The 72,089-nt window shown below is 45.6% G+C and overlaps 1 long non-coding RNA gene across 1 annotated transcript; it reads right to left on the bottom strand.

The window, feature by feature from the left end:
* Positions 1–36,610: 36,610 nt before the first annotated feature.
* On the bottom strand, positions 36,611–50,211 carry LOC121144107. Its single transcript, XR_005881424.1, has 5 exons — positions 50,125–50,211; positions 48,436–48,670; positions 46,051–46,236; positions 37,428–37,495; positions 36,611–37,082 (listed from the first exon to the last, which is right to left on the bottom strand). It is a non-coding gene; the product is annotated as an uncharacterized LOC121144107 (long non-coding RNA).
* Between the last annotated feature and the right edge of the window lie 21,878 nt (positions 50,212–72,089).

The following is a 72,089-nucleotide window of genomic DNA, read 5'->3' as shown; positions in this document are numbered from 1 at the left end:
CCTCCAGCCCAATAGATCTTCATGACTGAAACCATAATTTGCCTCACATCTAAGAACTTACTGCCCAATCTAATGACATAAAGCTTTTTCTCTGTGTTTTAGTTTCAGTTCTGACATTTGGACACTGGATCCATTTTGAGTTAACTTTTGTATACTGGGTCAGACAATTGTCTCATCTCACTCCATCACAAGTGGAAAACACACGCCACTTATGGAAAAGGCTCTTTGGGCATTGAATGGGCACGGTGCCCTCGCTGACAACCATTTGAACACTTAGAAGAGGGTTTGTTGCAGGGTCCTCTAGTCTACTCTAGTATGCAGGCATAAATGTCTGTCTTTACGCCAGGAAAGTAAACCAACCATACCGTTTTTGATCACTGTAACTTTGTGAGAAGTCTTGAAATCAAGAACTTTGAGGCCTTCGTAATTGTTCATTTTCAAGATTATTTTGGTTGTGTCACGAGCATTTGAGAATGAAGTAGCTAACAATTATTGTGGCTGTGTCCTCTCACAGGTGCTGTTATGACATGGGCAGGATGTAGAAAAGAAAGAAGCAAAATTAAAGGAGACAGAGCTGGGTTATTTTAAAATAAGGGTTATGGGGTGAGAGGCTGGCTCAAGAGCTTACTGCAGAATCATGAAGATCAGAGTTCAGATCCCAGCACTTATACAACAAGCCAAGGTCCTACAAATACATGTAACTCCAGTTCAGAGCATCCAGCATCCTCTTCTGCCCCTGTGCATGCATAGGCATGTGTTTCCAAACATACATGTGTGTGATATACTCAAACACACACACACACACACAAATAATCTTCTTTTAAAGTTGTGAGTTGAGTCTTTGTTTTGTTGATTTATAAAGTTGGGAAAGTATTATTTTTTTCCCAAAGCGGAGGAGTGCATAGTGTCTCACTAGGCCACCCTTATTTGTTGTTTCCCCTTCTCTCTCAATTTGGATCCTGTCAACTCATGACCAGTCCTGATAACATACCAGTCAGACACTGAGATAGAATGAGCAAACAGGCCTTCATGTCTCATGGAGTTTGCACCCAGAAGGGCAAGCAAATATCACATATTTCCATGTGTGTATGTAGTGTATGTGATACATACCTGAAGACAGAGTACTGGATGCTGAGGGCGCGTAGCATGGAGCTGACTTAATTGGAGAGAGGTGTCAACAGTGACAGGCTAGACAGAACCATGAAAGGAAGGTAGGAAACCTTGTGTCAAAGTTACTTTTCTATTGCTATGACAAAACACTGAGATCAAGGCGTGATGGGGGATGTCCTTCTGTATGCTGTGAATGTATGTTTCTCTAATTGGTTGGTGAATAAATGCTGATTGTCCAATAGCCAGGCAGGAAGTATAGGTGAGGCTACCAGACTAGGAATGCTGGGAAGAGAGACAGAGACAGAGAATCATGAGAGAGACACCATATAGCTGCTGAAGGAGTAACATACTGGAGCATTATGGGTAAGTCATAGCCTCTTGGCAAAACATAGTTTAATAGAAATGGGTTAATAATTAAGAGAGAGTTAGTCAATAAGAAGCTTGAGTGCCATAGGCCAAACAGGTTATAATTGATATAAGCCTCTGTGTGTTTATTTGAGACTAAACGGCTGTGGGATCAGGCAGAACAGAAACCTCTGGTCACAAACGCAACTTACAAAAGAATGAGTTTAATTGGGCTTACAGTCTCAGAGGGTTAGAGTCCATAAGGGCAGTGCAAAGGCACAGCAGCAGAGATGGCTGAAAGCTCATTTCCAGGAGGTGGAACAAAAGCAGTGGGAATGAGGCAAGTGTCTGGAAATTCATGGCACACCTCTTAATTCTCCCAAACATTCACTAATTAATGGCCAAGTATTCAAACCAGTGGAGGGGGTGGGGGAAGCTGGAGGAGAGGGAACTGGGATTGGAATGTAAAAGAAAATTAATTTAAAAAGTTAAAAAAAGATTCAGGCTACTAAACACCCAAATGTACAAGCTTCAGAGAGGCAGTAGGCTATTGAGCAGTCAAGTGCCTTGTGAAAATCACATAGATAGTAAATGTTGAGTAGGATGTGGGTAGTCTAACTCCAGAGACTAAGTGCTCCCCTGATCCTGCCCCCTGCCACAAACCAGCCCATTATTCAAACAGAACACATCCATGAGCCAGGCCTTGTGGGCTGCTTGCTAGTTTTTAATTGCCATCCTGTGTTACTGTAGGTAAGCCACCCACTCCTGTGATTTAGTCACTCCACTCAGCTGACAATGATACAGTTTGGTCTCAGAATGAAGCTAGAATTGTTTCCCAGGCTCCAGTTGCTGTGAGGACTTTCTGGAAGCGGCCTGTATTGTGTTTTCTTTTGTTTTTCATAGTCCTTTGCTTCTCACCAGCTTGAAATTGGCCTCCTTCACTTCTGTCCCAAACTGCTCCTTCCCTGTTACCCACTTTCCCGCCTTCTGCAGCTCCCTCGTGTGTTCCTCGGGTCTTATCCAAGAGTCATTGGATCCAGAGGCTCCTAAGATGACAGCATTTAAAGTTACAATCGCCACCTCCCTAAGCCACCTATTCACAGACAGCTGTGGAGACTCCTGCTCCCGTTCTTCTCCACCCTACACTGTGTCTCATCGAATGTATCAGTGCATAGACTGATTATCTGCTTTCACTGACATGTAAGCTTGCATTGGGAAAAAAGGGAAAAGTAGAGGTTTCACTCTCCCAGTGCATCCTCAGTGGTGGGTAAAACTCCACTGAGATATGGAATGAATGGATGGATGGATGAATAAATGAACCAGTATTCCCTTTAACACAATAATGAAGTTTCTTCCAGGTCTTGTACTATACCTTTCATTTTTAAAAACATCAGACTTTTAGTGCTACACTTGTGATAGTTACTATAAACCGTCAACTTCAAAAGGATCTAGAAGCACCCAGCAGGCCCACCTGTGAGCAGCCTGGAGAAACATGCTCCGAAATGATGATGACTGAGACCATCCAGGCGGAGGCCCCTGTGCACACAGTGGCTCACTGTGGTGTGGTTGCAGTGCTAAAATGAGATCAAATCAGTAAGATGCAATGAGGAGGCTGAGGCAGAAGAATTGTGAATCAGGGTCACCGGCTAAACAACAAACAAATAACCAGTCAGTAATGAAATGGCTGAATAAATGTAAACTTATTCATTAGCTAAAAGAAGTGAACATACATGGAACAAACAGATCTCAAAATGAAGTAAAGCATCGAGGGAGAAAAGGACAATAGGGAACTAAGTCCGAGGGCCTCGCTGTCTCCCACATCCCTTCCATTTCCCATTCTCTTGACACAGGTTTGTGCAACTGTGCCCAGCAAGCAGAGAGGCAGGCGTGACTTGGGAGAGGTCTGACCTCCCAGCAGATGGGAGTGTGTCCCAAGAGCAATGCTGACCCACCTTGTGGCCATAGGTTCATGAACAGTGACAATAATTATTTTAGACCATGAAAAGTCAGAGTTTTTCATCTTGTCTCTTTTTATAGTAATTCCCCAATGGCTCCCTCTCGCCCTGAGTTTTCCTACGGTTGTTGGCAGTGATATGCTGCCATAAGATGAAGCTGGTATCATAGAAGAAGGAGCCAGGGGTTAAAGATAAAATTTCTGAGGATGGTGGTGAGTAAAGAGGACCCCCCCACACACACACAATGGGGGCTCCCTCCTGGACCCCAGATTAGGCACAAACCACACCCAAACACCTGTTTTCACAGAAATCCTTTATTAAAGGGGGAAGAAAAGTTAAAGTGGCTGCTTTCTGACTCAGGCAGAAAAGCAGCAGCAAATGACCTTGCAGGTGCAATTGTTAAGAGAAGGGGAGGTCTGTGTTAGAGTGAGCTAGGATGAGGTGGTAAAGGAGATGGGGGATGAGGGGGAAGGGGACAAGGGACAAGGGGACAGGGGCATTTGTCCCAGAATTGCCTGTGGACAGAGGGGAGACAGACATGGCACACGGGCAAATGACAGTTTATAAAAGTAAAATGGGAAACCCTGTGTTAGGATGAGGTGCTTAATTTTAATTGGACATGTTAATTAGGTGGGCCAAAGGGGACTCCTCATTGCTGGACTTCAATACTTTGATAGCTGGACCTCAGTAGTCAGCCTCAGGAGGAAGAATAAGGGAACGGACCTTGGTGGCAGCTTTAGGAATGTAATCTAACAGCAAGGCAGAGGGATGGGGGAGAAAGGCCTGCCAGAGCCACATGCTCTAGTGGGCTCGTGTCCCCTCAGTGAGCTGATATGTCAATGAATCCTGGACTGGTCCTTGCCATTGAGCTTTTCAGCCACAGAAGCCAATAGCCTTCTCAAAGGACAGGCTTGGAGTCAGGCTTTCCATATTTTCAACTCAAAGGACATTAACTACATTATGCAAATAGAGAGTGTGCATTTTTGCCTAGGGCTATAGAAGGATGGAGTCAGAGTACAAAGCATGAAACACACACATGCACACTTGGTTCATGACAGGGCTGCCTCTGTGGGCGGAGGAGGAGCACTGAGAAGCAGAACCAGAGGTGAAAGCCATAGCAGCTAATGTTTACCAAGTGCTTCCTGCGGGCTAGGGGAGTGCTCTTCTAATGCTTTGGATCCATTAACTCCTTGACTCTGTGTGACAATATTTTACAGCTTTTGCAGAAGCAGAGACTGAAGCATGAAAGAGTTCAAGTTTCTTATCTTTGGTCAACTGGCTAATAACCAGAACTGGGATTTCAGCTCAGAGGGTGACTTGCTAGCCTCGAGTTCTCTTAATAGCTATGGCAACATGATCGCAATTGAGCACCTTGATCTACTGTGTTTTCAGGGATGGTGTTTATATAGTGCATGTACACAGGCGCACACATACACATACGTGCGTGCGTGCATGCGTGTGTGTGTGTGTGTGTGTGTGTGTGTGTGTGTGTGTGTTGGTCAGAGGACAACTTTTGTGAGTTGGGTCTCTCTTTGTACTCTGGGTTCAGGAATTGAACTCAGGTCCTCTGGCTTGTGTTTTCTCTCGGGCCTTCTCTCGGGCCTGGTTTGCTTGTTTCAGTGTGGAGCAAAAATGTAACAAGAAGGTAAGGACCATTTGTTCTGGCAGGGAATCCACATGTGATAGTCTTCTTATTTGCCGTCTTCTGTGTGATTTCTCCCTTTTCCCAATGCAAACACAAAGTTGAAGGTGGCTCCTGCCACAGGGAGCTCTCTGCTCCCTGAGCACAAGGACACTGTTCAAGGTGCTGGGAGAAGCTAAGAAGAGGGGAAGACATCTCCCTTGGGTAAATATAAATGGCATGGTGGCAGCCCTGGCCTTGGAGGCTGGACCTGGAAATGGGGTCCAAATGCCGTTGGACCTACAGCACTTGGGTAAGGAACCAGGGAGAGAGTGGGAAAGGGTGGGGCTAGAGGAACGGAACACATCATATGTGAGTGACAGGAACCTGTCTTGGAAGTCGTCTGGTGACAGGGCTTGTGTCCTTTATCCTAATGATGAACTTTTAGTGTAGTGGCTGGTGCCCATAGTGCCTGCCTCCTTTCACCCATGAAACCCACATCTGGCTGTTTCTATTGTATCTCCAGATGTTCTGGGAGCTCCTGATGTGAATTACCTACTTGCTCAACAATAGCCCCTTCCCCAGCACCCTAAGGGGCTGTTGACGTAAACGGCCACATTTAAAATGGCAACACCTAGTCTTCCCGGGAAGCCACTTTCAGATGGATCTGCATGGACTCTCTTCTGAGTGCCCAGTTTGCTCAGGGTCACCTGTGTAGAAATGGGTGAGATGTCCTGGGGCAGTCCACAATGGCTCCTGACAGCCGCAGGAGGGACACAGATGCAGGCTAGCATATAATTAGTGCCAGGAGTAGAGCCCTCTGATCACTTTCCCTCCAGAGCGAGCCTCTCTAGCTGAGAGGCAGAAAATGGACAATCACTGGAGATCCTTGATTATGGCTTGATTGAGCTGATGGGAGCTCCAGACAGCTAATGCAATTGTGGCTTGCAAACGGTTCTGTGGAGGCCATTTCCATATGGCCTGGGAATTAAATAAAGCTGTCCTGAACACTTTGCTAAGCTTGTGCCTCCGCGATGGGGCCGGATACAATTTTCTGCTTGGAGTGACCTCAACAGAGACTACAGGGAGTGGTCATGACCCAGGAAGAGAAGGCCAGTTTCCTCCTAAATTACTGTCACATTTCCCCTTTAGGGCTCTTGACCTGCCTGGCATTAGCTTTTTGCTCTCTTTCGAGGAGCCAGACACCTACGCCCTGTCCCCTACTCCCCAGTCGCCAACCCAGCCCAGCCCCAGGCTTTGAGTTGTTCCAGAAGCAGGGACTTCAGTAAGTCCAGGTCTTGGGTGGACACGCATGCAGCGGGGGCATGGTTCACTGGTTTGGGGAGGTAGCACAGAGACAAACAGGGTTGCAGGTCCAGTCTCAGGAGAGGACCGCCTGGCCACCTCCCTCCTTTTCCTAAACCCTTGCTGTCCTCTGAGGGAGATTGGCTGGGTCAGGTTTGAACAATCAGGAATTAAACTGATATCTTTACCCACGAAAGCAATAATGTCAGTTAAGTAAAGCGCGTGAGTGAAAGTTGATTAAAACACAAAGATGGAGGCAGTCACTGACACTCACCCTTGCAGAGGCTTCGGGAACGGGAGCCCAGCTGGTCTCTTTCCCCTCTAGTCTATCTTCAATGCATACAGGTAAGAGGACCTTAGAGAATTCACCAAGAGGATTTGGAGGAAGAATGAGCTATCAGCCTAGTGTCTCTATTCTCGGTACCCTGGGCAGGGTGACATGGCTTTCTTCCAAACCAAATGATAGCATTTCTAAAAGGTCTCTCAGAGCTTAGGACACCTGCAACAGTTCAGACACATCAGGGAGCTCCCTGCTTCACTGCTGAGCTGGGCAAACTTTCTTGGGGGTGGGCCCAGAGGCTGGGGGAAAGTCCAGCATGAGTGTCCTGGAATGGAAATGGGTGTAGACACCAGTGCCCGAAGAACTCTGGATGTCGGTGGAGGTCGGAACTATGTGATCAAAGGCAGGGCCAGGAATGGGCAGTCGGAATGTCACTGTGTCACTGTGGCATGTGGTGAGGATGTGTGAGCATCTCACCAGGGAAGGTGATGCCTTGGAGGAGACCTGAGGTTAGGTGGGATGCCCCTTCTAGGCAAAGGGACTCCAATGGTGGAGGTTAGACAGAGGGTACATAGTTCATATTAGGGGACCGTCTTGGGGAAAGGCACAAGAAAACAAAAAACAAACAAACAAACAAAAAACTAATGACAGCCACCATATCCTATTCCATCAAGGACATTGGTGCTTGACAATATTGCTTAAGTGGAAATGGAAAAATCAGTTAAAACAAGATTTCTGCTCTTTCCCTCTAATTTCCACCTCCCTTTGCCTCCATTCTAGACTTATCACAAGCACCAGGGGCATAGAATGAGCAGGAAAAAAAGAACAACTAGTTAGAACATACATTTTCCCCAGGGTCTGTAGTCTATACCCAATTCCCCATGCTCTGTAGATCACATCCTTCCCCATGCCCTTGAGACCACACCCTTCCCCATGTCCTATAGACCACACCCTCTCCCCATGCCCTGTAGACCATGGCCTGTAAATCGCATCCATTCCCCATGTCCTTGGGACCATACCCCTTCACCATGCCCTATAGATCACACCTTCTTCCTTATGCCCTACAGACCATACCACATACCCCTTTACCATGCCCTGTAGACCATATCCCTTCACAATGCCCTGTAGACCACACCTCTTCACCATGCCCTGTAGACCACACCCCTTCACCATGCCATGTAGACCACACCCCTTCACCATGGCCTGTATCACATCCCTTTCTAATGCCCTATAGCCTGCACTTCTCTTAGATGTAAGGTTGACTCCCTAGCTGGGCAAAGAAAATTGGCCCCAAACCACAAACCACACTAAAATCGCAATTTTGGCAGATTTGAGTTGATCATTTTTGTACTTTTTAATGTCTGAAGTCTGACCTTTGCAACGTAGAGTTTCTTTCTTATTACCGCTGAGAAGAAAGCCCTGAGACTTGCCTGTGAGGGCATCAGAGGCTAGGGAGAGTAAATCAAAGACTAGGCACACACAGAGTGCTATGGCTATAGTCTGGGTGGTGGTGTCAGATTGTGTGTGTGAAGGCAGTGGTTTGAGAGAGATAAAGCCATTTCCTGTTTCTATGCCATCCAGTTCACACTGTTCAATATGCATTGTCTACCACAAGTTGTTTGGGCCAACCTGCCACCATGTGCAGATCGATGTGTGTTGGGAAGGAGACGGTGAGACACAGTGGAGTTTCTGGAGAGCTGGGAAGACGCTGTCTTGCAAGTACACAGCATACTTGCTGAGCCTCCTCCTCCTTCTCCGGCTACGCAGTTAGAAGCCTCTGCTTTCACGTCCTGGCTCGATCACCGAGCTCTTCCATCCAGCAGTGTTTGGCCCCATCTGGACACCACACTGTCTATGAGTAGAGGGGCACCTCCAATGCTTCATCTGGATAAACACTTGGTGCATGCTCTTCGTGTCTGTCTCAGCCTGGATCCTACCTCTGCCCTGTCAAGAGCGAGGAGCCTCAGTTTCTCATCCTCAAAGTGATGACTTGAGTTGCATGAGTATAAAGGCTCTGTCAAGTCCAGAAGTCTCCGCTAGCAACAGGGTTCTCTCTGTGTGTTTCCACACTGGGAATTGTCTTGACCGCCAGTGCTCAATGCTGGATTTCCTTAAGGAAACGCCTCAAGTGGCAGTGAGGTTAGCTGGCCTTGGTGCTGGTCACAGGTCGGTTTGGCCTTGGGGTACAGGGCCAGGTCACAGTAGCAAAGACTGGCATGATAGGGAGGGCTGGAAGTATAACTCTGGGTGGCAGCCCTTCCCCTCCTCCTTCTCTGATCTGAGCTTCACTGGGAGACAGTGACAGCAAAACCACCTGGAGCTCAGTCTAAGAGGTTTTGTGGCAGCAGACAGGACTTCTCAGAAACACTGGAAACTTGGGCTGGGGAGATATCTCAGTTGGTCAAGTACCTGATAGGGTTCAGTTCTCAGAACCGTGGAAAAAGTCAGGCACATGCTTGTAATCCCACCACACACTAACCTTAATGAACACACACGGAATACACATAGTGATGGCAGTCCTGGGAAGTGATCATGCAGAACACAGGCTCTTCTTGCACACGGTCTGAATAGCAGCACTGTGCTATTCAGCCCCTGTGAAGATGGGGAAGTGAGAACTCTCAGCCCGGGGGTGGAAGACGGCTGGGGAGGGGGAAGTGAGCAGAATGGAGCTGGGACTCTGACCCCAGCTAACAACTCTGGACTGTTGCACTCGCTTGAAGTGTGACTTCGCAGAGAAATGCAAACTCCAGCCAGCCTGGGGACAGCTGGCTCCAGTCCTTCCCACTCAGTGATGACTCAGGCAGACCAGCCTCACTGCAGGCGGCTTTGCAAGGCTGGCTCAAAGAGTGCTGTGTTCCTAGTCGGATTTCTTTGTGGCCTCACTTAAGGCCTCTTCAGCACGCACCAGCGATTCTACTTCAGACTTCTCTGGGATGCCTTGGGCACAGCCGACTTATCCTGGTGACAGGAAGTGACTGTTGCAGGGTGGGGGTGGGGGGAATGCAGGGCCAGCAGATGAGAGAAATGTTCAACTTTCCACAAAAGGAATTTCTGAGGTATCTTGATTCTCTTGGAGTTTTAATTATAAAATGAGGCAAATGAATGGGAGAAAAATAGTTTTATTAATGTCTCATTTCGGTTACAAGGAATAACACTATCACACCATCAGAGGCACAGGTGGGGGGCATAGGGGAAGGTGTGCAATGGAATCTGTGTGTGCAAAAGTGGGGCTCTTCCAGACCCTCACTCTTGAGTAGTTAGCCTCCCAGAAGTGATAACTAGATGTAATTTTAGGTTCAAAAAGCTTCCAGGCCCTGGAGGCAGCTGTCCCTAGCCCGCCACAGCACTGTCAATGGCCAGAGGAGGTGGGTTGAATTGTGTCCCCCCAAAAAACATATCTTGGTACCAGTAATGTGTCTGACTTAAGTGAAAAGGGGGTTTTGAGCTTTTACTTTTAATGTGTATTAGTGAAGGTTTGGTAGCAAGGTATAGGGACTTGAGTTTTAGATTTACTAAGTCGAAAGCTAGATTCTGTTACTCACCAGCCGTTACTGTGACAGGTCCCCTGACCTTAGCACAACTGACACCATGACAAAAGTACCATTAAGGTCATGGAACCCAGTACCACCTGTCAAAATGAGAATAAAGATCTAATCCACTGAAGCCCATAGTTCTGGACTTTGCTTTTTGGCATCTGTAGTTCTGCTTCTGGCTAACTTTTCTTGCTGAGGTGTGTCAACACAGGATATGATTTTTGTGCTTAAAAGCTCAACCTGAGAAAGGCTCAGGACTGCACTGGGGTCCCAAGCACCCAGTGTGGTAGTCAGCTAGCTAATAAAGACGGTCTATTGTCTTGAACCCATGTCCAGGTAGTCTTCTCTGATGGATGCCCCCATGACAGTTACATTTGGGATCTTAAATGTGCCCTAAAGGTTCAGATGCTAAAGACTTGGCCACAGCCTGTGGTACAACTGGGAGGCTGAGCCTAATGAGAAGTTAGGTCCTTGGGGACAAGCCTTTGAGGGAAATACTGGGACCTTGACCCCTCCCCTTTTCTCTTTGCTTCCTGGCTCCCCAGGGGGTGAGTCATCTTCCAGCTCCCACTCTTACCGCCATGATGCTCTGTCCAGCCATAGCCCTAAGGCAGCTGGGTGAGCTGACCAAATTCTCTGAAACCATGAGATAACATAAAGGACTTGTTGTCAAAAGCTGATTTCCTCAGGCATATTGTCTCCACCACAAATGGCTATGAGGTGGAGACACCCACAGCCTTGCCTCTGTTTAGAGCTTCTGGCAAGGCACTGGACAGTCAACCCACTGATCTGCTGTGAAAGAGATAAGAGGAGGAGCCCGATTGTGGGAGCTCCTTTATCTGGTAAAAGTCCCACGTCCACATGGAAATGCTGTAGGTTGGGAGCAGTGAGTGCCCCAGCCTGGGTAGACTCCCTGAAGAAGACAGGACGCAGAGACTGAGGGCAGGTCCAGGCTCCAGTGCCTGCTGCTGCCTGGCAGCTTTTCCTTTGTCTTCTTCCACAATGCTAATTTGGTTACTCTTAGTAACTGCTCTTCCCCATTACTATTGCTCATCCCAGGCTCTGAATCATTCTGATGGATACAACTTGACGTGGACCAATTTGCCTAATTCATCACCTTTGCATTTCTTTCATGCTAAAGACAAAGCAGGAAGGTTTTCCAACAAGCCTTGTGATTTTTCTGTTAAAAGGCTCCCTCCAAAGGGCTGCTGCTGCTGGGGAAGCCAGCAGACCAAGAATTCTGTAGTTAAAAGTCACTCACTGCGTGGTCTCTATCATGTTAGAATGGCATGGCCTTGCCCCATCCTTGTCTCTGCAGTCCCCAGACACAATCCATGGGCAACTTTTTATTGGGATTAAGCCCAGCCCAATCAGGCCACTGATGCCTTCCTAGCTCACATGCACCTGTGTTTAGACTTGCCATCACAGGTTCAGGCTCACTCCTTCTACTCCAAGTATTAGAAGGCCCTACGTCTGCTCTCACTTTGGCCTTCAAGACACCTGGCCACTTGCTCTGTGGAAGAAATCTCTGGATTCTTATAGCTTTCTGCCTCTTCTTCAATCTGACTCTTAATCCTTCCTCAGCATGGACGCAAAGTGCTCACTACAGCAAGTCAAAAAATGGAGGCATATGAGTAAAGAGTTCCCATTGTCTCCTTTCCCTCTTTCATGTCTCTCTCACTTTAGTGTTCCTTTGGGTAACTGACAACCCGTACTGCTCTTTCTTGGGAAAAGAACCATGGATGTGTGATTTCTGGGTCAGATGGTAAGCACTTAGTTCTTCTAGTTACAGACAGATTGTTTTTCCTAATAGTAATGCCACACAGCTCTCCTAGGAGATGCTGGGTGTGCCTCCATCATCATGCCCTCTCCAGGTTTTTATAACCATCCTCTGGGTGACACATGGCATTTTAGTGTTTTAATTTCCATTTCTTCGAAGATTTTGGATATCTTTTTATAGCTGTTGGTCATTCATAGCATCCCATTTTCTGAAGCTCCCTTGACCAAATCCCTTCTTGGTATACTTTGTAACACTCACAGCTAGAGATCACTTGTGTTTCTGTCCTTGCCCAACAGTCATGTAACAACAGCTAACACATGGATGGGGTATAAAGTGTTTTTCACATTCCTTGGTCCACTGGGTCCTCACGAGGATTCTGCAGGGAATATAGTCTTGGAACCCAGAAACATGCCATAGCTGTGTGGGCTGTTGAGACAGAACTGAGCCCCCACCTCCCATCCTGTGCCCAATGGGGAGGATGCATGGGCACTTTTTGTCTTCCATGGGAAGCCTTGCCCAGCCTTATGCCAGAAAACAGTTGCAGACTATATAGAGAGGCCCAGAATGGACAGGAAACCAGAAGATTGGGAGACTGGAGGACAGAAAAAGTGAGGGAGACATGAAAGATGTAAAATGATCCCTGGTGCTCCTTATAGACCACAGAGCCTTGCATATGTCAGGCAAGTGCTCCATCTTCTAGTGGTTAGATCCTAGCTACTGCCCCAGCTACATCCTTCTTGCTCTCATTGCCTAGCAAGGGCTTTCAAAGGCTGTGTTATCTTTCCTGACATCCCTGCATGGAAAACAGTCTTTTACCCCAGGTGGATTTACATTTAAAGAGTGGGAATGCAGAAAAGCAATTCTCAAGTAGAGGCGATTCTGTATTCCCTTCCCATCTGGAAACATCTAGAAACATCTTTGGCATCACAGCCTAGGGAGGTGGTGTCTGGCATCACGTGGGTGAGGGCCAGGAACATGAGCATTCTATACATTCTACAAAGTGCCCACTACAAAGAACTACCTAGCCCCAAGCGTCAACAGAACCACTGCTGGGAAGCCCTGACTGAGTTTCATCAAGATCATTAGAAGTAGCAGGATGGAGATGGGAGCATGGGCTTTGCAAATTCAGGGAACTTACACTGGTTGGTACAGTCTTAGGTGAGTCTTCTATCCTCTCTAAGCTTGTGTTCTCAAATATAAAATGTGGACCTGCTTATCTTCCTTGAAAAGTTAGAGGGAAGATGTGGCAGAATGATGTACATGGGCAGCTCCAGGTCACTGCAGGAGATGCCGATCCTGGCTGGGTAAGAGTGGGAAGTCTTTTATGTACCTGGTCTAGGTGTGAGGGAGCTGAGCCTGTATCTCCAGGTTTCAGGCCAGCTATGTATATACAGGATCTGTGGATGTGAAAAGCTGGGTGGGGGTGGTTTGGAGTCTAGTAGACTCACTGAATGCTAATCGCCCTATGTCCTTGTTTCTGGGCTGACTGTGTGTAGGATCGCTGGATGTGAAAACGCAGGTGTCTGTAGTTTGGAGTCCAGTGGACTCGCTGAATGCTAATCTCCCTGTGTCCTTGTTTGTTCCTCTGCAAACTTTGCGGGCGGACAGCTAATCAATGGGGGGAAATGATGACTCCGGCACTGTGCACATACTAACTGGCAGGCCTGGAGCAGAGACCTGGGGCTAGGAGCATGCTTTTACTCTCCAAGGAAGGCTGAGCAGGAAGCCATGATGAAATCTCCAGCCTTCTATCTGGTTGGCTTGGGAGCAAGATCTGAGCCATTCAGGGCACCCAACAGGGACCAAGAGAGAAGAGGATGAGGGGCTGGGAAATCAGGCAAAATGAGAAGGGGCGTGGAAAAGAAGGGAAAGGAAGTCCGGAGGAACACGGAAGTCTGGGAGTCAATGTCCCCAGTGGTGCTGTGCTGTGACACAGCCAGGTAGTTTTCTGTTCTAGCTTTAGGAGTGGGAAAGACGGCACAATCGGCAAAGAGCCTGCTGTGTCAATGTGGGGACAACCTGAGTGCTGTCCTCAAGAACCACAGTAAACAAACGACAGCCACAACAACAAAATCCAGACATTGTGGTACACATTTGTAATCCTAGTTCTTGGGAGGTGGTGGTAGGCAGAGCCCTGGGGCTCCCTGATCCGCCGTTATAGCCTACCTGGTGAGCTCCAGACATGTGGGAAATCCTAACTCCAAAAATGAAACTCAAAAAAGGAAGGAAGGAAGAAAGGAAGGAAGGGAGGAAGGAAGACAAAGAAAGGAAGAAAGAAGGAAGGAAGGAAGGAAGGGAGGAAGGGAGGGACACCTGAGGAATGACACCTGAAGACCTGAAGTTGTGTCCTTGCAAGGGCTCCCATGCGTGCCCAACACAAAATGTCCTGTTTTCGATTTTATCCATCCCTCAAACCACTTGTCCTGCCTCAGAATGCCACCTCTACTGCCCCAACCCGCTCTCTATCCCCCCTCCCTGCACTTGCCTGGACCCTTCAGCCCTTCCATCTACCTCATTGGTCTACTCAGAATCCCAGTTACCTCCTCAGCTCACCCCGCCATGCTGAGTTTGGGAAAAAGGTGGAAGAGTGAAGGAGAAGCTGTCTCTGAACCCCGGGGATTGGAGTCCACAGTCTGATTCTAGCTTTCTCTACCCCTTTCTCTAATACTCTGGGCATTAGGCTCAAACACGAATGCCCTATTCCAAGTAGCAAGAAGTGGTTTTCAATGGCCTAGAACAATATGTGGACTATTTGGCTTAGGAGTGGTTTAGGCTGTGCTCAGGGCCCGGGTCCTAAGGCAAGTTCTGTCACCCCCCCAGTCTGGAAGCACTGACTCCCTTGTCTCTCTGAAGCTCTTAGAGCGGAGTTCACGCCATCTTCCAAGAAGCTCCAGAGAAGAACAGATGAAGTCGAGGAGGATGTTGGGAGAGCTTGTACAATGATTCAGACCCTAGTTCCAGGAAGGAGGAGCCCAAGGGAAATTCCTTTATCTGTGTTTCTGGCTCAGCGGTGGCAGTAGGCAGGGATGAGGGGACATGGATTGCTTGTCTATGCCATGTAGGGACAGGTCCTTCAGGGAGCTCAGGCTGCTTCCAGCTTGGCCGTGCTGGGTGGGGCCCGAGGGGACCGGTGTGGCAGCTGTGGGCTGCACCGAGGCCTGTCAGGGAGGAATGATTAATGAACAGCCACACGGCTGAGGCTAACCTTTGGAGAGCCGAGCAGGGCATCTGCAGAACTGTCAGGCTCTGACAAGGACAGAGCTGAACAACCAATTATGCCGCCATCACTAAGGTGGGCTGTCACTTTAATCCCAGCCATTCACTTAGGCAAGGACAGGGAAATTTCTCCTCTGCCGAGGTGGATGCCTTGGCCACCTTAACCATTTCAGGACAGGGCAGGGAACTAACAAGGTCACCTACTTCTAGGCTTTTCCTGGTTATGTCTTTCTTAAAGACCAGGGGAATGGAATTCCAGGCAGTTGCTTCCCGTCTCTCTGCTGCCTCCCAAAGCTTAGGTTCCTTACCCAGCACTCAGTGCGTTTTATCCCAGATGTTCATTCAACCATTCATTTGATGAGCAATTACTTAGCAAGTCTTTGGTGTGGAGTGGGCCTTCTGCTACCTGCAGGTCAGAGCACTTAAGAATAAGAGAGTCCTTACTCTAGAAGCTTGCCATCTCAAAGCAGTGGCAGGGAAGCAAATCACTGCATAGAATACAGGATTGCTGATCAAAACAGGCATGGGAAGCCAGAGGTAGAAGGGAAAAGGGGAAGGGAAGGAACGGAACAGGAACACAGTGCAGTTGTGGGGGCGGGATAATCCTGGGCTCTATGGAAATGCTAGGCTCATTCAGGGATGCCCAATCTTTTCACATTATGACACAACATTGTCACCTTCGAAGTCCATGTTGTGTCTGAAGGCTGGAGAGATGACCCAGTGAGTAAAGTGTTTGCCACACCGGTGTGAGGACCTGAATTTACATCCTCAAAATCTATGTGAAGCCAGATGGGGTAACATGTCCGTCACCCCAGTGCTCCTACAGCAAGATGATGGGAGCAGAAACAAGAGGATCCCCAGAAGCTGGAGGCCAGTTAGTCTTGCACACTTAAACAAGACAGAAGACAAGATGGATGCCTGAGGTCCTCTGGCCTCCACGCACATGCTGTGGTGCACACGTGTCCACACTCATTCCGTGAACACACCAGTCTGATCCAGGCGGTGCTTCAGTTGAAGCCCCCTCTTACTGGGTAATCCTAGGCTGTGTCAAGTCAACAATAAAAATGAACCAGGACAACACATCACAGGCAAGTCTTCAAAGAGCCTCAATTAACAGAAGCACAGTGCATATGATCAGGACGCTTTAAGGGGATTTGTAATCTCAGTTCAGAAACTAGCCAGGGAACAGTGAACTTAAGGATCAAACCAATCGGCCCAGCTCGTCAATGACCAATTTTATTTCCAATGAAAACAGCTTTCAAACATAAGAGTGAGATAAAGATTTTCCTAAACAAAGAAAGGATTTGTTGCTAGCTTGAATACTAAAGATACTGTTTAGCTAAAGAAGAATGAGGCTAGGTGAGAGCAGGGATGTACACAAAAGAATTGCTAGAAAGAGTAAATATAAAATTACTTTTCTGTCACTCTTTAATTTCCTTGAAAGGTAGTTGTCTGCTTAAAGGAAAAATAAATATTGCGTTAGGGAGTCAACATACATATAGCAATAACATAAAGTAATATGGTGATTAATGGGACCAACAAGTGAGTATATTCTATTATTAACTTTTTACATTGTACATAAAATGATGCAATATTTGGCCACAGACTGCACATTCTGAAAGTCTTGGAGAAACTATTGCAAAATAGTAGTATCTATAAAGTATTATTGGGATAATAAAAAATCAATTCAAAGGAAAGCAGGAAAAGAGAGAAATGGTGCAAAAATAGACAAGGCAAATAGAAAACAAACAGCAAAACAGTAGACTGCAATACCACTGTATCAATAGCTACACAGGAATATGAATAATGTAATGTCAATATCCAACTGGAAGGTAGAGGTTATTAGTTAAAAGAGCAAGAGTCAACTACATGATGTCTATAGGAAATCTACCCTAAATGTATTTTAAGTGTATTAAATATGAAAGAATGTAAAAAAGACATAGTATGTAAATATTAATTAAATTCTTATTTCATTTTATGTGAACGGGTGTTTTATCTGCATGTGTATCTGTGTACCATGTACATGTCTGTTGCCTCAGAGGTCAGAAGAGAAAGATCCCTGGAGTTACAAATGATTGTGAGCTGCCATGTAGGTGCTGGGAATCTAGCCTGGGTCCTTTGGAAAAGCAGCCAGTACTTTTAGCCATTGAGCTATCTCTCCAGACCAGTGTTTTAGTTAGGGTTTCTATTGTTGTGAAAAGACACCATGACCATGGCAACATCTATAAAGGAAAGCATTTAATTGGGACTGGCTTACTGTTTTAGAGGTTTAGTCATGATGGGAATCATGGCAGCATGCAGGCAGACATGGTGCTGGAGAGGTAGCTGAGAGTTCTACATCTCATCAAGGGGAAGGAAGGGAGAGTAACTCTGGGCCTGGCTTGAGCTTCTGAAACCTAAAACTCACACCCAGTGACATACATCCTTCAACAAGGCCACATCTCCTAATGCCACTCCCTAAGCATTCAAATATGTGAGCCTATAGGGGCCAATCTTATGCAAACCACCACACCCAGTAACCACTAACTAAAAGATAGATAGAGCTATGAAAAGTTGTACTAACACTGGATAAAGCAGATTGCAGAAGAAGAAAGGGCTAGTGTTATTCACAAAGATGAGAGTGTTAACTCTTTAGCAAGACACAGTGATCCTAAATGCATCATGTAACAAAGCTTTAACTCACAAGGCAGACAGTGGGAACTGTGTTTCTGCACAAGCCTGAGGACCTGGCTTTTGCATGGGAATTGGACTCGGGTCCTCAAGCCACATACAGTGGTATGTGATGCTAGTGTTGGAGCAGACAGGTGGTTCCTAGAGGCTTGCAGGCCAGCCAGTCTAGCAGAAACAGCCAGGGTCTCTCTCAGGGCCCAGAACTAGCCTTCAGTATGAATAACTAAATAATAAAATAAATACACCAAAAATTAAAATATGGTATGAAGTAAACCGACAGAATTGAAAGAGGAAATAGACAGTCCTCAGGGTCCCTTCCCCAGTAGTTAACAAGCAATAAACAAAATCTGTGAGCTTGTAGGAGAATCAAAGAGTGGGGCCAGGGGCAATTTTATCCATCTGACATTTATTAAAAAATGCAGGGCTGAAGAGAGGGCTGGAGAGATGGTTAAGAACACTGACTGTTGCCGGGCGGTGGTGGCGCACGCCTTTAATCCCAGCACTCGGGAGGCAGAGGCAGGCGGATCTCTGTGAGTTCGAGGCCAGGCCGGACCGACAGCCTCGAAAACAATACAGAGAAACCCTGTCACGTAAAAACCAAAAAAAAAAAAAAAAAAAAAAAAAAAAGAACACTGACTGTTTTCCCAAAAGTCCTGAGTTCAGTTCCCAGCAACCACATGGTGGCTCACAATCATCTATAACGGGATCTGATGACCTCTTCTGTCCTGCAGGCATACGTGCAGACAGAACACTGTATACATAATAAATAAATAAATCTTAAAAAAAGAAAGATGCTACTCAAGAACAAGAAAAATAAATGGGAACAAGATTGACCATTTTTAGGGATGTACAAACTCCCCATTTAAAAAGGTTGAAATACGCAGAGTGTAGAGGGAGGGGGAACTGGGATTAGAATGTAAAAAATAAATTAATGAAAAAAGAAATATGCAGAGTGTAAATAAAACACAATTGAATTAGAAAACAATAACAATACAAAATGTCTAAAACCTCCCCCAACTATCTGGCAATTAAACAATGCATAGGTCATAGAAAAAAGTCATGAGGAAAACACAAGCATATTTTGAGCTGAAAATGAAAACCATCACATACCACAATTTGTGTTGTGCAGCCAAAGCAGTGTATAGAGAGATACTTATAGCTTTAAATGTTTATGCTAGAGCCGGGGAGGCTCATATTGATTGCCTAACTCCAGCTTAAGAATTCAGGGGGGAAAGGCAAGTTAAGAAAAACAGGCGTGGCCAGGCATGATGATGCACACCTTTAATCCCAGCACTCAGGAAGCCAAAGCAGGTGGATCTCTGTGAACTCAAAGCCAACCTGACCTACTGTAGTGAGTTCCAGGACAGTCAAAGCTACACAAAGAAAGCCTATCTCAAAACAAAACAAAACAAACAAACAAAAAATATTTAAAAAGGTAAGAAAGCAATGAGAATCGTAAGATAGAAAATAAGCAAAAGAAAAAATTCAATGAACCCCAAACCTGGTTCTTTGAAAAGATCAACAAAATTGACCAAAACCAACCAAACAAAACACAAACTTCAAACTAAATGAACCAGAAGGAGAGGAGCAGAGATGCCAATTGCCAATATCATGAAAGGAATTACACGCTAGAGAGGTTAAGGAGCAAGGAGAGAGTTCAAGGATTGGGGAGATGGTTTAGTGGGCAAAGCCCCTGTTTTCTAAGCCAAGGAACTGACTTTGATCCTCAGAAGCCAAGCAAAAGAGCCAGGCTTGGAGCTGGAGAAATGGCCCAGCAGTTAAGAGCACTGACTGTTCTTGGAGAGAATCCTGATTCAGTTCACAGAACCATGTGGGGTAACTCACAACCTCCTCTAACTCTGCCTCCTAGGGATCTGATGCCCTCTTCTGGCCTCTACCAGCACAGCATAAATGTGGTGCACATAACATACAAGCACACACAACATGCTAAGTAAATAAATAAAGTAAATAAATAAATATTTTAAAAAGAAACAAAATAATTTCTTCCCCAAATGTATACATCAAAAGCAATCGGATTCAAAAATTAGGAATGAATGATTAAAAATACAACTATAGGAAGAGACTTCACTGTTCCTCCTTTTATTCCCTTTATCTATAGCTGACAAATCTTCCCAGTTTATATATTCCGCTTTGAGTTTAGCTCTGAAAGCTTTAAGTTTTCATTTTCTTTGGTGTGTGTGTGTGTGTGTGTGTGTGTGTGTGCATGTGTATGTGGTATGTGTGGTGTGTTTATATACATGTGGTGCCAGCAGAGGCCAGAGCAGGGTATTGATTCCCTAAAACTGGAGTTATAGCGGCCCTATATGGATGCTGAGAGCCAAACCCAGGTCCTCTGGAAGAGTAGTGTGTGCTCTTAACTGCTAAGCCATCTCTCCACCCTGATGTTTTTCTTTTTTAAAAATTAGACCTTTGATTATTATTTTCTTATATAAAAATATATCTTATTCATCTTTGAAAATAATTTTCAAACTGAGTTTCCTTTTTTTGTCCTCCATACCTGTCTTTGTTTTTTATTGCTTTATTTAATATTTATCACATTGTCATCATTATTTTGTTATTATTGTTTTGAGATGGTCTCACTGTTAGCTCATATTGGTCTGGAACACACTGTCCTCCTGCCTCGACCTCCTGAGTGCTGGGTTTACAGAATCGCCTTTGTGCCCAACTTTATCATCAGGTCCTATGCTTCCAGTTTTCAAAAGGATGTCTTAAGACACACCCTCCATCTCTATTCGCACAGCCTCTTCCTTTCCTTAGACCCTTAACCTTTCCCTTGGGGTTAATACACAGACTTCACAGCTGCTCCCAGCATCTTAGGACAATAGCCTGATCCCTTAGTGAACCAAATGAACGCCTTAGATCTTTGCTCTGTCTTCTCTACAGGGGTTTGTTGTTTTCTTTCTTCTCTTCAGCATCCAAGTGACCAGTGTGGGACTTCCTCCCATCTTTGTTATCTTCCTCGGCTGTTTAAATGTTCCTTATACATCAAAAGCTCTTATTTATTCCTCAAAGTTCAGCTCAAACACTGGACACAGTGAATGCCTTCTTTCACGCCTGCCTTTCCCTCTTTGAATGTGTCAAGCAGGACCCCCGCACTCCATGTTTCTCTGTCACAGCACTTCCTCCCGCAGTCTGTTGCTATCAGCCCCAGATCCAAGTACAGGTATGTTGAGTGCCTTAGCCCTTGGTTGAATAGGACCCTGGTGACAGTGCTTATTCTATGCCTGCCTTGTGCTTCGTGAGGCTGAAACCCAGCTAACGACCCGACAATGCAAGTAACAGAAAAGTCAGCTGTAGAATATGCGTCGTCTCCAGCTGCTGGTACAGAGGACAAGCACCTTGGGGTGCTGTCCATGGTAGAGGAGCCTGGGTTGGGGTAATGACGTAAGCAGAAGCCTTGGAAAGGCTTTAACAGAGACCAGGCAAGCTCAGTCCTGAATACCTGCCTGACTGGTAAGCTTCCTTTTCCTCCTTTTAACCCACTGTTCTGGGACTGTGAGAGGGAGGCTGTCTGAAGCAGTGTCCCCTGAAAGGCACAGGAGGCTGCCTGCTCCATTTCTGCTCTCCTCAGTCTATATTCCTGTCTCCTGGGTGGAGAGTGGGAATTTCCCTGGAAATCTGTGTTGTCAACATAAGTGATTCAGAGACTGCAATCCTTTGAGTAGGGACTTGTCTTAACTTCCATCTTTAACATGTGCTGGAAGAATAATATAGAATAATACATTGAGAGTAAGGACAGTTTTAAAGACTATTTTTCACAGGCTTGGGAGAACTTGGAGGAAGGGAAGGGCTCTGGAAAGAATAGAATAAAAAGGCAGATTATTGAATCTACTTTTAGTCTAAAAAGAATCTACTAGTCTCAATTGGTTTACACTGGTATGGATTTTTGTATATTAATACAAATTTAAGGTTATTTTGTTATACATACTGTATATATCTTTCTACTCTTGTTTAAGGTATCATACCTATGCAGCTAATTTAAAAATACAATGTAAAGTTCTATTCCTTGAAAGCTATTATTGCAAACTGTTTAGGAGTATTAAGAACTGCAGGTTAGTAGTTAGTCAGCGATAACAATCAAACTTGTAGTTATGTTAGATATGTTTTCAAATGTTAAACAGATGTATTTTAGACAGATAGGTGGCCTTCAAACACTTCAGAGAACTACAGAATATGGCAGTTAAGATGTTTTAATAAAATAAGGCTTTTTGGGACAGTAAGATACATCTGCTCCTGGCAGCACCAATCTCCTTTAGAGAAGATGATGGGCATCAAAGAACCCCCATTTGGAGTTTGCTTTCAATATGGCAAAGCCAGCCACTGGGCAAGAAACTGCCCCTGCCTCGACTGCTGACACCATGCTGTCCAAATTGGACAAGCAGGATGCAAAAGAAGGTGACTGCTGAACTTTGCCAAGACAAAATAGTCCAGTCATTAAAAATCCCTGCTTCACAAAAAAGTCCGTCTGATATTCTAGGCCTGCTTGCCAAAATGGATGCCCCGACATTGCAGGAACCTTGGGTGACTGTCCAGGCAGCCAGATGTTTCTGTCATTTCTATAGTTTAGAAGTTATTTACTCAGGTAATTGTATATCCTTCTTGGGTCTCTGATGGAGTTGAAGACTAGGAAGTTATAGTTTTACAGTTCTCCTTGCTACCAAATTCAGAAAAGAAGCTTACATAAGAGATGAAGTTTATAAAGTTGAGAAACATAAAAGTTTACTTATCTAAGAAGATGTCTTAAGGTCTAAAAAGATATTTTTAGGATGGCAATATAAATTATGATAGAAAGTATGTATAAGAGATAGTTGGAAACAAGCCTAAGATAAGGCCAAACTTTAATAATTGATAATAGATCTCTATGTCATTATTTGTGGGCTGGCAGTCCTGACGAGAAAGTACTACTACAGAGATCTGTGGTAGCTCAGTCTCACCCTGGTGTGGAGACAAGTCTCCTTGAGACAAAAGGCTCTACCTCAGGGCAGGTCTGTGCAGTCTTTTTGGTAACAAAATCCCATGGTGTGGCCTCTAATTTTAGGCATATTTCTGGCCGAGGTATCTGCACAGTTTGCACCACAAGGCTGCCCTGTGGTGGAAGATGTGCTCTGCAGGTCTTCTGCAGTTGTGCACATGGAAATCAGTCCCAGCTCAGCCCCAGGGAGGTCGGGAACTTGCCGAGTGAGAAGGGAGACTGCTGAATTCAGGAAGACAGGTGGAATGCCAGCTGCAGAGTCCCAGTCTGGGAACCTCAGTTGGGAAAGGGGTTGGAGGATGAGGCGGAGGGAGGTGGGGTCTAAACCAATCCATTCATGAAAATGGACCAACTGGAGTGGCTTGAAACAGCAGACATTAGTGCACTCACTGTGGGGTAGAGGTTTTCTTACAGCCTGTCCCCTGCCCAGGGCAGGGACTGACGGATGAGGTAACCAGAGTCCTTTGTAGTTCCAACCTCTCTACTCCCTGAATCCTCATTCTTTCCTTTCTTCAAATTCTTCCCTCCTTCCTTCTATTTCTGCTGTACCTGCCACTGGGTCTCTCTCTTTCTCTCTCCCACCCTCTCTCCTTCCCTATCTCCATCCCTTCCTCCCTCTCCTTTTCCCTTCTTTCCTCCCTCCTTCCTTCCCTCTTCCTCTTTCAATCCCTTCTGGCTTCCAGTTTATCGTCTCTGTTTCCCACTTCTTTCTCCAGCCTGTTTTTGTTGTTCTCTCCTCCTCCTGTCCTTTCTGTCTCTGCCACAGTTTCTGTGCCCCTCAGCATCTATGATAGTTTAAAGGACACATACCATACATGCAATGACACTCAACTCCAGCTAACTGAGAACTGGCTTCAATTTTCTGTTATGTTGGATGCTTCCAATAAGCCAGTGACCCCTTCTGAGTGATGATCTCTGCATCCATTGGGGAGAGCCCAGAGCAGGTGATTTCTACAGTTCACAAATAGGATTCATAGATGAAAACTCATATCCACAAATACAAAAGAATTCTCTTCAAGAATTATTTTAAAAGCTGGTGCACTGAAAATACGATGCAATTCACAAAATTAGTTTTTCACACAGCTTCTCTGCGGAATCTCTCTTGAGTATGTTGAGTTCATATCCGAGTCTTCAATTTTTTGCAAGTTACGGAGAGGGTTCATTAGGTAAAACACTTGCCTTGCCAGTGTGAGGACCTGAATTTGGAGCCCCAGACCCACATAGGGTCACACACATCTGTAATCCACACACATCTGTAATCCCAGTGCTCCTCCCACAAGATGAGATGTGGAGGCAGGGAATCTCTGGGAGCTCATGGCCAGCTGGCTTGGTGTACACAGACAGACCCTTGTTCAAACAAGGTAGAAGGTGGCAACTGACACAAAGGTTGCCCTTTGACCTCCACAAGATGTGCATGCTGCCTGCACATACACACACACACACACACACAAGCATGCATGCATGAATTTAGATCTTTGTTCCTTTGGGCAACTGAAAAACTTTCCTTTGAAGGCAGATTGACATACTAGAAAAACTACAATTTTTAATCCTGGCCCTTGAATCCTTTGGGTTTAACCTCTGCCTTCCCAGCTGTAAAATGGGAACAATAATGCTACCTGGTAGATATGCCACAAGAAACAAATGCACTGGCCTTTGTAAGGCACACGCTTGTGCCTCCAGAGCCCAGGGATTTTCTGATCATGCTCAGTCAAACCATTAAGCCCAAGGTGCTTTGCCATAAGTTTTACAGAGGTGCCCATCATCAACTCCTGGAACTAGCTAATTCGGAAAATTGTTTGGAATTGACATCTAAGGAAACGACCACACCTAGCCCACTACTGCTTCAACTGTTTGTTTATTATTGACAGTAAAAAATTACCATTTATGTATTAGGGTTGGGGGTAGGAGTGAGTGTCATGTGTGTAGGAGGTCAAAGGGCAACCATGTGTAGTAGGTTCTTTAGGTACGTTCCAGATTATCAGGTTTTGAAGTAAATTGCCTCTGCCCACTGAGCCGTCTCATTAGCCTTCGCCCTGCTACTGTCAAGTTTTTAGTTACAGGTGTATTTGAAATCATCTGTTTGGAAGAATGACTCTTTTCCTTAGATGAAAGAGCTTCAAATTGGAGAAGTTTTTTTTTTTTGCAAAGCTGAGGAAATTTGAGATTCTAACAAAAAAGAATAGATACAGCAGCATCTACAGTGTCACAAGTATCTGTCGATATCTCAACAATGAACTGTAACCTGACCCAATTTGCATCCACAGAGAGAAAACAGGAGAAGGTGAGGAGTTGATTACAGCCATTTTTAGGGCTGGAGGGATCCCACTGTGGAGGATGGAGCCTGGGTCCAGATGCTTCGATGGCTACAGATACTTCATCAGCTTCTTCCCCTGTGAGGGGAGAGGGTCCACGCTGGAGGGGAGGGTGCTGACCTACTCACAGCAGAGTCCAGTCGGTGATATAAGAGTCAGAGGGGCCAGGCTCCCAGAGATTTCCCCTCAAGGAGGGGAGTCCCTCTGAAGCTTTGGACAACAGAGTCAATGGAGTGAGCTAAATGTCTGGGATCAATGAAAAGAATTTCATGTGGTTCTGGGAATAAATCCAAGCTAGTTGGGCTTGAATACTCACAGATACTAGTTAACAATTAGAACAAAACAGTGGAATCAGAGCCAACTTTTAGTTTCATTCAGTCCTACCCTAAATACACTAACCTTGGATTTTTTGTTTGTTTGTTTGTTTTTGAAAAGTCGTATTCTCTACTGCCTATATTAACATTCTTTTCTCTGCCAACGAAAACTCAATCCCATCTCTTCAAGAGTTGCTTGCTAAGGCCACTAGTGACCATCATGTCACCAAGTCTAGTGTCCACTTCTTGGGTTGTTATTTGACCTGTAAGAAATATGAAGCTCCCACCCCCCGTGCTGCCTCCATTTTTGCATACTGCAAACACTTTATTCTGAAAATGTCCAAAGAAATTATAAAACACACACACTCATACACTCGTTGGATCCACATTGTTAGCAGCAGGATTCGTCGATTTCTCCTTGCTGTGACAAAATAACCTGGCTGGAATGAAGGAAGGGTTCTTCTGGCTCACAGTTCATCCCCCACCCCCCACCACCGCCCCTGTTTCTTTGTGTAGTCCTGGCTGTCTTGGAACTCACTCTGTAGACCAGGCTGGCCTTGAACTCACAGAGATCTGCCTGCCTCTGCCTCCCGACGGCTGGGATTAAAGGTGTGCGCCACCACGGCATGGTTCTGGCAGCCGTCACGTCGCATCTAGTCAGGAAGCAGAGAGGCACATGACCACTAGCCTTCAGTTGAGCTTCTCCGTTCACTCAGTTCAGGACCTCAGCCCATGGAATGGTGCTGTCCACGCTGAAATGGGAGTTCCTTCCTCAGTCCACCTAATCTGGATGCTCTCCAACAGGAATGCCGAGACTGTCCTCCCACGGGACTCCAGATCCTGTCAAGTTGACAAGTGAGGTAGTCATCCCAGCTTCTTACCAGGCTGGTGTTAGCTCTTTCTCTCTAGACACGTAGACTTGCTGTCATTTTTACTGACATCATGGCCCCTCACTCTAAATGCTCCAGTACTCCAAAAGCCAGGGAATGTACCACAAACGCTATGTGTCTTACTTAAGGTAACCATTGCTTTAACAAAACATCATGACCAAAGCAACTTGTGAAGGAAAGGGTTTAGTTGGCTTACATTTCCACAGCACTGTTTGTCACTAGAGGAAGTCAGGACAGGAACTCAAACAGGGCAAAAAACCTGGAGGCAGGAGATGATGTAGAAGCCATGGGGGAGGGGAGTGCTGCTTACTGGCTTGCTCACCATAGCCTGCTTTCTTATAGAAACCAGGGTCACCCACCACCCCAGGGATGAGCTGGGTCCTCCTTCATCAATCACTAATTAAGAAAATGTCCTATAGACCTGCCTATGGCCTGATGCTATGGAGGCATTTTCTTAATTGAGGTTCCCTCCTCCCAGATGACTCTAGTTTGTGACGAATTGACATAGAACTAGCCAGCACACTATGCTAACTGAAAAGACTATCTGTATTCTAATTTGTCCAAGCACCTCAACTTCAGTCTTTCCCTCCAGCTTCCAGCTGGATTATGCGTTTCTGGTAGTTATTGTAGCTACTGAGTGTGCGGTGCTTCCTTGTGCTGAGATCCAGACAACCCATTTCCGGTATGAAGACAGCAGAACTCAAACCACCTTTTTCTGCAGGTACTAGACATGATGGACTAACATCATCTTGCTCTGTTTCTGGCGCCATTCACCTTGATGCCTAATAAATGTGGCACCCACCAGGCTTCCCCACTGTAAGCAGGGTTTCCTCCAGTTTTCATGAGTGCTCTGTGGGAGATACTTCGACCTGGAGCCCAGTGAAGTTTTGACTCCAACATTCTCAGATCCACTGATGCTGTTTATCCCAATCGATTACTGTAAGGTAGTCCATTTTAAACTCTATTTTAGATTTTGTATGTCTGTGTCTGTATGCTGGTGTGTGCACAGGAATGCAGGCGAGAAGACGTGTCAGAGTCCATGGACCTGGAGCTAGAGATCGTCTGTGAGCTGCCTGAGAGGGGCGCTGGGGATTGAACCCAGGTCCTCTGCAAGAACAGCAAGTGCTCTTATCCAATGGGCTCTCTGCAGCCCTGCCCTCAGTCTCTTACTCCGCGTGCTTCCTGTGTACCTCAGCTGGCATCCCACGGAAGGAAGGATGCAGAGCAAGCTCCCCTCTCTCACTTTCTTTATTTTCTATTAAAATAAACTCACAAATCATCTTTTATCTGAATGAGTTATAAGCCTCTACTGTTTTTACTCATCGAAATGTTTAAATTATTCCAAATAAAGCTTTCCTCTTGTGTCCCCTTTGATGTACTGAGAAATTGAACATACAAATGAGCGCTGGCTTGATCGCATACAAAACTAGAACTACAGCAGACAGTCTGCAGCCACCAGCCCTGTGCCATCTCAGTCCCTGTTTGTACAGGTCAGAAAACACTCCCTAGCAGCCAAAACAAGGAGCTAAGCAAGTGGGGCATGATGGTGTATGCATTCAGAGGCAGAGGCAGGTGGATCTGAGTTCAAGGCCAGCCTGGTGTACAGGGCGGTTTTTAGGACAGCCAAGGCTACAGAGAGAAGCCTTGTCTCAGGGAGAAGGAAGCCCTGTCTCAAGAAGGAGGAAAAGTAGGGGAAGAAGGAGGAAGGAAGAGGAAGAAGAAGCAAAGAAGAAAGCAGCAGGAGCTAAGCCGTGATCCCCAAACCCCAATCAGGCCCCAAAGACTCTAATTTGTATCAACCAGAGAAAAACTGGTGAAGCCTTCCACCTCCCTTCACAATAGTGCTGTCTACAGCTTCGCCACCAGCAGTTTCCAACCAGGGCATACCCAAAGCCTTCCCGTGCTTCTGCCATGTGGCCAGTCTTCTGCTTGCCTATGAATGCTGGCCTGAACACAGTGACAGTGTTTTAGTAAGCTCCATGGCCCACTGGTGGTTTTTGTTCACCCCTGCAGTACGCCCCATCATTACCCCCCTTCAGTACCCCATTGATTGGCTACCGAGTGTCCCCTCTCTCTTTGCCCCTAAGAGCTCATTGCCTCCCCCTATTTGTTTTTTGTTGTTGTTGTTGTTTTTCTGCTAAGGAGCCCGCGCTCCCCATAGCGAGAATGGGTGCCCAGGACTGGTTGCACTCCTTGTCACTGCTGTCCTCGTTGTCACTGCACTCATCGTCTCCTCTTAAGCATACTTTCTTCAGAGGCAAAGGCAGGCAGATCTCTGGATTTGAGACCAACCCAGTCTACATAGCAAGTTCCAGAGCCTAGGAAGCCTGTCTCAAAGCAAACAATGCCCTTTGCCTTCTTCTCTAGGGGATGCTGACATTCTAGGTTCCAGTTTTGTCTTCAGCTTCATCTAACATGTCCACATTCCATCCTGCTGTCGCCCATTTTTCTGTAATGTTTGAACATCCCAGTCTCAGCCCTGAGTCATCTTCTTTTCTCTAAAGCAGTATGCCTAATTCAATCCTTTTTGATTATTTATTTATTGTTTATTTTTGAGACAGGACCTCAAGCTCACTGAGTAGCTGAGGGTGACCCTGATCTTCCTGCCTTCACCTCCCATGTGCAGGGAGCACAAATGTGTCCCCTGGCCTGGTGGGTACAGCTCTGGGACTAGAACCCAGGGCTTAGCCCATGCTCAGAGAGCACTCTGCCCTTTGACCTATTTTTTAAATGTATTTCTTGAACACAGGCAGCATAGTGGAAAGAACTCAGATGATTGGAGTCCTGCATACAAGCCCAGATATGTCTCTGACCAATCGTATGGCCCAGGGAATCTCTTGAACCTCACTTCTTCACATAGAAAAAGAAGTGTAATGAAAAAACATATACAAAAGCCCTGGTGAACAGTTAACGTCTACCAATGTCTGGATAATCCAAGAGTAACCCTGCACTTCCAGATTTAGAATGGATTCGACTCCTTACCATCCATGACTTTCCCAGTCTCTGTTGACCTTGGTTGGGGAGATGACAATGTGATGAGTATGGTATTTTTTTAAGTTATATTTATTTAGTGTGTTTAAGAATGGGTGTGCACACATGCCACAGCATGTTTGTGCATGTCAGAGGGCAACTTGCAGGAGCTTGCCCTCTCCTTCTACTCCCCGTGTCCCTGAGACACGGACCGCATCAGCCGCGCTCCTCAGTCAGCCACTGTCACCCCACCTCCCAAGGCCAGTTGTGAGCAGAGCTCCACTAAGAGCCTGCCTCACTATTGATACCTGGGAAAGCAGGTTGTCCTCCTCCTCTTCTTTGAGACTGATGCTGGCTAATTTTGATCAACTTAACACAAGCTAGAGTTTATCTGTGAAAAGGGAACTTCCCTTGAGAAAATGCCTCCATCAGATTGGCCTGGAGGCAAGTCTGTGAAGACTTTTTCTTTTCCTTTCCTTTCCTTTCCTTTCCTTTCCTTTCCTTTCCTTTCCTTTCCTTTCCTTCTTTTTCTTCCAAGACAGGGTTTCTTTGCATTCCCCTGGCTATCCTAGAACTGGCTCTGCCAACCACACCTGCCTCTGCCTCCCGAGTGCTAAGATTAAAGGCGTGTACCACCACTGCCTGGCAACATTTTCTTGATTTATGATTGATGAGAGGGTCCAGCCCACTGTGGCAGTGCCACCTTTGGGCAGGTGGTCCTAGGGTGCATTAGAAAGCAGGCTGAGTGAGCCGTGGGGAGCAAGCCAGTAAGCAGCATCCTCCATGGCCTCTGCTCCAGCTCCGCCTCGCTATTCTTCCTTTGCTTGAGTTCCTGTCTTGATTTCCCCCAATGATGAACTGAGGTCCAGATGAGGAAAACAAACGTTTTCCTCCCTAGGTTGTTTTTTTGGTCATGGTCTATCACAGCAGTAGACGGTAAACTAGGACAGGACTCCACCCCTCCTGTGCTCACAGAGAATCTGACTTTTTCTTTGGGATCCTGTGATGGCAGCTGTACACCCACCAACCAAAGATTTAACCCAAACAGACAGGAGGGCTCAGCCTCTTCTTGGGGACCAGCATTTAAGCTCCAGACACATTCCCTCCTACTCTCCATCCTCCCATCTGATCCATCTATTTTGGGGAAGGAAAATATACTTACATCATCATGTATCCTTCCCCCAGTATGGTTTGGGGTATAAAAATCTTTTTCGTATGGGCCAGCAAGGTGGCTCAGCTGGTAGAACACCTGTGGCCAAGTCTGATGACCTGAGTTCGATCCCCAGGACTCAAGACAGTAGGGAAAAAAAAGAATTGACTCTCTTGAGTTCTCTGATCTCCACATGTGTGCTGTGACGTGAACACATATGCTCTTAAAATAATAAAGTTGCGAAACAATTTATTCAAATCCTATGATGCTCAATGTCAAACTTGTTAAATAAAACCAAAATAAGGTCAGTGAGATGGCTCAGTAGAGAAAGGCACTTGCCACCAAGCCCGATGGCCTGAACTGGATCTCAGGGACCCAGGAGGTAAAAGGAGAGGGCAAGTTCCTGCAAGTTGCCCTCTGACCTGCACAAACATGTGGCATGTGTGTATACCCATGCTTAAACACACACTAAATAAGCAAAAGTGTAAAAAACAAGGCATAACTGCTTATCTTCAAATTTCTTTTAAATTAAAAAAACAACAACAACTAACCTTTAGTTTTCAATACTAAATATCTCCTCAGGACGCTGTTCTGGGGTGTGTGCGGACCAAGACTTCCACACATAAGCCTTGAGAGAACATTGTCGATATAAACTACAGCAGCAAAGTAAAACCTTCAATCACCAGACGCCTTGGGCTTGCTGCGGAATCTCTTTTGCTTTTCTGCTAGGCTCCTTCAGTGGCCAGTCGGGTCTATGTACCGTCATCCTATATGTGACAGTTTAAATATAAAATGTCTCCCACAGCCCCGTGCATCGAATTCCTGGTCCCTGAGTAGTGGCCCTACTTTGGAGGCTCTGGAAACTTTAGAGGGTAGCGCTTAGCCAGATGAAGGACACACTAGGGGCATGTCTTCGTGTGTTGCTCGTTGTCCTGGATGCTGCTCCCTCTCCCTTGGCACACATATGTGCGTGTGGGAGACAAGGGGGAAGAGGGAAAGGAGAAGGGAGAGAAGAATGGGGATTTGTCAAGGAGATACGGAAACGAAGTTATAAAAAATATTCGATTATAACATCCCCAAAATAAAACGAATTTATGTTAGCCCACACTGATATAAATAAATATGGGGGAAAATAGCACAGAGATACATTTTACACACAGAAGAATCCTAAATAATTCATGTAGCTCTTCCTATCTCAAGAGTATGGGGCATAGCTTCCTAGCCCTCAGCATGGACTGTGCCCAGTGACCTCATTCAAAGAGAACCATGTAGAAAGGAGAGTTGACAAATGCCACTTCATCCAGGTGACAAACAGTGGTAAGTCACATTGCCTGTGGGCCATTGAAATGATGGGGTGAAGTGGCACCTTACCCCTGGGTCTTCTGCTCTGAAATCCATATGCATAGTCCAAAGATGAGCGAGGCATCAGGAGCCCTGGAGAAGAGGCGTCTACAAAACTCCTCATCACTCTTATTATTTCTGTTTCTTATTGCTAAAACCAAATATCCAACAGGAAGCAGTTTCAGAAAGGAAGAGGTGTTTTTCAGCTCAGACTGTGAGGGATTCAGTCTATGGTTTTGGGAGGCATGGTGGCAGTGTAGGGAAAAGGGACCAGTCAAAGAAACACACCCTGAGCAGAGCCAAAGAAACACACTTTGGCCCTGCAACCAGAACCAAAGAAATGTACCCTGACCCTAAAACCAGTGCCAAAGGAACACACTTTGTCCCTGGAATCAGAGTCAGTGAAAGAAATGTACCCTGGCCCTAAAATTGGAGCCAAAAGGCTAAAAAGGACCAGAGAAAGAAACACACTTTGGCCCTGAAACCAGAGCCAAATCTGACCCTAATCCTGTGTAAAAAAGTAACCAATCCCGGAGCAGAGCTCTAGCCAATCTGAGCTCAGCACTGAAATTGGACCAATCCCTACTCTGGAAAAACTTCCCCAACCCCAGGAATCCCTATATAAACCCTGTGTATGTTCAGCTTGGCTGGTCCAGCTGTCTTCCAATAAACACCTTTGGATGAGCTTCGGGTGAAGATCTTCTTTTGCGGCGGCGACAGAACAGAGGCGACCCTGGGCAGAGCAGAGCAGAGCAGAGCGAGCAGCGCTGTAACACTTGCCTGGGAAACCTTCCTTGGCAGAGCGGAGTTGTTACACTCTGCTCCCGGCACCCTGCTCTCCGCTCTCGGCTCTCCAGGAACAGAGCTGAACTGTAGCAACTTCGCCCGAGAAACCTCCTGCGGAGCAAAACTGCTACACTAGGCGAACATCCCCAGCTGGAAGACCCTGTCCTGCAGGAGCGGAGCTGACACACCGGAGAAGCCTTTCTCTGAGGCAAGGCTGTAAGCTGCCAAGCTTACTGCAACCTGTGGTGGTCCTTGGCTCCCGAGCTCCAGGATACCTTTCTACCTGAGCTGTGTAACACTCAGTATCCTTGGCTCCCGAGCTCCAGGATACCTGACCCACTCCTGTTCCTGTTCCTGTCCTGACCCATCCCGACGAAACGCTTACAGGCAGGAGGATGAGGCAGCCCGTCACTTTGTGTCCATAGTCAATAAGCAGAGAGAAGAAATCATTTCTCCTTTTTATTCAGCCCAGACTCCAACCTAGGGGATGGTGCCACCCACTTTTAGGGTAGGTCTTCTAGCCTCAGTTAACCTAATCTAGAAAATCTCTCATATACAATCCCCAGAAGTTTCAGTTATTCAAGACCCTGTGAAATGAACCCTCAATGTTGAACCAGTTCTCAAAACTGTCAAGATCACCCCAAAACAAAGATGCCCAAGGAACTGTCTCAGACAAAAGGAGACTAAAGGAGACATGATGACCAAATCCTAGTGGGATACTAGAACAGAAAGGAGACATTAGGTAAAACTATGGAAATGTACATAGAAGGTGTGTGATAATACGACAGAAATCGCTCTCTAAAGGTATCCTTCTAACTTAAAGTTTTAATGATGGGTAAAGTGGCTACTGAGTCTATGGGAAATCTCCAGACCATTTTCCATTTTTTTCTGTAAATCTAAAACTATTCTAAAATAAAAAGGATTAATTCTTTAAAAAGCTCACTTAGCAGTATTTTAAAATGTGTGCATTTTATTGGATAAAAATAATACCTCAATTTTTTAAAATGAAAAGGAAAAAAACCCCATAGAACTGGAGAGATTTTTCTCAACGTAGTTAGCAACTGGTAAAGATAGAATAGACTGAATCGTGCCCATGCTCCACCCCACCCCAATTCATGCATTGAAGCCATATCCCTGATGCAACTATATTTGGGAATAGAGCTTTAGGACATAATTAAGGCTACACAGGTTACAGGAGGTCAGAGGATGAGGCCCCAAGTCTAAAGGATTGGGGACCTTATGAGAAGGTGATTTCTCCTCTCTCTCTCTCTCTCTCTCTCTCTCTCTCTCTCTCTCTCTCTCTCTCTCTCTCTCTCTCCTCTCCTCTCCTCTCCTCTCCTCTCCTCTTTCTCTCTAGCAAGCAAGAGAAAGCCATGTGAGGATAAAGCATTCATTTGCAAGCCAGAGATCCAGCCGCCTAGCAAACCCCACTGTGCTGGACCTTGACTTTTAAGTGTTCAGAACTGTGAGAAAATTAATTCTTACTACTTAAGTCGCCCAGCATGCAGTGTGCATTTCATTACAGAAGCCTGAGCAGATTAACACTGCAGCTTTAAAAAGAACAATGCTGTAATTCATTGAGCACTGTGCCCGGAGACCTGTTTGCACGGCTTTGTAGACTGTTAATCCTCACAACCACCACTGTAGACACTTGGGATCCATTACCTCCAACCTGCAGGAGAACCTCGAGGTTGAAAAAGGAAATTCACCTGCCTGGGCCCCACAGCTGACAAGAGCCCATGCGGGTCTCCCACTCTTTATCATTCGGTATGAAAGTCCCAATGCTTTCAGCCCAACCTACCTGTGGGAAGCAGGGACTTATGCTACAGCACCACAGGGACAGATCATCTGCCCAGATTTCTACAAGTCTTCTGGGTGGATGTTTCTCTCTTTGATCCCCCTGTATTAATTTATTCACTCTCTTCTTCTTCTTATCACTATGAGCCATGGGTATTTATTTTAGAGTCAAAAACTCTTCATTTTCATTCCAGTTGCTCCAGTTTGGGCTCTCCTGAGTGGCTCTTAGACACTTTGACATCCTACCACCGCCGTGGTGTTTTTTTAACATTTGTTGTGGGGGAGTGGAGAACAGTTATTTAACACTCTTCATTTTCCTATTACTCATTACTTATTTTGTATTACTTTTTCACTTACTACTTATTATTTTATTAATAATAATAGAATTACTATTATTATACTCTTTATTGCTCTGGGGTCCTATTATATATTTTCTTTGCAAGCACATGTGTGCGGTGGGGACCATGGACCCATGTGTGGGTGCAGAGGCCAGGGGATGTCTGGTATCCTGCTCTAGAGCTCTAGTTCCTTGAGACACAGTCTCTCACTAAACCTGGAGTTGCTGCTTTTATCAGCTGCGGTAGCCAGCAAATCTGCAGAAATCCTTCCATCTCCCCTGCCCCTCCTAACACTGCAGGATTATAGGCTATCCCTGGCTTTATATATGGATGCTGGGATCTTCATGCTTGCACAGCAAGCACTCTTATCCGTGGAGCCATCCCCAGCCCCATATCATGTATTTTCTATTGTGGTCTTAAAATCAGCCATTTCTCCTAAGATTCCTGGTTCTTTTTAATAGAGAGTGGTCTTAGAATCCACGGCCCGGCATGCAGTGTGGTCATTGCTATGCATGTGTCCCAGCTTCTAGGCCTTCCCAGCTGACAGAGACAAAAATGTGCATGTGTCTCTGATAATCTATGACTGTATCATGTGTATTTTTATACGTTAGTCGTCTGATGTTGAGCTACACATGGGTTCACACGTCTCCAGTTCTGACCTGTTTCCACAAGGATCTCCAGGCCCTCTCCCTATTTGTTTCTAACTTCTCACTCCACTTGCTCCCCTCCCTGTCACTGCCTCCATCCATTTTCCCAGCTGCCCCATCCCAGCACACACACTTAGCCTGTAAGCTCACTGGCCCAGACCCTGTGGGAAACAACTTTACCAGCTGCAGTACCACTCTTATTTCCAGCTTTTTAACCTTCCCTTCTACAAACTCGCCTCATTTCTAAAATTATTGAGAACAGGCTCTTTCTCCCCCCACCCCGTTTCCATGGGGTTCTTTCATGCACTTGTAATATATTTAGATTGCTCTGTGGCATCCCATCTCCATCTTCCAAGATTTTTTTCTTAATTTGAGTAGATCAAGCCACACTCTATGCTGTAAAGTTCTGAGATCACTCAGGACATTTCTGCTTCACCTGCTCAGCCTTTCCCCCAGACGGCTGCAACCACTTGTCCCTTCACCCTTGTCATAGCTTTGCTCTTTCGAGACTGCCATGGACTTAGGATCATGGTATCTCTGTCTCTTTGCAGTTCTTGTCATTAGCAATACACAGCTAAAATTCATTCAACCAGGCATGGTGGCACATGCCCATAACCGCAGCACTCAGGAGGCGGGAGGGGAAGTTTGGAACCAAACCTTGCTACACACAAACAGGCTGGGCCAGCGGGAGCAGGAGGCCGCTGATGAGGTGGCCCCAAGAGAGAAAGCACAGTCACCACCAGGCTGGCAACCTGAGCCTCAGTTCCTGAGATCCACAGAGTAGGAGAGAGTCAGCTGTCACAAATCGTCCTCTGGCCACACACAGCATGTGGTGTACACGATTACACTAGCACACTGAACAAATATACAAACAAACCAAAGTTTAAAGTAGGGCTGGTAAGATGACTCATTACTACCCAGTTTGATGACATGAGTGAAGCCCCAGGAACCCGCATGGGGAGAAGGGACTCTTACAGACTGGCCTTTGACCTCCACACAGGTGCCCACACACACTCACACAGATGCCACATACAGGCAGTCATACAAATACACAAATGTAAAAACTATTTCTGGTTAAAGAGTTTTAAATAACAAATGTGCTTCTAAAATCCTCTCATGCCTTGGTAGCTCTACTCTTTTCATTGCTAAATAATATTCCACTCCAGCACTGAACCACCATGAATTCACCTTCTGAAGGACACTTGGCTTTTCCAGTTTGGTTGGTTGTAAATAAAGCTGCCCCAGGTGTTTGTGGGAAGGTTTTATTGTAGGGACTGCAGCCAGGGGTGTGATTATGAACCCTTGGCAAGGCTACAGTCAGCTCTGTGAGTCCTCCAAAGAGCATCTCCTGCCTGTCTCTGCAAGTTCCCATTGCCTGGATCCTCACCAGCAGAGAGAACTGCCCTTGTATTTACTTATTGTTTAATTTGCCCATTCCCATAGGTGTGCATATTCCTAATGTTGTGTCATTGTTCCCATCTGCAGTCCTTTAGTGACAGAGGATGGCCAAGAAGCAGATTTTCACATGCTTTTTGCCAGGAATCCCTCATAGAGGAGATGTTGCTGTGAAATCATGTTGTTGGTTGCATCTGATTATCCTAAGAGCTCTTTCTTGGGCCAGCAAGGAGGTTCAGCAGGTGAAGAAGCCCACTGCCAAGTCCCACTGTCAGAGTTCCATCCTTGGGACTCACATGGTGGAAAGAGAGAATTGACACCAGCAAGTTGTCCTCTGAAATATATATTTATGAACAATGTAAATGTAAAAAGAATTAAAGAGTAATTATTATTTTAGATACTAGACTTTCATTAGGTGAGTATTAAAAATATTTTCCCCACAGCAGTGCTTTTTACAGAGAGGAGGTTATTAATGCTAATAAAATTCAACTTATCAGTTTTTTATTTCACGGATCATGTTTTTGGGGTGTTATATCTAAAAAATCATCACCAAGCCAAGGTCACAGGTTCCTCTCTCATAAGTTTGGTTTTGATAGATAAATGCTTGTGTGTTATGGTTTAGTTGTCCCCCACCTCCCCCAAAAAGGTAAGTCCTACTTCCCCATGAATATGAATTTACCTTTAAACAGGGCCTTTGCAGGGCCGATCAAGTTAAGATCAAGGTGTCCTCAGTCAATGTGGCTGTCCCTGGGGACAGAGATCAGAGTGAGGTATCTGCAAGCCAGGGGCCACCAAGAGCTTAAGCCTTAGCCAAAGGTACATTCTTCCTGAGTAGGTGTCCTCAGGAAGAGTCATCCCCTGTAGTCAAATCCCTGACAAACAGCAACTTGAGGAATGGTTTGCTTTGGTTCACAGTCTGAGAGGACTGTCCACCACAGTGCACAGGCGGGAGGCAGAACCAGGAATCGGTGGGTCACATTCCATCCGTAGTCAGGAAGTGGAGAGTGGTGGATGCTGGTCCTCAGCCCACTTTCCATTATTCAACCTGGGATGGTGCTGCCCACAGTTAAGTGGTTTTTCTCTTACCATCAAACCTGTCTGGAAGTGTCTTGATAGGCACATGGTAATTCCAGATCCCATCAAAGACTGACCATCAATCACACCTGCTAATGTTTTGGAATTCTGGCCTCCAGGAATGGAAGAACAAATGTTGCTTGTGCTACAATTCCAGCACCTTGTGGGATTTGTGCACGCATGGCCTCCACCCCAGCAGAATATGGAACATTCCTCTCACTGCTGGGCTTCCTTTGCCCTGTGTATGGTGGCTAGCTTTGGTTATTAGTGTGGCTAGATTGAGAGATGCCTATTAAATTGGTAAAGCAATTGTGAGGGTGATCGCAGAGGTTAGTGTGTGAGCCAGGAAACTGTGTAGGGAGTGACCTGCCCTGAACATGAATGGCAGGCACAGGGTAAGGACTTGAGCGGAACAACCACAAAAGCAGAAAGGGCTGGAGAGATGGTTCAGCCGTTATGAGCACTTGCTGCCCTTACAGAGGACTCCAGTTTGGATCCCAGCACCCACATCAGGCAGCTTACAATTGCCTGTAATTCCAGTTCCAGGGGATCCAACACCTTCTTCTGGACTCCATGGGTACCTGTGTGCTTTCTCTCTCCTCCCTCCCTCCCCCCCTTCCTTCCCCTCCTTCTCCCCCTCTCTCTCCTTCGTCTCTTCCTCCCTTCATCCCTCTCTCCCTCTCCTTCTCTCTCTCTCTCACACCCACACACACACATGCACTTACATATAGTTTTTTTTAAAAAATAAGTAAATCTAAAAATCAAGAAGAAAGAAGAACAAATCTAGCTCCCAGGCATATGATCCCCTTTCAGATTTTGCTGCGGTTGTCAGCTGCAGGCAGTAGGTTCCGGGTTCTTCAGCCTTTGAGCATGACTGACTTCAATAGTTCACTAGGAAACTTCCGGGCCGTCAGCTTCACACCGAGTCTTCATCATTGGCTTCTCTCACTTCCAGCCTTTTACATTGGCAGCTACCAGATGCCCTGGGGCTGGTGCCTCCTTGGCTGGCTATTCACTATACTTGAGACAACATATCACAGCCACCCGCACATACATGCCGTTTGTTTTCTTTCTCCATCCCTGGAAGGGACCGTGGTTCTGGTTTCTATCACCACGGCTAAGCCTATTCTAGGCCATCTTATGAGCATGGTTGTGGAGCACATGCTGTGTTTTTAACAAGCTCCTTTCACACCACACGACATTTCCACATTGTCAGACATGACTGTAGTTCCCTCTATCCACTGCTGGGTAGTCAGTTTTATTAACATATTACAATCTGTTTATCCACTCCCTTATCCATGGACCACTGGGTTGCTTCCAGTTTGGGACTATTATGAATAAAGTCACTTTGAATATTCTCTTACAAATGAGGCATGTGTTTAAATGAAGACACAATTGTGAACATATGGTTAAATGCACAGTAGAATTGCCAGATCATGGAAAATGTATATGTTTAACTTCACATGAAATCCTCAAACTCTTTTTCCAAAATGGCAAAACATTGATGGTCTCGCACCCCCACCGGCTTTAGTTGTATACCCACAGTTCCATGTGAGCCCACCATGCTCCAGCGGACAGCTCTCAGTCCATGGTCATACACGTGGCCCTGGTTACTCTCAGTGAGTCATAAACAAGCTGTGGGAGAGAGATTGTGAGGAGGAGGTAGGGTGGATGGGGTGGTTGGTAGGTGGGCATGAGAGCCAACAGCATGTCTTGAGAACATTGTCTAATAAGAAACTTAATTACTAAAGAAAAAATTACACCAGGTCTCTTTGGGGTTCCATTTCTTCACTTTCAATCTATGCCTGTCCTCAAAGGTAAACAGAGTTTCTGGTAGAGAACAGTTTGGATATGGATTGCCTCCTAAGGTCCACATGTTAAAGCTTGGTCCTTAGCTTAGCACTATTGGTAGGTGGTAGAGCTCACAGGAGGCAAGGCCAGGAGGAAGGAAGTTAAATCATTAGGAATGTCCTTATCTTAGTTAGGGTTTCTATTGCTGTGAAGAGACACCATGGCCACAGAACTCTTAGAAAGGAAAGACATTTAATTGGGGTGGCATAAATTTTCAGAGCTTTAGTCCATTATCATGGTGGGACATGCTGGTGTGCAGGTGCCAGAGAGGGAGCCGAGATTTCTGCAACAAGAAGTGGTCTGAGACATGGGGTACTACTTGAGCATGTATGAGACCTCAAAGCCCGCCTCCATAGTGACACACTTCCTCCAACAAAGTCACACCTACTTCAACAAAGCCACACCTCCTAATAGTGCCACTCCCACTGAGCTTATAGCAGCCAATTACATTCACTTCCACAGTTGTTGCAGGAGACAGTAGGGCACTGGCCTTTTCTTACTCTTTGCTTCTCAGTCACCAGAAGGTTAAACAGGTTCCAACTAGTTCTTCCACCATGGGGTTATGCTTCATCACAGATGCAAAGGTAATGGAACTAAATGATTGTGGACTAACCCCCTCCCTCCAAACCATGAGCAATGCAGACCTTCCCTCTTAATTAACTATTTGCTGTAGCAATGGAAAGCTGACAGACACAGGAACATATAGTGAGTCTTTTTAAAAAATCTGTTCATTTTCTATGCACATATTGATTGGAAGATTTAATACATTTGTGTTTAAAGTAATATTGATTAGAAATGACTGGTTGTTATTTTGTTTTCTGATTGTTTTGTAGGTATTTGTTCTTTTCTTTCTCTCATCTGAGCTGCTGTGCTTTGGTTTCTTATTTCTCATCTCTTGTGCACCTTCTATAGGTTTCTGTTGGGTGGTAACCATGGGGCTTACACAAACATCTTGTTTTAGAGTGACTTCTACTACTGTGATTGCACAAGGATCTATAATTTCAGTCTTCAACATGTTCTCTGTTTTTTGTTACTGTTTATACCTTTTCATACTGTGTAGCCCTTAACAACTTATCACAGATATCACTATTTTAATGGTTTTGTCTTTTTATTATCCTAAAGGTATATATGGTATAAATACTAGTGTATTCTAGGCTGGAGTGCCTGCTTATACTTGCCAGTGAGTTTTCTACTTTTGTATGTTTTCACGCCAGGAATTGGCTCCTTTTAATTTAGCTTGGAGAACTCCCTTTGCATTTCTTACAGCAGGCTTGGCAGTGATGCATTCCCCTAGCTTAGGTTTACCTGGTAAAGTCCTCATCTCCCCTTCCTTTCCGACAGATTGCTTTGCTGGGCATAACATCCACTACTGGTGGTCGCTTTTTCTTCCAGGACTTTGAACGTATCAGCCTCCCATTCCCTGGCCTAAAATTATAGGACATTTTGTGAATGTTGATGTCATCCTTGAGCAAGGCCTGCGAATTTCTTCTAGGCAATGCTTAGGTTTTAGTCTGTGTGCTCCAGCATATTTTGCCTTTATATATACTGCCTTGCCTTTCATACATCTGAAATATCTTGCTGCCTCATGATTTTCACATGGTGTTTCTATTTTGTATAGATTTTTAGGTTGCTGGGGTTTTCTTTTGATATTTTTTGTATGCATATGTGTGCCTGGATGCATGTATGTACACCACATTTGTGCAGTTGCCCATGGAGGCCAGAAGGCAGGATCAGATGCCCTGGAAACTGGGGTTACAGGCAGGAAACTGGAGTTACAGGCAAGTGTGAGTCTCCAGATGTGGTCATTGGGAATTGAACCTGGGTTTCAATTCAACGAATGTTCTTAACATCTAAACCATCTTTCCAATCCCTTCCTTCAGCATTTTAATGATGGGTGTCATCTGGCTGCAATTGTTTATGGTGGATAATATCTCTGGCTGCTTTTCATATGTTCTGTCTACTCGTGTTTTTCAGTTTAACTTTGATTAGCCTTTGTATGTGTATCTTTAGATTTATCTAAATATTGGCTATGTGTTCAGCTTTGTGGATCTGTTGCCTGGTTTGTGTTTTCAAGGTTGTGATTTTTTGTCTTGTTTTGTTGCTAACTTGTTGTTTAATCAAATTTTAGCACTGAAAGATGGATCAGTCAGTAAAGTGTCTGCCATGCAAGCGTTAGGACCCCAGTTTAGAATCCCACATAAAGCAACACATCTGCACCCCTACTGCAGGAGGGCAATAGAGGCAGAGACAGGCAGATTCCTGGAGCTCATTGGCCAGGTAGTCTAGGCCAACTGGTGATGGCCAAGTTCAGAGACTTTATTGTAAATAATAAGAATATTAATAATAAGGTGGTGAGCGACTGAGAAAGACACCAACATTGACCTCTGACTTCCATACATATTCATACCATTCACACGAACACACACATACAAAATAATACTTAACTAAGTATTTACCATGTGTTCCTGACCAGTTCTCCTGCGTTCTCTATTAAGAACCCCAGTGTTCTTCGGCACTCATACCTGGGGCCATCTCTCACAGATCACTCTGGCCCCCTGAGCTGTTTCCAGCCCTCCCCTCCAAACTCCATTTGAAGTTTCATTTCTATAGCTCTGTCTTCTGGTTCATTGATCTTAGCTCCTTCTTTTTCCCATCTACCATGACATTTTCTAATGATTTTTTTCTCTTCCTTTTCAGATTTTTTTCAGTTCTAGAATTTTCTTTCGATTCTTCTTTTAAGTTATTAATAACTCTTTTCTCAAGCTCCCCATCTTTTCACACATTAAATACACCTATTCCTATAGATTTGTTATACTTAGCAAAGTTATCTTAATGTTCCTGGTCCTGGAACATTCAGGATATTATATAACAAACATCTTGAACTGGAAGGCTCACAGGAACTTCCAATGCCTTGTTCCAGGCTAGCTGGCCCCTCCCTTCTCTGGGATTACAGATGCACACCATTGCGTCTGGTGCTTGCCTTTCTTCCTTCCTTCCTTCCTTTTCTTCCTTCCTTCCTTTCTTTTCTTCCTTCCTTCCTTTCTCTCTTCCTTCCTTTCTTCCTTCTTTCCTTTCTTTTCTTCCTTTCTTTCTTCCTTTCCCTCTCTCTTTTTTCTTTCTTTCTCTCTTTCTTTCTCTCTCTCTCTCTCTCTTTCTTTCTTTTTTTGACATTGATTCCAGGGATCAAATTTGGATTATCAGGCTTGTATGTCAGATGTTCTTATCCACTGAGTCATCTCACCAGCTTGTCACTATCCTGGAACTCGTTCTGTAGACCAGGCTGGCTCAAGCTCACAGAGATCTGCTTTCCTCTGCCTCCCAAGTGCTGGGATTAAGGTGTGCACCACCACTGCCCAGCTTACATTTTTTATCTTTTCATATGTCTCACAACTTTAAAAATATATATCATATATTTTGCTATCTTTATCTGAACAATATTGAATTTTGTTCTAAGAGGCACTTTCGGCCTTCACAGAGATTAATATTAGGTACTGTGAAAGCAAGCCTATTTTATGTTTTCCTTTAAAAATTTTTTTTACATTTTTTTAAATACTGAGACAACCATCCAAGATGGTCTTGCTCTCTCCTACTTCCTTTCCCCAAATAATCACTCACTGATGGAGTTACTGCCACCATCATCACCATATTCAGAACTTTAAGTAAATGAACTAATATCACATGTACTTTTTGTTGTTTAGATTCCTTCAATCAGCAAAATTTTCATGATATTCTCTTATATTCTAGCATCCTCTTAACTGTTGGATAGAATTCTGCTCTACTAACAGAACATCTTGGTCACTCTTTTACCTGGTGATGAACATTTGTTCCTTGCCTGGGGATGTTACAAATAAAGACACTGTATGTGTGCATGTACACGCCTTTGGAGACACACATTTTCAGTCCTCCTGAGCACAGTGGCCAGGCTGAATGGTGTGTGAGTTCCCTTTATCAGTCTCAAAGAACTACTTCTTCATTTCACTCATTTTTTCTTTGTATTTTCTATTTTTCATTTTATGGATTTCCACTCTTTTTACTTCTTTCCTCCTTACTTTGGCCTCCAGTCACCTTTGTTTTCTAGTGCCAGGCAATTAGCAACAACCTCAGCTAAGATCTGGGTCTCCCTCCAGGGATGCTGCCACAGCTCCGTGTCTGTGAAGGAGGTGCAAGGGTTGCCGCTGACAGCAAGAAAAGAGGGCTGTGTGGAGTGACTGTCCAACCACAAGGAGGTGGCAGCTCTGGGGGATGGCCAACACACACAGGCACACGCCCACAAACACTCTCACACACAGTGTGGAAAAACCCAGACGTACAGTTTCTGTGAAAGATTAGTTACCTAAGTCAAGGCATTGGCAAAACCCAAAACCCTTCCACCACGCCATTCTTGGTCACCACTGCCTCTGGTCTTCCAACTGGCTTCATAATTCCTGTTTGTTTTTGTGACCATTTTTCTACTTAAGTGTGCATTGTTAGACAATATAGTCCATTGTTACCAAGACAAATGTCATAGAGACTCCCCACTATTTTTTTAAGATTTATTTTCTAGCATCTAGACCAGTGGTTCTCAACCTGTGGCTTCCAACCCCTCAAGTGTCTAATGACCTTTCTTTTCCTACCCAGTTGCATATCAGATATTTATATTACAGTATATAGCAGTAGCAAAATTGCAGCTATGTAGTAGCAACAAGAACAATTTTATAGTTGGGAGTCACCACAGCATGAGGAACTGTATTAAAGGGTCACAGCATTAGGAAGGTTGAGAACCACTGCTCTAGATCAACTCTCAGGTTAAACTCAGATTTTGATGAGAAAGAGAAAAGTGAATTTGTTTTGTTTTGTTTTGTTTTTTTGAGACAGGGTTTCTCTGTGTAGCTTTGTAGACCAGGCTGTCCTTGAACTCACAGAGATCCGCCTGCCTCTGCCTCCGGAGTGCTGGGATTAAAGGCATGCACCACCATCGTCCAGCTGAGGAAAGCAGGTTTATCATTATCATTATTATTACATACTACATTATTATTAATGGTATTTATGGATAACTGACATACACTGTCCCAGTGAGCCCCACGGGTCTGCCTGTCTCTGCCTCCCCAGTGCTGTGATTACAAGCACTTAGCCCCTCTTATTTTATACACAGTTTCTGGGGATCAAACTTGGCTCCTCAAGCTAGCAAATCAAGCCCTTTACCAACTGAGCCAGCTCCCGTCTTTATACACTTTGTCTGTGTGCAGAGTTCCCAATAAAAATGTGGGTGTTTTCTAAGTACATCCATCTATAAAGTACTACACATGGTGGCCGCTGGTACCGCGTTGCCTGGAACTCTCTGGAGGAGAGGAACCGCTCTCAACCGCTCTCAGGCTTTCTTTACCGCGTAGGAGCAGACACTTGTCTTGTAAAGCGTGCACGGAGCTGATATTGACTAACAATAGAACAAGGACCAGTTTAGCTAGAGCTTTGTATCTGCGGACACTCACACCCACCTGAGATCACTTCTTAGCTGTCCATACACTTTTTATTTTGTAATCTGCAAGGTACTAATGTGCACACCCTTGAGAAAAGCCACTGTATTGTTCCCGTAAGTGAAATCAGACATTGACTGTGCCGGAGTCTGGAGTGCTCGGGGTCTGCAGCTGTCTTCCCTCTTTCACTCTGAGAAATATTATGAAATTGAGAAGTGCTATCTTTGATAGTGTCTCCTGGGAGCTGAGCACGTGACGAACAGGCTTCCGCCGTGGAAGAGATGGGTGAGGAGGTTAAGTAAATTTTCTTTGTGTAGTTCCCATTAAACTTCAATCAGAGTTACAGAAAGAAATTTCCTCCAGGCGGCTGCGAATACAGGTATTGGTTTGACTTTAATAAAAGTCATAACTGATCTCTCTGAGGTCTCGGGTGGGATGAGCTCAGCAGAATTCAGGTAGGTCCTTGAGAGGAAAAGCGTCCACTTAAACATCGCATTATCCTAATCATCCCATTCCAGAGCCACCGTCCCATTATTTTAAAGGTCTTCATTTGCAAATTGTGGTATTTGAAAGTTTTCCTTTTACATTATTGCAGAAAGCCCATGGACCATTCTGTGGGTCCCACACCTATTTACGGACTGGCTTTTCTTCTAGGCCACTGGAAGATAGAAGGCTCGGTGGGTAATCCTGTCAACCCTGTGCCTTCGCATCACCGCTTGGGTTAAATCGCTTGTTTAAAGTGACACCTGGGTGGGTGGCAGGACTGACGTCAATGAGATTTGGTAAGAAAGACAAAAATTCCAGGACTTCTGAGGACACCCGTGGTCAGCCAGAGAACAGGGAAACAGCATCCCAAGCTCTAGAGTCTCACCCATTCCATCTTAAAAGACAGAGACAGACTCTGCAAGCCTGCTTGGCTCTTACCATGTGTTTTATACTGTCCTGACAAGAGACCCACAGTCTAGTAAGAGAGGCACGTATGAACAGTGAGAATCGGTGAGATGACATCCAGTTGCTTGGCCAGTAGGCTGGGTGATGGTTGGGGTTGGGCATACTAGTGCAGGCAGGATGGCCAAAGACTCTTTCAGAAGGTGACTTGCGAGTTGACAACTAATGGGAGAGAAGGCCACAGCTGTTCATGTATTTAGAGGTGGGAGGATAATGCCTCTATCACTATCTATCTATCTATCTATCTATCTATCTATCTATAATTTATCTCTATTACTTTCTACCTTATTTTTTGAAATGAGATCTCTCAGACCCTAGAGCTCACTAATGAAGACAGGGAGAGGGGACAACAGGTGCCAATTGCTTAAAGGACAAACTGATAGTCCCAGAGCATCTAGAATGAGGAAAGGTCCATGTGTGGTGTCTTCAGAAAGATGGACAGGGCACAGTGCTGTGGAGCTGGAGGGCTATGACATAGCTTCAGATGTTACTGCATGAGTGAAATCTTTTTCTTTAATATTTAAATAACTATTTTTTAGGATCATGCCTGGTTTTCTGTCTGGAATTCTCAAACACTCTTGTGGTTATGATGGGAAAAACAAAATGGTTTTGGATCCTGGGGTCTTTGGGGAAGAAAGGTCCTCTCTAAGCTCCCCTTGTGAAGTGGGGATGGCCACACTCAATTTTCTGAGTCGCTGAGTGCATGAACTGTCAGTGACATGCTCTGACATTCACTAGGCACTTGATTATTTTCGCAGAATCTTAATCTAAGTGACCCCTGGGCCTGCTGCTCTTAGGGCAGTCTTCTTCCCAGTGAAAGATCATTGCTGAAAATGGGGTCAGGCCAGCAGTAATGCAGCAAAAAAATCCCAAGCCATTAACAACAGATCCCAGGCAGGTGGCCTTGGTGAAAACCGGGGCAGGCACTCAGCCCTGGCTGTGGCTTTGCCAGTCACTCACAGAGTGGTCCCGAGAAACTAAGCCTTGGTGTCCAAATCTAAAAAACACAGGAACTCGCATCACCATGACCTAGCTTTGAGCCCAGCTTTGAACCCACCATCGCAAGCTTTACAGCAATCCCATGATGCCTAATGATGTCAGCCATGAGGGCTATGCTCCCTGGGAACCATTCATCTTGGAGACCTCTCCCACTTTGCTCTTCAACCAGAGAGATGGAAGCAAAACCACCTTACTTCCTGGGAGCTGAGGAGGAATCAGACTGGCTCCCAGAAACCCTTGCGGGGTGAAAGAATTCATCTAAGAACTTCTTTGGCATGTTTTATAACTTACACTGCTGTCAGATTCAAAATGTCCTAAGGGCCTTGGCTTACTACCCCAAAGGGAAACTCTCAGGTCCTCTCCTTTGTACTGGCCACCCAGGGTTTTCATCTGTAGTCACCATCCCTGGGTGCAAGGCAGAAAAGATGCAGGAGCCACTCTGGGTGCAGACAAGAGCCGAGGGGAGAGGACAGACCCCAACAGGCTGAGGTATGGCGAGGAGAGGACCAGGGAGAGGTCCTGGCGATAGTCTGGAAACTGTGGGAAGTTGGAGCAGCTCCAGTACAAGGCTCACAGATCAATGTATTTGAACCTCTACAGAGTCCTGAACTTAAAGGGACAAATGCACTCAGGCTGAGTGTTGTAATTTTAAAAAATGGCACTCAGAGAGAGAGAGACACCATGTGACAGAGCTTGGGTGGGGGGGGGTTTTATTGGGGGAAAGTGACAGGGAAAAGGGGAGAGGAGAGACCAGCCTCTGGAGACAGGAGCAGAAGAGAAGAGAGAGAGACAGAGACAGAGGCAGAGAAGCAGACACAGGGAGAGAAACAGAAATGAGAGACAGAGAGAGAGAGAAACACACACAGAGAAACAGAGAGAGAGAGAGAGAGAGAGGGAGGGAGGGAGACAGAGAGACAGAGACAGAGACAGAGAAGCAGACACAAGGAGAGAAACAGAGAAATGAGAGAGAGAAACAGAGAGAGAGAGAGAGAGAGAGAGAGAGAGAGAGAGAGAGAGAGAGAGAGAGAGAGAGGAGGGAGAGAGGGAGAAAGGGAGAAATGGGAGGTGGGCAGGGCCCTTTTAAAAGGGAATGTTGTGAATGTGCACAGGGAGTGCTCTTGGTGGCTGCAGCTGAGGACATATCCTGTCAGATCCCCAAGAGTAGCCAGTACAGATGCTTGAATGCTAACATTCCTCCTGTTTGTTTATTATAAAAAGGTGAGGAGTTAGAAAAGTATAGCAGGTGAGGTGGGGACGAGGTCCCCGTGTTCTCAAGACTGCTTCATACTGACCTAAGTGGCATCATTCCCTACCTATTCTGAGCTGGGGTCATAGGCATGGACACCACCCCAGGCTTTTTACCTGGACTCTGGAGAAACCAAACCTGGGCCCTTGTGTCTGCGGGACAACTGCTTCAGAGGCTGTACCATCTTCCCGGCCTTCGGCTTGTCACATCTTCCTGGCTTGGATGTGAGGCTGTTTCTAGAAGTTCTGATGGTGAAGGCAGTGTTGGGGGCGGTGGTAATGAAGGATTTGGGGGTCTCTCCATCAGGGAAGCTGGCCTCACATAGTCTCTGTTCAGGCAGTCAGAGCAGTCCTTTGAAGTAATAAAAGCAATGGTAAAAGCCCATTAAGGAAGAACTAGCTCCTTTTGATCAAGAGAATGAAATCCCGGGGTCTGGGTGGAGACCTCACATTCTGAGCTACCCAAACATAAACAAATGCAACCATTTCAGTTGCTCAAATACCTGCAAGGGAGGAACCCTCCCACCTCAGAAAGGTGGGTTTACCTTAAGCCAGGCTAAAGAGATAGGTAGAATAATGATCCCTTTAATAAGAATATATTTTTCCTTCTCAGAATTCCCACCCTTTAGCATATTTCCTAGGAGCTGAGAGGTTTGGCAAGGTTTGCCCAGAAACAGGGACCTATTTCTTTTATCTTCTCTTTTGTGTTTTTCTTTCTTAAGCAGGCTGGAGCCTAAGTCTACTTTTTGTGCTACTTTGGGCTCCTCTAAAGCTTCTCTCTCACTACATAGCTGATGTCTGCCGCGCATGACTGACCTCCATGCCACTTAAAGGGCCTGGCTTTTTCCCTTCTGTTATGACATGCGGTGCACGGGATCTTGGCAGATCCCACGGTGGGTGAGGGACAGTTTTATTGGGGGAAGGGAAGGGAATAGGAAAAGGGAGGGGGGAGAGAAGACAGACAGACAGACAGACAGACACCTGCCTCCTCAGAGAAATAGCAGAAAGAGCAGTAGTAGGCAGAGCCCATCTCTTAAAGGAACCTCCGCCGCATTCCTAGAGCCAGGGTGCTGCTTGTCATGCGCAGAAGGGTGACACACTGTGCCAGTTTCCAGAGAGGTAGGGCCAAGGTGTGCCTGGATGATAACACCTCCTCCCCTCCATCCTCCTCCCCCAGGCAGCCTCCAAGATTTAGAGCTTGCCTGCTTTGGAGCATTTAAACACTAATAAAATTGTCCTCTTTGAATAAATGTTGACTTTGTGTGGCTTTCAGACATTTCCTGCCTTTTAATTCTTTAACCAGAAGAGAAAAGGACCCTTCGTGTACCCTAGAGGCTACATAAATAGGATTGCTCAAGTCCCATTTAGAGGAAAAAAGGAGTGATGAATGCTGCCGGCTATAAACCTCAGTCCACCAGCCAAGACTCTAGCAGGAGGCTCTCTTACAACCCTCAACGCCAACTTCACCTCCTCCTCTTTACTCTCAAGTCCAGAACCCCAGGAATGATGGGGTTAATTGGAAGAAGAAAAAGCAAGCCCATAGAGGAGCCCTGTTTAGAAGTACAATTTGTATTGATTAGGAAAAATCATTGGTTCAAATCCCCAAACCCTTTTAAGGACTTCGAATCCAGGCCATGCTGAAAGGTGTGCGCAGTTTCCAGCTGATGGTAACTGCTAGCCCATTCTTCTTTTATGAAGTCTTTTGGCCCAGTGCGGAGGTTTGAAGGGGTAGTACCTGCAAGTCCAGCTCTGCCCTGCCCTGCCCTGCCCAGCCCTGCTCCTGTCTCTCCTTCCTTCCATACTGACCCAACGCCAAGCTTCTGGCTCCAGGAGAAGCTGGGACAGAGCCCAGTCTGGCCTTCAGTTCCCAGCTTTTGCCAGATAGACTGTAGGCGTGCTGGACAGAGCACATGTAAGAATCAGACGTTGCTTGTCTGACATCACAATAAGGCTGAACTTGAACTGGATATCTGGTGCTTCCACTTGCCAGGCCGGGCTGCCCAATACTCCACCCACCCCTTTCCCATGACTCTCTGCCCCATGGCATCCCAGGCATACACAGTCACTTGAGTAAGAATTTTTTCCTCTCTCCTGTGTATCCATGGTTTGAGTTGCCCAGAATTTGTAGGAGTGGAGCGGGTGCACGTAGGGACTGACAGCTTCTCATCTGAAATCCTTGGACGCACCACATGGTTGAAGCGTTTTATCCCACCTTAACCCTCAGAAATAGATATCCTTAGTCTGATTCATCAGAGAGCTGTCCTCTATCTCAAATGCACTGTCACCTCAGGTGGTATGACAGATTCCAATCCTTGTCTGTGGATCCCAGGAAGTGAGTGGATGCAGTTCTGGAAAGCTCCCTCTCAGAGCCTGTTTCCTCTGTAAATCAAGGGGCGGTTACAGGTCTAGCCTCGCCGGGAGGATTCAGTGAGACAGCATGCTAATGTCACCACCTTAGGACCTGGTACTTGTTCAGAACTTGAAATACATGGGTGTGTCCACTTCTCGAAAGTCCAAGGCCTTCTGGAACCTAAGGCAGGGCAGTGTGGCCTAGGGGCTTTTGTTTGGCTAAAATAGTGGCTTTGGGGATTCAACTGAAGACCCCGAAATCTTTGCTGCTCTTCACTGACTCCAGGAGGCCGAGGTACATCATCTCTAAGCACCAGCTTTGGTGTCTATAAAATGAAGGATAATTGTGCCTTACTGTGTGGAGTGATGAGTTGATGGTTCAAAGGGGCTTTAAAGTTCCAAGGCCAGATGAGACTGTTCATGTAACTGCCTGCATACATCCAAACTGTGTGAACCTCATCTGAGGTTCTGGGCAGCCAGGCCTTGTCCTCAGAGGCGGTCAGTGTTCCTTGGGTTCCCACTCAGGTTTTAGTGGACACTCCCTCTCCCTACCTGTGTGTAATCCTTTCCTTGCCTCTACTCTGACTGGTTACCTGGTTCAACTTCTTTCCAAAGCCTGAATGCAGCTCTTCCCAACCTAGGTGCTGGCCTTTCTCCAAAGAATGAGCCAAGTTCTAAGTCCTGGCACCCTCACCAGCCTACTCAGCTTGGGCCGTGCTGCCTGGGGCCCCAAGACAGCACCCCTGAATAGTTGGATTCTTCACTGTCTCTCCCAGCCCCCTAGAGAAGCCTATGATGTGTGCGGTTTACAAATAGGGTTGATAAAATTTCTGTCCTAAGACACATCTCTGAGGCTTCTAGTACTTCCAGCTGTTACAGTAACTAAACATCTGGTTACTAAAGAAATGGCTGGAAGCAAGGGATACAAATCCCAAGGACCTCCCAGGTCACCTAGCATGATTAGAAGTGTTAAATTAAAAATGACAGGGAACCTGGGATGTAGGTGGGAAGCCCAGCTAGGAAAAGTGGGTGTCTTTTTGGCACAAGTGTCTAGAGGAAGCCTAAGGTCTGAGACAATGGTGCCCCGGGACTGTCTTGGTCACTTTGGAATCTCTGCTGCCCTTCTCCAAAGGATGGGCCAGCATCTTCACATGGCAGGTCCTCAGTAAACATTTAATTGTAAGTGAATGGAAAGACAGGTGAAAGTAAAGGTGGGGGCAGGGATAGATGGATAAGTGGGTGGAGAGATGATCTCATGGGAGGGGGTGGGTGGAGAGATGGACCAGTGGGTGAAGAGATGTACTCATGGGTAAGTGGGTGGAAAGATGAATCAGTCAAGGATGGATGGACGGATGTTATCTTACATTCAGTCATAACACAGCACTTTAGCAGAAAAAGTGAAGATGACATTAGAGAAGGAATCCAGGAACAAGAGTTGTGAGGAAGAGGAGAACAGTCCATTTGAGCCCTGTGCATGCCTTGTGGGAAGGAGGTAGATGCAAGGATTTGTACCTGGAATCAAAACCACAGAAAAGAGACAGAGTATGCCTGTGCCATCAAGCTCTCAGATGGCATCTGTCTAGACACTACCTCTACTCCACTCTCCTCCATTTTACAAGGTCAAGAAGCCTTGATGTATCTTGACTCTTTTCTCAGAATGAACATGCAGAGTGTCATTCAGTCCCATCAATGACGTTGGAAAGGCGTCTACCTAGAACAGTGGTTCTCAACCTTTCTAAAGCTGTGACCCTTTAAAGTTCCTCATGTTGTGGTGAACCCAACTATAAAATTATTTTTGCTGATACTTCATAACTGTAATTTTGCTACTGTTATGAATCATAACGTAAATATTTTTGGAGATAGAGGTTTGCCAAAGGGGTCGAGGCCTACAGGTTAAGAATCACTGATCTAGATGCACGCCATCAACAGCTCTCATCAAGATAGACCATTCCAGGAGTCACTGACTCCTGTTCCCTTCCCACCCACAATGCCCTTCCCCACATAGCAACCAGAGTCCTCAGATTATCCCACATCCCGTCGCCCACCACTCACAGTAGAAAAGGTCTTCCCAGCAGCCCACACGGTCCCATACAGCCTGGCCATAGTCTCTCATACCCCATCTCCCTCACACTATTCCTTTCCTGCTCCTCTGGCCTTCTCTGACACACTAACTCTTCCTCAAATATGTAACTACATCTTGTTTCTACCCAGCTTCCTAGCCAACCTTTCTAGCATAGGGTCTGGCTGGCCCTGAAGCCAACTGGAGAAGAAAGGTCTGCCTCACCACGATGACAGTTGTTTCTGGCTAACAGTATCCTGACCCTTAAGCGGGCTCCTCTACTGGATAGGCCTATCTAGAATATTCTTGGGTTCTTGCCAAAAGAGAAAAGAAGGTAAGCAGAGAGGAAGAAAAGGAAGGAGGAAGAGAAGAAGGGAAAAGGAAGAGAGGAAGGAATGAAAGGAGGGAGAGAAGGGGAGGAAAGGAAGATAAGAGGGAGGAAGGTAAGAGAGGGATAGAAGAGGAGGAAGGAGGGAGGCAGGGAGGCAGGGAGGAGGAAGGAAGGAGGCAGGGAGGCAGGAGTGAAAACCGATGGCCCATCTTCTGGATTAAAGGGCCTGATAAGACGTGTGTGGCTGCTCATGTTGTACTTTGTACAAGGACACAAGAAAGCGAAAGGGATTGGCATCCAGCCCAATCCTTGCTGGCCAGACTTCCCAAAAGTCAATCGTCCTTCCAGGGAAGAGTGCCATCTTCTCATCCACACACTCCCGTGGGGCAGGATTGGCTGCTGGAGGAGCTCACACAGGTAAGGACTAGCTGACTGGCAAGCAGTGGATAGTCAAGCCGGGAGCCCAGAAGGCAGGTCCCATCACAGTAGTCCTAATCCTAGAACCCATCCATTCTGGGTGGGCCTAGCAGCAGGTGGGCACCAGGCATATGGAAGTGAAGAAGACTCCTGCCTCTTCCTGACCCCCAACAATATGTTGGCTTCCAATTCATCTGAGGTGGCCTAAAACTCACTCAGAATAAATAAAAACTGAAGATCCATGCATGCACAGAGATATACCCCCACCATACCTACCCCATCTCTACCCATGAAATCAAGCGTTCCTAGTGGTTCAAGAGTGTCATTTGTTTGTTTGCTTATTTATTTTGGTTTCTCGAGATAGGGTCTCCTGTGGTCCAAACTGGATCAAATTCACTACAAATGCAGCTGAACTCCAGCCCCTCCTGAGTGCTGAGACCACTAGCAGGGACCACCAGGCATCACTCCCTGCGTCTTGAAGAGTCCTCCAGTGCAGACGGATCTGAAGCATTTTAGAAGCACTCAAAGTGTGCACCTGCTGAGCGGCAGCTGTGCTGAGGCTGGAGACACTGCAAGCCGTAGTGAAAGCTTCAGAAATCCATGCCAGATGATGGCCCCAACTCGAAGGACTCTGCTTAACCCCAAACACCAGGAATATCTAAAACTTCCTTTCCCTTTCCTGCCTCCACACCACTAAATCCTGTACCCGCCCTTTTCTCTCTCGGGGAAGCAAGAGATGCCTAGGCCTCTGCCTTCTCCTCCCAGACAGCCCCCATCACCAAAAGACCCAGGCACCATCTTGGCACCATTTAGCCTTCAATTTTCCAGACTACCTCAGGATTAACTCCGTCTGTGAGACTTCCCTGGGCCATTTAAGGGAGCATCACACTTCTTTCTATTCCCCAGAAATTGTAACCCGGACTTGGTTTTGTGATGCTAATTGCCTTATCTTCATAAATTCTACAGTCTTACATAATTTACCCGCATTGTAGCAGGATTTCCCAAGAATAAAAAAGCAGGTGCCGTCAATGGTAATTTGAATAAGAAAAGACATGTTAAGTGGGTCCCCTCTCACTAGTAATAGAAATTAATTAGCTTTGAGAAGCTTTGGAGGTTTTTTGCTTTTTTTTTTTTAAATGCTGTAACCTGTTATGTTTTCTAATTGTATGGAAAGAAGGTTTGATTTGATCACATTATTTGGTGACGGAGAGGCCTCTGTTTGGAGTCAAAGGTGCAGGAACGGTGGCGCCAGAGGGTGGGAAGCCAGCTGAGGCAGAGCACAGGGCTTTGTCGTCAGATAAACTGAGTTCTGAGCTAGCGAGTGGCTCGCAAGTTTTGCGACCCCAGACAAATCCCTTCCGTTCTTTAAACGTCAGGTTTCTCATGTGTGTGACGGGTCAGAACTGGAAAGGAGGGAGCCGGGGCTGAGCACTGACTCCAGAGTTGGACGCAACCTGGTCTCCATCACTCCATTGTTCTGTGACCTTTTCCGATTAGTATGCCTTCAATTTTGAAAAACATAACATGTTATTTAAATGGAAGCAATGGGTTGTGGTGGCTCACACCTGTAATCCCAAAACTGGATTGGAGGAAGCTGACACAGGAGGATTGTGGTGAGTTAGAGGCCAGTCTGGGCTATAGAGTAAAATCCTAGAAAAAAAAATTTAAATTTAAAAAATCTATACCCCACTTATTAAAAAGAAACAAAATAAAAAATAAGCTGGTCTAAGAATAAAAAGGGGACTATGCCCCTGGTACACGGGAGCCAACAGAGGCTAAGGGATTTAAAAATGAGCAGCTAGGATACAGTGGGGACGTGGATCAGTGTCTGGGTTTGCTTCCCCACCCCCCACCCCCGGTCCTCAGCACTGACTTCATGGAATGTCTCCCTCCTGGCAAGGATTCCAGCTTCCCGGAGCCTCACCTCCATCACGGGGCAAAACCGTCCCCTTCAGCCTGACTGAGCTGGCCATTTGTCTGTCCACTCTAGAGCAGCACTGGCTCCTGAAGGTCACAGGGATTGATGGACTGATCAGGAGCCAATGTCACAGAGCTAGGATGGGGTCTGCTTTCCCCGGCATCTTTCTGGACAGAGAAAGCGGGGAGGGGACGGCAGATGAGCAAGCATGTGGAGTGCATGGTGGGCCCTCGGCGTGTTTGGGATTCTTCCTTGGGCGTTTGCTCGGTCTTTCCTTGAAAGCTTCCCTACAGAAAGTCATCGGAACTCTCCGGGTTTGGAGACACAAAAAACAGAGATGGGGGGACACTACTGGAGCCACGGCTCCCCTCCAAAGCGGCAGGTTTTCTACCACAGGGAACTGCTACAGAGGGTGCATTAGCAATGTAATCAGCGGACCACAACTATGGCTTATTTCTAAAACGCGTTATCACAGGTCGACATGTGCCTTACCCTCTCACCAATCTCCACCAGTTGAGCCTGGCTGTAGCCTCCAGTCCCGGACCAGTCAAGTAGCAAGCAGATTCTGTCACCAAGGAAAGATGTTCCAGAGACCTGGGGACTCTTTCCAAACCACAGTCCCAGAAACAGATCTAGAAGGCTAGCCTCTAAGCGGCTGATGGAGGTTCCTTATTGTGCAACCTTAAAAACTTGAAGCCATTTTATCAGACTAGATAAAAAATACAAGATTTGGTTCCTTTCTGTCTACCAAAATATACGGTTTTAATGGAGAGATACAGGCAGGTGGAAGGGGAAGACGTGCTAGCATCTTTCTTGTGCTAAACACTGCGCACCTGCACCTTACAGCTACCCTGTGAACACTGGGCAAGCCTGGAGTCAGGATTAACGGTATTGCCAGGGATGAGGAGCTAGTCTGCAATGACAAGTGAGCTAGTTCAGAAAGATGTAACTCTCTGTATTCATTACTTTTCTATTGCTATGGTTAAACCACCATGACCAGGGCAGCTTATAGACAGGGTTTCTGTGCTTTCTGTTCTAGTATTTGGGCTTACTGCTCTAGAGGGAGGGTCCATGATGGCGGGGCAAAGGCAGTCAGGAAGAGCAAGAAGCAAATGGCTCACATCTTGAACCTCAAGCAAGAAACAGAGAGAATGAACTCAAAACGGTACCAGTCTTTAAACCCTCAAAGCTCACCTCCAGCAGTATCCTTCAAAAGGCAACACCTCCTCCTAAGCCTCCCCAAACAGTGTCCCTAACTGAGGACCAAGTATTTCTCATTTAAACTGCCACACTCTCCCAACTACATGTGTATCTCTTAACAGACCCTCAAAGAAATGGAGCACACGCTGGTTCTGATAGAGATTTCAACACTGCCTTCCTACCAACTAACCCCACACAGAGGAGTTCAGAAGGATGTACAAAATCTGAGTAATGCTATGAGCCAGCCTCCCCTACTTCACAGCCATGGAACATCGGCTGGGACACCCACAGTGCACACATTCTTTCCACTGAGATTGGTGTGTGCAAGACCTTAACATAAGTTTCAATAAACTGCAGAAGACTGAAAGCTTCCAGAGTATGTCATCTAACAACGGAACATGAAGATGCCTCAAAGGTAATAACTTGAAATGTCCATTAAAACAAGTTCTATGTAAGTCAGAATTGGACATTGTGCTTCTAAATATCCAACACAACCAAGAAATAGTCCCAAAGGAAAATGCAAAGTCTTCTGTATGCAGTATACAAGAGATCCTGAGCTGTGGTGAAAACAGTGCTCAGAGGGATATGCATTTTATGTGTGACTTAAATACTCGTATTGGGAGTTTGGAGAGATGGCTCAATGGTCAAGAGCACCAACTGCTCTAGCATAGAATGAGGGTTCAGTTCCCAGCACCCATATGACAGCTCAAACTGTCTGTAATTCCAGTTCCAGGGGATCTGATGCCCTTTTTCTGGCCTCTGCAGCGCCAGGCATGCATATGGTACAAAGACATGGAAGTAGGAAAAATACTCATAAACAAAATATAAAGAAAGAAATCTTTAAATGCCCATATTAGAAATACAGATTTTTAAATAAAGGATCCAATTCTGCCTTGGTGTGCTAGAAAAAGAAGAGGAAATTAAAGCATAGTAAAAAAAGATGATAAAGACAAGAAATATGAAAGAGAAAGGTAAGAGAGTAACAGTCAAATCCCTGTCTCTGCAACGATTAATAAAAATGTTAAATTGGCAGTAGAACTTATGAGAGAGATGTTGAGAGAGAGGGGGAGAGGGAGAGAGTGACGAGAGGCATCAGTGCCAATGCTTCAAGTATTAATGCAAAAACTGCACTATTTTCTTAATAGATTTAACAACTGAGATGAAATGAGCAAGGTTCTTCAAAAAGCACACATAATACAACTTGTACAAGTTGATGCAAGACAAAATAGAAAAGTTAAAATGGGTATAAACTTATTTCAGAAACTGAATTTTTAATCAAAACTTTCCCATAAGGAAAACTCTAGACTTGACAATGACACTGATAAGTTTTTCTTTTAAATAATATCTGATAATAGATAATATCTCTGATAGGTAATATTAACTGTATGCAAAGTCTCTCAGAAAATAGAGTTGCCTGAAACAATCCCTGCTTCATTTTATAAAGCCAGTATAAATCTTGTACCAGATTCTTCATAAATTAATATAAAAAATTTTTATTGTTTTTGAAGACAGTGTGACAGACCTGGCTGGCCTCAAACTCACAGAGATCTACCTGCCCCTGCTTCCCAAGTGCTGGGATTAAAGGTCTGTGCCACCACCACCTGAAGACTACAAAAATTCTTAAGAACTACTAACAAATTGAATTCACTAATATATGAAAAGGAGACTGTATTTTAGCCAAATGGGACTTACTCCAGGAATCCAAGGTTGGTTTGATATTAGAAAACTCAGTGTCACCCACCACATTACAAAAGAAGAAGAGAAAGTCACACCAAAAGGTGTAGAAAAGTCCTTTGAGAAACTCAGCACCCACGCAAACCAGGGAAGTTCCTTAGCTTCGGGAGGGTGTCATGAAACCAGTAACACATACATGACAGCAGACAGTTCCAACAAGAGGGAGAATGTGTCTGTCCTCTCTGGCTCTGAGAGAATAAAACTGTGTGGGGGGGGGGCAATCTAATGTTGGGAAAGATGGAAAACTGTATTTAGTGACGATCGGATCATTTATGTAGAAGCTGTTAAAAATTTAAATTTCAAATTACTCAAGGGGCTTGAGAGATGGCTCAGCAGCTAAAAGCACTTGTTCTTCCAGAGGACCTGAGTTCAGTTCCCAGTACTCACATCTAGAGGCTCACAACTGCCAGTAATTATAGTGCCAGGAAATCCAACCCCCTTTCTGCTTCCAGGAGCTCTGAATGCAAGTACATATACCCACACACAAACATAAACACAGAATCCTAATACAAAAACTGTTTCTTTCTATGTGTCAGTAGCAAGCAATTAGAAATTTTAATTTATAACATAAAGCACAAACTAGAGAAAAATTTAGCAAAGCATATCTAAAACCTGTACATTGAAAAATCACAAAATACTGAGTTAATGAAGGGAATACTTCATTGAGTAAATGAAGTAATATACTGTATTTTATGATTGGAAATCTTAATATGGAAAAATATTTCTCTCCCAGAATAGGTATATACATATACAACACAATCCTAATGATAAATATTTTTCCAAAGATTTATACTTTTAGATGTTTAATCATGTATCTGCATAGGTCTCTGTGTGGAAGTATGTGTACATGTGTGCAGTTGCCCTTGGAAGCCAGAAGAAGGTATCAGATCCCTTGAAGCTGGAGTTACAGGTTGTTGTGAGCCTCCTAATGTGGGTGCTGGGAACTGAACTCTGGTCCTCTGCAAGAGCAGCACATAGTCTTAACTACTGAGTCATATCTCCAATTCCCCCAATCATAAATTAAATCAACTGGTTTATGAATAAACCTGAAAAGTAATTTCAAATATATGATACTTCCAGGGATGTGGAATTTGAAATTACACAGTTTCACACACACACACACACACACACACATACACACACACACACACACGGAGGGCATTACCTGATTTCAATCATTATAAAAGCTTGAAAAGCAGATGGAGATATGAAGAGAGGAGAATAAATAGTGAAAATCAGTGAAGAGAGTTCAAAACAGATCCACACAGACAGCTCAAAGCAATTCAATGTGGACATAAAAGTCTCAACAAATGGTGCTAGGAATAAAAAACAACACGAAAACAAAAAGAAACAGCAACCACAGAAAGTACTCTGTCCTTCCTCACATGTCACATAGAAATTGACTTGACTGGATTAAAAAGCCTAAGACTAAGGAATCTAGAGAAAGCTTCAGTGGTGAGCTTTGTAACCTAGGGTAGGACAATATTTTTAACATCCAGGAGGCACTGGGTCCTTTGTCTAGGAGCCTTGATCAAGCTGGGGGAAGACAGTCCTAAGAGAACAGGGCTGACAGATCGGACTCTGATGAAATTTCAAGCCTTTGCTGAACGGGTCCTAAAATGAAAAGCAAGCCCCAGACTAGAAGAAAATACTCTTAGCTCAGGTGCTTACTTATTAAAAGTCAACACTAAAAACACGTACCACCCAGGCAAGTAAGCAAGATGTTCGGATACATACATCACAAAAGAATATGCTTGGATACACAAACACAGGAAAAATTGTTGGATATCAGGAATCATGAGAAAAACCACAATATGATATCACTTGACACCCAGTAAATAACAAAAACTAAAGAGCCATAAAGAATTCATCTTCCTAAGGGTGTGGGAATGCTCGGATTCTCTACAGAGCTGGGGACAGAGCACTGTGAGCCAGGTAGTAAGACAGACCATGCCTCACGAATTTCCCAAGATGAGTAAAAGCATATGTCCTAAGAGACTCACACATAGATGTCCTTATCAGTAGCATTCCTTACAGCCCCAAACTGGAAACACTCCAAATATCTAGTAACAGGTGGGTCAATAATAACTCGTAATGTATTCAGTCAACGGAATGTTAGCCAACAGGAAACAAGATTTAGCTACTGAAGAGCACAACGGCTCAAACACATCTCAGAAGTATGTTGAGCAGTAGTTCTCAACCTTCCTGATGCTTCGACCCTGTAATACAGTTCCTCATGTTGCAGTGACCCCCCCAGAAATAATATTATTTTCGTTGTTACTTCATAATGTAATTTTGCTACTTTTGATATCTGATATGTGGTCCCTGTGAAAGGGACATCCAACACCCAGGTTGAGAACCACTGATGTGTGAAAGAATCCTAATACAAAATTAAATTCTAGTGGTAAAATTCAGAACAGTGGATCTTTATGGTCAGTACAAACTGGCTGAATGAGAAAAACAGGTGGGAGGGAATGTCTTAGAAACATCAAAAGAGCTTAATTGAGGTAGGTTGTTTCATGAGTACATGCGTGTCAAAACTCATCAAAGTGTGTGGTTAGAGTCTATATGGTTCACCATACATAAGTTTTACTTAAGAAAAAGAAATATTAAAAAAGGTTTTGCCAGGTGCGGTAGCTCACATCTGTAATCCCAGCACTGTTTTAGGCTGAGGCAGAAGGATTACCATGAGTTGGAAGCCAGCCTGGATTACATAGTATCTTTCAGGACAGCCTGGACTACAGAGAAATGTTTCAAAGAAAAAGAAAGTCTTGTTTTGCAGAGACTGGGTTTGCAGGAGATTGGTCCTGAAAGAGTGTTCAGCAAGTCTTTCTGATTCCCTACCTGTATCCCGACAGCTGGGCACTCTGGTTTATGTGGTCCTGGAATCTAACTCAGGGCCTCCTGTAGCCGAGGCCTGCACTCTACCATCTGAGCTACATGTCCTGCCTCGAGGCATATTTCTCTCAGAACTCCCTTGGGTCCAGAGCTCAAGCCTGACTTAGCTCAATTCCCGAATCCAGGGTGTCTCTGGATTGTCTAAGAGTTCGTAGGGTGTGCTCTGAGCGTCAGGTCAGGGGTGCTGGCTGACATCAGTTCCCCACCTACTGCTCTCTGCCACAGGGTCCCTCACACTATGATGTCTGTGTCACCATTACCACACTCTATAAGAAATAAGTCACAATTCCCCGCTCAGCTACATACGCACACACACAGAGTACATGCTCGCACTCACACACACAATCGGAACATGAATAGAAGCAGGCAAGGAACTTAGGGACACCCACTGCCTGACCATCCAGTGCTCCAGATGTCTATGCCTCTGCTCTCTTACTTCTGCCCTCTCTAGAACCCTTCCTTCCCTTCCCTGCTCTCCTAAGGCCAGCAACCTTCCCTTGAAGGCAGTTTCTTCTGTTAAACCTTCACTTTGCCTGCCTTCAAAGATAGCTTCCCATCACCACTTCCAGACATCTGTTCAAAAAGCTATGGCAGCATTCAACAAAGGTTAGCCTCTGACCATGATCCCAGACGGCACCTAGCACAGTCCTCCTGTACACTATATTGTCAAGACTCATCACTTAAGATCCTCAGGCCACAGCCCCCGACAGACCCAGCTGTATGTACCCAGTGTGGAGCTCCAAAACTGTTCCTAGAAAACCCCTATGATTCCGATCCTGCCTAGGTTAGGAGCCCCCTGTCTGACCCACCTCATCAGGACATAGATAGTGTCGGGGAAGACAGGTAGATACGATTTTTGGTGCAAGGCAAGTTTTGCCCTTTAACCTCTCTTTTCAAAGGGTATTAATACTCTCCCAGCCTCGGTGGCCTTGATAAACAAGTGTTCACTTACTACAGCAGCTGTGAGCATTCAAGGAGGAGATGGCTGCAAAGTGGCACCCCTAGTATGCAGGACACCCCCCATCAGAGTTATACTATGTGGAAGATAATCCCTCCATTTAGCTTGTCTGAGGGTCAATGATGCTACTGGGATTAATGACATTACCCCTGGGTGAAGGGTCCCTTCTCATCTCTGCAGACTTTATCCCTGCATGGCATATAGAAATGACATCTCTCGGGTTCCTGCAGTCTCTCTGCATGAAGACTGGCTCTTCCCCAGCCTGGGCTACTATGCTTAAACAGACAGAACCCTGGCCCCTCACCAGTTTCTCCTGAAACATCCTTCCTCTTGCAATGAAGCCCCTGAACAGCACAGATCGCCTACCACAGGGCTTAAAGCCCAGCTCCTGGGGGCAGGAGGACACCACCAGCCACCTTTTCCATGACTGCCTCTGAGTACTTTGAATTTCATTAAAGCAATTATTTCAAATGGAATTAAAAGGGTTTAAAATTAGACCCTAAACTCTAACAATTAGTGACGCAGCGACCTGCCATCGGCTGAGCCACAATAGACCTGTGTGGATTGGCACGTGAGCACAATGCGCTCTCCAGATTTGCATGTGTTATTACAATAAACGGCTTTTAATAAAGTGAATATTCTTAATTACCACTGCATTAATAAGCTGCAAATTAGTCATCATTAAAGGTCCCACAGTGCCTCCCCACCTCCCTGAGAGTCACCAGGGGGACCTCCCTAGTGCCCTGTTTCTGTACTCTCCAGACCTCCTGAGACCTCCTGGGTGTGGGTGAGTTGGCATTGGGGAGCCCCCTGCATTAGCTTCAAGACAGGGATCTGAACACTGGGTTTGCTCTACGATCCTTTCTTCTGGCCCATCCTGGGGCAACCCCATGCCCGCTCGGATCCTTTAAAGACCTTGATCATATCATTTATTTGCCCCCATTATCCATTCATTTGTTCCTGTGGCACCACGTGAACACTAGGAACACTGAAGTCCCAAAGCCTCTGCTCAACCTCCCAGAGGTAGAAAGCAGACTCTGTTAACGCATACTTCCTTCTAGGAAGCTGAGTGCTGCCTGAGACGGGCTTCTTGAACACTCCACCCAGCCATGCTGGCAGGGAGGGAGAGGCCCCCGGAGAGGGTCCTCTTCAGAAATAGCCTGGGCATCTGTCTCCATGTCCCTGCCTGCCCTCTGGGCCTCAGTTTCCTCATCTGTGCATAGACATTGCTCTAGACTAACCCGTTACACATTTCTCTGTAAAAGGCTACATAGTGAGTATTTTAGGCTTCATGGATTTACAGGGTCCCGGTCACAGCTACTCAACTTGGCAAAACAACAAGGAATCAAGTATGACTTCTGGGCCTGTAGTCTGTGAGCCCTGGGTCTTGGCTCTTAATGGCAGGGCTGAGGAAATGGCAAGAGGGTAAAGACTTTTGTTGTACAAGCATGAGGGCCTGAGTTCAAATCTCTAAGCCCATATAAAAAGGTAGAGTTGTCTGTGAGCCTTGTAATGCAGGCCTCTGTGAAGGGATGGTGACAGGAGGATTGCTAGGGATTAGTGGCCACCAGCCTTGCCTCAGGTCTTGACTCAGGTCTTGAGGGAATAAGATAGAGAGTTATAGGGCAGGACTCACAACATCCTTTTCTCGTGTCCAGTCACAAACCGCACACACACATATGCAGACACAGACATGCACACACACACACACACACACACCATACAAACACAGGCTATTTAGATGGGCTTGTAGACTGCTTCATCTTGGGACGAATTTGTACAAATGGGACAGAAAGGACATGCTTTCCTTTCTTGTTCTATACCACACCCACCAGCAGCATGTATATGCATACTCTCTCTCTCTCTCTCTCTCTCTCTCTCACACACACACACACTTGCACACTCACATACACCATAGTGAACTAAATGATCACCAAAGATATAAGGTCCTATGAGAACTGTCTATGTGGCAAAGACTGTGTAGAAGGTAAGTGACCAGTCTTGAGGTGAGGCAATACTGGAGTCCCTGATGGGCTGGATATCCCATAAGCAAGTGTCATTTTTTGAGGAGTCAGAGACCTGCCCCTCAGAAGAAAGTCATGTCTGGTACTGTAAACATGACCAAGAACCCATGGCTGAATATCTCATAGACCCTAGAGGTGAACCTACTACTGCACTTTGCTAAATGAACATAGTATCAAGCTACCTTCGAAATACGCAACTCTATACCTGTAGGCTTGGGCAGCTCTCAGTCCTCATCAAAGGCAGTGGGCGGCAGTTAACACAGAGACTCCTAACTGATTAAAAGGCAGAGAACAAGTGTCTATAGAGTACCCCGTCATCATTAGGGCATCTCTACCGCATCTCCTCTCTCCACGGTTCAGGGAACATCCCAGAAGAGGGGGTGAAAAGATTGTAAGAGCCAGGGTTTGGGGAGGACTAGGACAAACACTGTTATGTACATGACAGACCAGCTGCATGCATGAACTAATGGCTGCTATGGCTGCCTATGTAAGACTTGCACAGGATCAAGTCAGTCAGTATTCCAGCATGGATGGGGAGGACCACACAGCCTCACCCCTAGTTAGGAGGCACTAATAGTGACTGCTGCTAGAGGAAAACCAACTTGCTTTTTGAGTGTGGTCTCTGGTGGGTGGCCCCACACACATGCATTAGTAGGACGAACTGGACTCTGTGTTATTTTTTTAAAGAAGGCGAAGATGGAAGAGGAACTGGGGAGGGGGTATCTGGGATGAGCTGGAGGTGGGGTGGAGGGCAAGTATGATCAAAGCCATCATTTGTATGAATGAAATTATCAAAGAATAAGTTAACTTTTGAAAAAGAAGCAACGAAGTTTTACACAGAAGAGGAAAAGGCAGAGATGGAAGCCAAGAAGCCACAGATACCCAATACGCTGTTAGCCAGCAGGAGTGGGAAGAGGCAAATCCCAAGCCTCTGAAGGTTGCCTGGTCCAGTTGGCACACAGACGTGAACTAATTCCTGGGCTTTAACACCGTAAGATGACACAACACCAGGTTGTGCAACTTTGTTATAGCCACCAAACAAAACTAATACACACAACTTTCCTCCTATTTGAGTCACTGATGCTTCTCACTCACTGGTTAATGAGAAAAAAATAGTATTAAGAATCCTTTACATGGACTCCTGCATCATGATATATTTTGATAAGGATAAATAGACGCATATGTAACCCTGGGGCAGGGACAGGTGGGGCAGAGAACTAGAAATGCACATTGCTTTGTTTTATGTCAGAATACAGTTAATATAAACAGGACAGGTAAGAAGTCAGATCTTATTGTTTTAGATCTACACCACAGTCCAAGCTAAAGGCTGAATCAGACATGATGTCTTCAGGGAAATGGGCTAGGGTCTTCAGGCCTAGCGTCAAATTAGATTCTTAGAGAACAGTCCTTTAAGATGACATGATATTGCTCAGACATGGCTTGGATCCACTTGGCGAGGGTTCATGTTGTGTCCTCTGCCTGGGTGACTGACAGACTCCATCTGAAAGAGGCTTCTGACTGGGGACCAGTAGATCCTCTGAGAGTAGAACCCAGTCTGTAACCAGGGTTCCTATGAACACTGCAGGTAACAGGTTCGAGGCATGTGCAGAAAGCCTGGAGAGGCTCTCTGATTGACTAGCTCAAAATTTCTTCCACCACACCACACCTGAAGAGCCCAGGCAGCTGGTATCCCAATAGCCTCATGTGAGCTTGAGTATGGAAGAGCAGTCCTAGATGGGAATTCACTCTATCCAAAGCTCTGCTTTACAGTCAGAATCATGTCTGAGCCAGTGAGGAATCCACCAATGTAGACCATCATTTATCGCAAAACCCAGATGAGTTCTTTACCCCGGGATCCTCTGAGGACCACAGATGTATTGATTGAGCATGATGAACAACCCTCACGAAGAAAGGCTGATGTAAACAATTTATTAGACCTTTAATCCAAGCACACTTATTTCCAGCAATCCCAAAAGACATGACATGTGGTGCTCTGAGGTTAGAGAGCCTGACTACTTTCCAAAGCTTATCATAAAGCAAATAATAACCAAGACAATGAGGTGTTTGCATAAGGACACACAGAGAAGTCAATGGAGTAGAAGAGAATCAAGAAAATAGATCTATACAAATGTGTTCAGTTGGGACTGAAGAGACAACTTAGTGGTTAGGAGTGCCTGCTGATCTGTCAGAGGGCCTGGACTTGAGTCCCAGCACCTATGCGGAGTGACCTAAAACCACCTGCAACTCCAGTTCCAGAGGATCTGGTGCCCTCTTCTGGCTTCCATGGGCACTGCACACAAGTACACAGACCAACATAATGGTACATTTTTAATTACATTAAAATTGAAAAATATGTTCAGTTGATTTTTGACAAAAGTGCTAAGATAATTGTGGAGGAAAGAACAGCCCTTCTCAACAAATGGTGATGGCATGACTAGGTCTACTCAGCCTCTGCTTCATATCACAGAGAATACAGCTTGAGGGCTCAGAGACCAAAATAGATTTTAAAACTATGAGCCATAAAAAGATTGTAGCTGTCTAAAGGACTTCTAGCCAGAATATTAAAAAAACACCTGAAACTTAATAACAAACTAATTACAAAGAGACAAAATATTTGATCAAGCACTTCACAAATACACACACACATATATATACATACCAAAATGTACCAAAAGGCACTCAGCATTATTATTCACTGTCTTAGTTTGGGTTTCTATTGCTGTGAAGAGACACCATGACCACGGCAACCCTTATAAAAGAAACATTTAATTAGGGTAGCAGCTTACAGTTCTGAGGTTCTGTCCACTTTCATGGTTGGGAGCATGGCAGAGTGCAGGCAGACACCATGCTGAGAAGTAGCTGAGAGTCAGACATCTTGCAGGCAGCAGGAAGTCAACTGAGACACTGAGCAGTGTCCTGAGCATAGGAAACCTCAAAGCCCACCCCATAGTGACACTTTTCCTGCAACAAGGCCATAACTACTTCAACAAGGCCACACCTCCTAATAGTGGCACTCCCACTGGGGGTCATTTTCTTTCAAACCACCGCAGTCATGAAGGAAACGCAAGCTAAAGCCTACGTGAAGGTGCTACACATCAGCAATCCCAGTGTTGGGAAACTGAGGCAGGCAGATCTGAAATTTAAGAACAGTCAAGTTCAGGGCGAGACCTGGACTCAACGAGAGTCCATCAATAGGTAAGTGGACAAATTGTGATAAAATAGACATAATAAAATACTACTGGGCAGGAAAAATTGAAATGAACAAACATGCTGCAAATATTGTAAATGCATGTGTGCTGTGTTCTAGAATAGATAATATTCATCTGCTGAGAAAAATATTTGGAAATGACGTTTACCTGGGTTAGGGCTTGGAAGTACTCTTTGAGGAGATGGAGACGTACAATATAGACTGATTTAGTAAGGGTTGTGTGTGTTGTATGTGTTTGTGTTTGTCAAAACTCAGATCGGTTCTTATTGTCAATGCAATCTACTATCTTAATACTGTAATAAAATTTATTTTAATATATGAATGCTGTAGGGTTTTAATAATTAATTTCCAAATCTTCCCCCAAGGAAATTTGTGGGGGAAAAACACACCTCAGACGAACACATAAAGACAAATTCACCACCGCCACCACCACTGCCACCGCCACCACCTCCGCCACCGCCACCACCCTTCATCCCCTGCTAACATGCTGCTTCTGAAAACCCCAGGTATTTGTAAGGAGTGAGAGCCACATTCTGCTCTGAGTGCAGAAGCAGCTGGGCAGGGAGTTCCTAGCTCAAGTGGACTGAAATGGAAATGCCTGGTTCCTCTGAGGCTGATTGGAGGCTCTGAGCAATGGTGAAGTCAGGCTCCCTTCTCTAGTCTCAGGCCACCTGGCCAGCGTGGGCCTTTGCATGTTCAATACAAAGTGCTCCTTCTCTAGGAGCCTGGCCCTGCCTCCCTTCTCTCTAGTCCTTCTCCAACGCCTGCCAGCTACCGTGTCCTCACCCTTTCCTCCTCTCCCATTGCATTCTGGATGCCCTTGTCCGGGAGCTCTCGACTCTCCGTGGTGGTATTTGTCAGCGCTGAGAGGGAGAGAGTCACAGATTCATGTTGTCACCCTCAGTGTCTTAAGGAAATGCGTTAGGCTTTTAAGGACCTTAACTCAGACAAACCTGGGATTCTTGACTTTGATGGAGAAAAGAGTTTCAGAAACAGCCCGTGTGTAGCAAAGTTGAGGCTTCGTTAAAAGACGTTTTAATATAGTCCCTAAGAAATAGAGAGATGCTCAGAAAAAGACAACCCCATGATATGCACACGGGTGTGAGCTTCTCAAAGAATAACCCAGCCCTTCATTGTCTTCAGAGTAGTCACATACCACATCTTAGTGAATTGTAAAGTTACTGCCTTTGGAAAGTTGTGAGGAATCTAAATGAGATTGCAGGGTGGCTGCAGAGGGGCACCTACCTGGCAGGATTGTAACCAATGGGATCCCGGGACTGTAAGAAGGTAGGATGTCTTTACTGCTAACCAAGCTAACTTTTTGTTTGAGATTCCCAGAAAGCCTTTGGGAAAATAAAAGAGGCCCCACCCAAGGACGTATACCCTCAGCCCCAAAGCTGAATTTGTTGTTAGTTTAACACGCAAAAATCCATACATAAAAAAATACTATTTTGATGTCGGCAATCTTCTCAGCAAGTGTTGGCTGTGCCGGAATCCTGTCCCCAGCCAGCCAGAGGCCTCTCCCAGACTCCAAGATGGATGATCCTCTCCCTCCCCATGTCAGCATCATCCTCATCATTTTCCTGGATCTCCCTGTCCTGCCTCCTTCCCATCACTGAGCTTGTGTCCCTCCTCCTGTCCCCTCATGTGGGGCTGCAACTGGGTCCTCCAGTTCTCCTTCCTCAGGGCTGGGCTGGGAGCCAATTGAGATCTGCTGAAACATGAAGCACCCTGCAGGACAGTGCCCGCTGCTCATCAGCACGCAGCTGCTTTCTTCTGCGCCCTGTCCATGCCCGGGACCCTGAGAGGTCTTCAGGAACCAAGCAGGCCCTCCCTGGTTCCATCCTGTGGGCAGAAGTGCAGGGAAAGGCTGAAGTAAGTTAGGTTGTTGCTTAATCCCCACTCCCCTAAAGCAGAGCCAAATCTAAAGCGAATATTGATGACTTTACAAAGCCCAGTGTTTGGTATGCGCTGAAAAACCATCGTGTATTCCCTAAATAGTTCGTTTTGTTTTCGAAAGTTCTAAAAAACTCACTGTATTGAAATGCATGTTGTTGCATCGATTTTTCTAAAATACACCTTGTTATCTTTTCTTTGGTAATTGGTGACTGGTAATGACTTTGGCAATTTAACATGTTCTTGCAGACACTTTTCCCATTCCCCTTGATAACTGAAGTCAGGAGCGAGGGCCTGTCTGTCAATCTCTGACGCCTGTCAGCCTGCGTGATTGACGGCTTTTGGTCCCACAATAGAGACCATTTTTGCAGCCCCCATTCTGTTATTTTCCCCTCCTTTAATACTTGTGGGGGATGGTGTTTGCTTTATAATCTGCGTTTAAAATCCAACTTGGAATGAGGCCAGCTCCAGAGAAATTATCACAATGTCTTGTTAGCTTTACATCAGGAAAATCCCCGTGAGAGTTCCTTTAAGCTATGATTCTACCTTCTGAAATTACCTCTGCTCAAAAACCCGAGCTTCAGCCTCTTCATCCTGATCCCTTCAAATTCCGGGAGAAAGGCTTCGGGGTCTGCCCAGCCATGCTCTAATAGAGGGCAAGACCAGGGGGACGCTGCGCATCTGCAGCGAAGCCCAGTCATCCGCCTCCTGGGTCGCTGGCGTGTAAGCCCCCACATAATGAATGTGGTCTGTAAGCAGAAGGGCCAGCACGGTGGCTTTGCTGGGCAATTATATTCCTCAAAATCAGAGCGGCCGGGAGCCTCTCCCATCTAAGATCGGCAGGCTCCCTTGGGCCCCAGCAGGTCACATGATGGGGGGGTGGGTTCTTGATAAACAAGAAAACAGCAAGATTCACGAGGGGCAAGGATTTAAGTGGTAATGTGTTCCTCTGTGGCAGGAAAGGACTCGGGGTGGGGGTGTCACAGCTCTACTTTAGAATCTGATCAAATTTGGCCACTCTCCCTAGAGCGGTGATTCTCCACCTCCCTAATGCTGAGACCCTTAATACAGTTCCCCATGTTGTGGTGACCCCCAACCATAACATTATTTTCGTTGCTACTTCATAACTGTAATTTTGCTGCTGTTATGAATCACAATGTAAATATTCGATATGCATACTTTCTGATATGCGACCCCTGTGAAAGGGTCATTTGACCTCCAGGAGTTGAGAACCACCGCCCTAGTCCTTAGACCCAAGGTACAGGGACTGAAGACTGGAACGTTCATCAAACTGAAAAGAAACAGTATCAAGGGACCTGATAAAGAGAGAGGCTTGGTGGATCCACGGTGGCCAGCTTCGGAGTCAATTATATGTGAATTTATTTGACCTTGCCCAGTTTTGACACTTGCAAGTCTGCATTCAACAACTCCGGGTCCCCTCTTCTAAGCTCCTGGTGTATCTTGGGAGTTCTTAAAGGGACCTGGCATCACAGTAAGGAAAGGAAAGAAAAGTTCAAAACATAGTCTGGTTCCCTCCCTGCTCACTACGCCAAAGTGCTGTCTACACTGGCTCAGCAGAAGCAATTTTCATCCTCACTGCTTTAGTTCTAGCTGCAATTTACAGGGCAGGTGCCACACCATCGCAGTCCTCAGCACTGTGCTGTGTTACCTTGAACAGCAAGATTTTTTCCTATGCGACCAAGTCAAGACCCCTGAGAGGGATGGTGGTCCAGACTGTGTGACTGCCTTGAATGTGTCTGGATGGTTGTAAGAGGAAGGGAGAAAGGAGGAGAGCAGGCCCAAGAGACAAGCCAGTGAAACAGGTGGAACCTGTGTCGCCATAGGCCAATACGTGCTGGGAGCTGCAAAGAAAACGGAGAGATGGTCTCTGCCCAGAAGGACTGCTGGGTCTCAGCCTCGTCGGACCCACTTGGGACCTCCAGCTTGTTCAATCTTCAGTGCTGCTTTCAGTTACCACGTTGGTGGCGTTTTGGTACAGTCATCATAAGGAGGGAATACAACATGGGTTTCCAGCCTTTTCTCCTCTGTTACATAAGATCTCACTGAATTTATGTGACTTTGCCCAGAGTTTGGAACTGAACGCAAAGTCTGTATTCAACAAACCTCTGTGTGGTTCTAGGATGCCAGAGCTTTAATCATGCAAACGCAGGCCCCAGTGAACTCCAGCTACTTCACCAGACTCACACCCTGCTTCTCTCCTACCAGCAGCCTTACATATCCCATTGTGTCCCCTCCCCCAGACACCCTGATCTTCCTTTCCATATGCCACGGACACCCCAGAGATGGGCTCCCTACCTGCCCAGACAGGAAAAACAAAAAACAAACAAAAAAACCCTCAATCAGTCAAGCTATTACAAAAGGAAGTCATCCTAATAAGATGACCTCTGTCTTACAGTCTGGGGAAATGGCTCAGTCAATAAACTGCTGGCCATGGAAGCATGAGGACTTGAGTTCAGATCCCCAGCATCTTCGTAAAAGCCATTTACAAAGGTGTGTGTCCTTAACCCCAACGCTGGGGAGCCTGAAACCGGAGGGTACCTGGAGCTCATCAGCCTGACAGTGCAGCCAATGGGTAAATGCTAGAGAGCCTGCATTAAAAAAAAGATGGAACCACGCAACGGTGGCACATGCCTTTAATCCCAGCAGAGGCAGATGCATCTCTGTGAGGATAGCCTGGTCTACAGAGCCAGTTCCAGGACAGCCAGGGCTTCACAGAGAAACCCTGTCTCAAAAACCATAGAAAGATAAATAAGTAAAA

The sequence above is a fragment of the Mesocricetus auratus genome, unplaced genomic scaffold (genome assembly GCF_017639785.1).
Source record: "Mesocricetus auratus isolate SY011 unplaced genomic scaffold, BCM_Maur_2.0 Super-Scaffold_100014, whole genome shotgun sequence".
Classification (NCBI taxonomy): Eukaryota; Metazoa; Chordata; class Mammalia; order Rodentia; family Cricetidae; genus Mesocricetus; species Mesocricetus auratus.
This window is presented reverse-complemented; position numbering and strand designations above follow the sequence as displayed.